Genomic DNA, 72,089 nt, shown 5'->3' on the forward strand with positions numbered 1-72,089 from the left:
AAGAGATAAAGAGATAATATGCAAACTGGAAAAATCTCTATATGGTCTTAAGCAAGCACCTAGAACCTGGTATGCAAGTTGGATAAATATTTGACAAAGCTTGGATTTGTCAAAGGTACGATAGATAACAACTTGTATTTGAGAAAAAATTAAAATGGTTTGTTGATAATAGTAATATTTGTTGATGACATAATATTTGGAGGTAGTGATGAAGCAAGTGATAAGTTTGTTGAACAGATGACAAATGATTTTGAAATGAGTATGATATGAGAAATGAAGTTTTTCCTAGGATTGCAAATTATGCAAAATAGTGATGGTATTTTCATTTCACAAGCTAAGAACTTGAAAGATTTGTTGAAGAGATTTGGATTGGAATGTTATAATCCTCTTGGTACACCTATGATAACTGGTCACAAGTTATCTAGCAAGGATGAGATACCTTCAATTGAGCAAAAGAAAAATACAAATCCATGATTAGAGGTTTGCAATTTCTGACTCATACTAGACCAGATATAGCAAATGCAGTTGGGATTCTGGCTAGATTTTAAGTTGATCCTTAAGAGTATCATTATGAAACAATAAAGAGGATATTCATATATTTGAAAGGAATATCTGATAATGGAATTTGGTATGATATATCAAGTGATTTCAATCTATGTGCATATAGTGATGTGGATTGGGTGGGCAGTGTGGATGATAGAAAGAGCACCAGTGGTGGAGCATTTTTTCTTGGAGGAAGATTAGTTTCTTGGCTAAGCAAGAAACAAGATTGCATTTTACAGAGTACAACAGAAGCAGATCATGTAGCAACAATAAATAAATATAATCAAGTAATGTGGATGAAGCAAATGCTAAAAGATATTGGAATTGAATTTACAGAACTTATTACCATATACTATGATAACATAAGCACTGAAAGTATGTCTAAGAATCTTAAATTACATTCTAAGACTAAGCATATATCTATTAAGTATCATTCTTGAGATAAAAGACAACAGAAAAAGATATTAGATTGGAGTATGTGAGAACTAAAGATCAGATTGTATATATCTTTACAAAGCCCTTACCTAAAGATACATTTGAGCACTTGTATGCTTAGGGTTATGCCCCTACCCACTTATGAGTAGATGATGTAGAGAGTGCATCAATCTAGTAGCACAAGTACCATTGTCAAACTGGACTAAATGTTGATGCTTCCCATACGAGGGAGTATCTATAATGAGTTGAGTCATTAAGGACTCATAGTATGTGGTATTTGGCATTTGGTATTGAATAGTGTCTTTGGAAACTTGGGTTGGTTGTAAATTGAAGTAGTAATATTGAAATAATGAGGCCTTTGTCATTGATGTCAACAGGGGAGATATGTACATGAAAAACACCTTCTAGTTGAATGTGGGAGAGAATGCATAAGAAAAGTATGAATGGGAGAGAAATATCTACTTTATTAGGGAGAGTTAGAAAGATTCATGTAATAATGAAGGAGGAATATCTCTATGGGGGAGATATGTATGGTTAGTTGTTTATTGTGAACAATTGTTGCCGATCCTAGAAGATGAAGAACAAAGTAGTGTTCGAGGGGTTTCCAGATTTGATTGATGAAGAGAATTTGAAAAGATGAGAATAATAGTAGTAGAAGCAGAGTACTATTTGGTATTCTCATAACTTAGATGTTTTTCATCTATGTTGCCATCAATGCCAAAAGGGGGAGATTGTTAGCATGAATGTTGATGATATTCCTTTGGGAGAGTATCCTAAGCATTGGAGAATATTGACATGTTGCATTCATGACTGTGTTTTTCATTGATGTCAACATAGAAGTAAGTCTATGAAGACTAACAGAGTAACAAACAAAGATCTTAGTTGTATGGACAACAGTCTGGTGATGCGCGTTCATGGACATGTTATTCACTATGTCCTGATGATGTGGTTAAATGCGCAACATGTAAGTCAAAGATGTACAAAAGTTGTACCTGATTTACAAAAAGCAATACAAAGACAACACCTGAGAAGTGGTTATTGATGTTTGCATTATATCTTCTAACATAGATATAATCTAGTAATGTGTGGTCAGCCAGTGACCTATGATAGTCTGATGATGATGTTAGTGGATGTGCAAGCCCTAGTGTTGCATGTGTGAGAAGTTGTAAAGACTGCGAGCCAACAGTATTATTGTAATTATGAATTAATTAATTGTCTTATTATAATTAATTGGGAAAGCCTCAAGGTTGACTCAAGGAATTATTTTAAAGACATGGTATAAAGGAAAGTTGTTTTCCTTGTTTGTAAAGAAGTATCAAGAGAAAGTTGTATAAAAGAAATTAAGGAAGTGTGAAAAGGAGCAGAGTGTTTATTGAATCTGTATAAGTGATCCAAGGGATTATTGGATGTGAATTGTGTGATCTGGTTACAAGATTAGAAGAAGAAGAAGTCCAGTTGACAAGACAGAGAAAGAGGAAGGAACAATACTATTCATTTGTATTATTCTGCAAGGAATAATACATAGATCATTTGGATAGTGGGTTCATTGGTCTTGCCCCTAAAGCTATTTGGGTAGTGGGTCCAGTTGTCTTCCACAACTCCTAACATAGTTGGCACAACTCCTAATAGGGTTGGAATCTCCTAACAAGGATTCAAAGTCTCCTAAATAGGGATTGATATATGTTGAATGTTTTTATGGACTCTTAACAGGGTCCAACCCTTTAATAAGGAATATTTATATTAGTACAACATCTTGTGGGTATCATCCCCACTGGGGTTTTCCCTTTGATTAAGGGCTTCCTTAGTTAACATATCTGATGATATTGTGCATGAGTATCTTGTTGTGGTTTCTAATTATATTGCTCATATGGTTAAAGTTTAATAAAGTTGATAATTGTGATATTAGTTGGATAACTGATTCACCCCCTTCTCTCAGTTATATTGGTGGACTATATATTATAAAAAAATAGGTATGCCTCTTTAATATTGTTCATTCAAACCTGGCTCAACTCCTCCTGAATGCTTGGCCTAAACCCATTAAGGTAATGGAAAACTTTCTTCTTGTCAACTTCTACATGGCCTATTCTGACGAGGACTTGATAGAACTCTTATGTATACTCCTAAACATATCTTCCCGCTTACTTCAACTCATGCATTTTGTTCCACAGATCAAGATCATAATCAAGGAGAATGGATTATCACTTTAATTTATCCACCATTTGATCCCATCTCATCATTTTCTCCTTTCCTCTTCTATTTCTCTCCAACTAGATCTCTTGTCACCATATCTTGTATTACCCTTTAGTTTGGCCTTCACAAACTTGACCCTATTAGGATCCTCACTATCTTTATACTTGAAATACATTTCTAATTCATTGATCTAGTTGATCAACTCCTTTGGGTCAAGATTTCCTAAAAATGTGAGAACCTCAATCTTAGGTCTCTTTTGAAGCTTGAAAATAACTTGAAAATCTTTTCTTCCTCTTGGTTCAAAACTTCATCTTCTCCTTTCGAAATAATATTTTGTCCTCATCCTCATCCTCATCCTTCTCTTTCATCCTCACTTTTATCTCTTATGACAAGATTCATCCCTCTACAAATATGTCCTTGCAATGCTTGCATTTGTCTTTGGAGGGTTATAATTGTAAAATTTCTAGCATAGATCTAGCTACAAATCGAAACCATAATTGTAGAGAAATGATGAAATAAAGTAGAGCGTGCAAGAATATAGAAATTGATATCTATTCCATCATAAAATATGCTTACAATATGCAACTAGTGCATGATTTATATAATAAGGAAATGCATGAATATAAAAAAAAGTTGAAATCATCACTAAAAAGTACTTACGGTGAGATTTGCACAATAACTAACAAATTCATCTATAAATTATGGAATAGAGTGAGAGGTTAGAATTAACTAACACTAGCACCCCCCTTAATTCCAACTAAAGAGAATAAAGCTAATGAAGAAAGGAGGAAAGAGGGGAAACTCAATGTGACTAAAAACCCCCTCAAAATCTACAAAGCTGCAATGATAAATATTTGAGACATGAAACATTGTAGACATTTGTTAGATCATAATTCTCATAGTGCTTAATGAAGAACCTCCTTTGAAACCAAGGTGAAGATTAGGACCAGTCTGCATGAGTGCCCTCGATGACACTACTCGAACAATAAACAAATGGCAAAAAAAGAAAAAATATGCACTAGTACAAAAACAAAAATATATGACTAAATAGACTACTAAGAATTGTAGATATGACTAAATTTGATCATGTGACCATTGGTAGTTTGTTTCTAGTCATTAATATCACAACCAAATTTATGACTAAACTATTTTAACCATTAATTTGGTCATTGATTTTATCATTGATCTGATCATTAATTTAGTTGTTAATTGTTATTAAATAATAGTTTATTTGGATAAAATAATGGATAATGGAGTGAGAGCGGGTGCGACCGAGGTTTGAACGTTGGGGGCAACGATCACCTGCAACAGATAAGCGAGTACACCAGAGGTTCACAGAGTGGAATTCAGGATTCAAACGCCATGAGGGATGGGCATATGATGAGAAAATCAATAAAAGATAGCCAATGAATCGGTATAGGTGGAATGGGGGGTAGAAAGAAAAACCTTACTACCAAAACTGACGATAGTTTTATCCGCCATAGAGAAGACAGGATGAAGCAAAGAAATGGGAATGGAGCAAGACAGGGAACGAAAATGACTGGTTTTATAAAAAGTTTGATAAGTTTGACTACTCCAAAATTGCCCACAAGTTTTACAGGTTGAAGCAGCAGGAGAAAGCGGCCATGGGGGGGGAAGATGCAGTGGAGGAGCACTCTCAAAGCAAAGAGGACAATTCCACCTATGAGGTAATGCCTATAATTTGCATCAGTAATGAAAATTGGCTAGAATTGGTTAATAAAATGAAAGAGAAAGCATTTTTCTTTGAGTCGTTAGGGCCATGGCCATCAGTTTCTATTATTAGGCAGGGGAGCCGATCTCTATGGGGGGTAGAATGTAGATTCAAAACCCTAGCAAATGGATTCTATTTGGGAATAGCACCAACTAGATCTGATAAAGATGGCATCCTGAGAAATGACCCCTATCTCCTAGAAGGAAAGGGTATTATTTTAAAGGAGTGGACACCAAACTTTGATCCAAACAAAGAGAAGTTATAGTCATTCCCCATTTGGATCAATCTCCACAACTTACCAGTAGAATATTGGGGAGAAAAGGTGCTGGAGGAAATTGGAAACACAATAGGAGAATATGTTAGGTCAGAAATGGTCCTTAATAAAGTTGACTCCTCCTCTCATCCAAGGCTACCGATCTTGTTAAAGGAAAGGAATCCATGCCCGGATTATGTAAACGTAAGCACAGAATATGGGGTTTGGAAATAGCAGGTAGAGAAATGGGAAGATGAGGATAAAAATTATCCAGAAGAGCTATCCTGGAATATCAGCAGCAGGAAAGGGAAAGGTTTGGAGGTAGATAAAATCCTAGATTTCTTAGAGATGGGAGAAGGACAGAAGCTTCAGGCACAGATCCCCAATGACCAAATACCCACAAACATTGAGGAAGAAATTCAGGATCCTCCAGTACAGTCAGAGGTTAGAGATATGCAAAATAGAGAGGAGGAGGAAGGGGTTAAAAGGGTCACAAATAACTCCACCCAAAGAGTACTAGAAAACCCATGGGAAGAAGAATGTGAACCAAGGGAAATGGAGGTGTAGAGAAACTTTCAGGGTATAGAGGGTGACCAGCAAGGGATGAATGACAACCCTATAAACCTAAGAAGGTGTAGTGCAAGTTTTGTAGAATCCAAAAATAATAAGATGCAATCCCCAGTAGGAGGAGTGAGTGGAGGGTGTGAAACACCAAGAAATAAGGATCTAGAAGGTAATGATGAAACAATTTTTAAAGACATTGAAGTCTCTCCGGAAAGAATCTAAGTGATTCTTTTGAGGAAGCCCTGGATAGCAGTAATGGAATGGAGGAAATGAGTTTACCTTTAGAAGAGGACCTATTAAATGACCTTGGATTAACAGAGATGCCAGGAATATAGGCAGAGAGATCTTTAGAACAAACAAGCTCCAAAAAGCAAAAACCAAATGTTGGAAGCCAGAAAAAATGAGGACCAAAACCAGTCAAAGTTAAGTTGGCAATGGCGGGCAAAGATGCAAGCCAAACAAAAATTTTGAGATCGAGAAAAGGCTTGGCCTTTTCCTGAGAGCCATGAAAACCATATCATGGAATGTCAGGGGTTGCAATGCCCCTGACAAAATTCAATTGATCAAAAGGTGTCTTGATCAATCGAAGCCAGATTTAGTTTTTCTTCAGGAAACCAAGATAAAAGAAGAAGATTTTTCTAGCTTTAAAAATAAATTTAGAAGATGGGAATGTTTGTTGACAGGGGCACAAGGAGCTTCAGGTGGATTGGCTATACTTTGGAAGCCTGAAACAATCACAATTTCAGAGTCTAAGTTAAATGCAAATTGGTAATGGGCAAAGATCTTTGTTAAAACCCTACATTGGTCATTTATGGTGATAAATGTGTATGGAACAAATAAAAATACTGAGAAGAAAGAGTTACGAGGAAAAATAGCTGAAAAAGTATAGGAGTTTCCAAATGAGGTAACAATTTTAGGTGGGGATTTTAATGCCATTCTAAATCCGGAAGACAAAAAGGGAGGCAAAGATGGATTTTTGAGAGTCAAAAAGATTTCAGCAACTTTGTAAATGACAATGGATTAGTAAATATAAATTTCAAAAAAGGTGACTTTGCGTGGACAAATCGAAGGGAAGGTTTTGTGCATATAGCAAAAAAGTTGGATAGGTTTCCAGTGGCAGGGAATTGGGCTGAAGCAAATTGGTCATGTGATGCAAAAATTCTACCTTACCAGGGTTCAGATCACTTTCCCATTTTTCTTCGAATTCAAGATGAAAAATCTCTAGATAGAGGCCCCTTTAAATTTGAAGCAATGTGGCTGAAAGTAGAAGGTTTCTCAGACCTGATTGTAGATTGGTGGAAAAATGCCCCACCAAGGAAAGGTAACAAAGCTTTTATTTTCTTTTAAAAGTTGCAATTTCTAAAAGAGCAATTAAAATTCTAGAATAGGGAACACTTTGGTAATATCTTTGATAAAAAAAAGGATATAGAAGTGAAGTTAAAAACTTTAAGTCTTAAAGTTATAGAAAGTGGAATGTTTGAGGATGATTTCAAATTGGAGAAAGGGCTTGAAAAGGAGCTAGAGGATTGCTTAAACAAAGAGGAAATTTATTGGCATCAGAAATCTAGAGAAACATAGCTAAAAGATGGAGATAGGAATACTACTTTTTTCCATAATTTGGTAAAAGTAAGGTGGGAAAAAAATAAAATCTTTGAAATAAAAGATATGAATGGAGTTTTAAAGACGGATAGTGAAGAAATAAAACAAGAGGCTATAAATTTCTTCTCACATAAAGGACAGATGCCAGAAAGGGATAGTGCTGAGGTTGAAGAGGTGTTGAGTGTTATTCTGACAGTAATAACTGGTGAACAAAATAGTGCCCTAATGGATCCAATTATAGAATGTGAAGTCTCTCAAGCATTAAAGGGTTTAGGAGGGGACAAAGTCCCAGGACCGGATGGTTTTCCAGCTCTGTTTTTTCAGAATTTAAGCTCCATTTTCTTGAAAGACTTATGGGAAGTAGTGGAGGAGTCGAGACAAGAAGGTTTCATTCTCAAAGATTTTAATAACACTTTTATAGCACTGGTGCCAAAGAAGGAAACACAACAAAATTTTGAGGATTTCAAACCTATTTCATTATGCAACATAGTGTATAAAATCATATCAAAGGTGAAGGCAAACAGACTCAAGCAAGTATTGTACTCCATTATTTCAATAGAGCAGAGTGGGTTTCTTCCAAGGCGATCGATTTTTGAAGGAGTATTTGTGGCACATGAAGCATTGCACACCATCCGTGCTTCAAAAACTCAAAACATGATGGTAAAATTAGACATTAGGAAAGCATATGATGAGGTTAATAGAAGTTTCATGCTGGAAGTGCTAAGCCGATTTGGGTTTAGTAAGGAATGGATTCAATGGGTGAAAAGTTGTATTCAAACACCCAGGTTCTCTGTACTGGTAAATGGAAGCCCTCAAGGATTTTTTGAACAAAAAAAGGAATAAGACAAGGTGATCCTCTGTCACCTTTCCTTTCCATAATAATGGCAGAGGTGCTAGGAAGGCTGATCCAGAAGCAAAGGGAGCAAGGTGCATGGAAAGGAATCAAAATCACAGAAACAGTTGAATCCCTCACACATCTGCAATTTGTAGATGACACTTTTTTAGGGGGAGAAGCCAGTATAGAAGAAGCAAGAGTGATGAAGAACACTTTAGAGCTTTATGGGAAAGTCTCGGGGCAGTTCATTAATTGGAAAAAGTCAAAAAAAAAATTCTTCAACACTCCTTATAATATGAGATTTAGGATCTGCCAAATATTGGATATCAAATTGGGGTTAATGCCAAACAAATATCTAGGCATCCCTTTTTTTGCAGGAAGAAATAAGGCAGACTTATGGGACAAGCTTATAAAAAATTGCCAAAAGAAAATGGAAGGTTGGCGGGGCAAATGGGGAAAATGGAGATTCCAAAGAAAGTTATTAGAATCTTGGAAAGGAAAATGAGGAAGTTTTTCTGGAATGGAGCCAATGAAGAGAATAAGATTCCACTGTTAGCTTAGAAGAAAATATGCAGACCCAAAGAGGAAGGAGGTGCTGGTTTGAGGGATTGGAGCTTTATGAATAGAGCACTAGGAGCTAAATTAATCTGGGCAGTCTATGAAAACACACACCTCTACTGGGTAAGAATTCTAAAAGGTAAATATTTAGACACTATGGATAACCACAAAATTTTAACAATCTGAAATCCTCCAAAAGGATTAGCCATATGGAACTTCATGTTATCCTGTAGAGAGGTATTAATTAAGCATATTGCATGGCAGATAGGGGATGGGGGAACAACAAAATTTTGGGAAGATTCGTGGAATGGAATGGAAGTGCTAGGGGAAACTATAAGGAACAATGAACCGAGATCCTACTTTAAAGAAAGATGGGGTAATACAGTAAAAGATTATATGACTGAGAAGGATGGTCTTGTAGGAAAGGAGTGGTGTTGGAAGGATGTATCTCGGGAGGAACTAAAAGATGCACAGAAAGAGCAAATGAAACAAATTTTTAAGGTCAAGAGTGTGATGCTAACAAATAAGAAGGATAAAGTAATTTGGTGTGGCTCATTATCAAGTAAATACTCAGTAAAACTAGGCTACAATCTACTAGTTGAGACAGGAAGGGAAAGTTTCTTCTCAAGAGACTTATGTTGGAACAAAGATATTTTGCCTAAAGCTGGGGCCTTTACATGGTTAGCTTACAAAGGAAGAATTCTAACAACTAAAAGACTAAGAAAGATAGGGATTAATGGACCATCTAGATGTCCTTTATGTGAGAAACAAGAGGAAACCATTAACCATCTTTTAATTCAATGCCAATATGCTAAAAAATGTTGGGATATAGTTCAATTCAAACTAAGTTGGCAAGGGCCAAGAGCTCAAACGTTAAAGGAAACCTTGGATGGATGGCCAAGGATAGCTGGGAAATCAACTTTATCAAGTATATGGATAGTAGCACCATCTCTGATAATATGGAAGTTGTGGAAGGAGAGAAATAGGAGAATCTTTAGAGGAGAAAAAGAAAGTCTGAGGAGGTGTATAAGTAGAATCATTAATGCAATAGAAGAAATAGTTAGTGTGTCGGCTACAAGGAAACAAGCTATGAAAATTCCATTCACATGAGGTGATAGACTAATACAGAATACTTGGCCAGGGATTAGATTCAAATCACCTTCAGGAGCTTTGGTAACAAGCAGAAGCAAAACAAAGAAGAAGCCAGTTGAATGGGTTACTCCACAGGAAGGCTGGGTCAAAGTGAATTTTGATGGAGCAGCAAAAGGCAATCCAGGGGATTCAGGAATCAGGATTATTTTTAAAGATGACAGAGGGCACCTTTTATTAGCAGGAGTGAAAAAACTCCCATATGGAACGAATAACATAGCAGAATGCCAAGCAACATTACTAGAAGTTCAAATAGCTAGAAAGGAAGGGATAAAAAAAAAACATCTGGAAGGGGATTCTTTGATCACAGTGCAAGCTATATCTAAATTGAGCTCAAAGGCATGGCATCTACAACCTATTATTAATATCATAGAGAAGGAATTGAATAACTTTGAGGATTTTAAAATAACGCATATAAAAAGAGAAGGAAATCAGGAGGCTGACATGCTTTCAAAATGGGCTATAACAATGAATGAGGAGACATTAAGGATTGAAAAGATTAATTCAAAAAGTACACTTTTTAACATCCTAAATTGCAAGGAATAAAGAGGACTGTCAGCAAATGATGAAATTGACAACTTAGCCTGTCTGATGAATCCTACGAAGTGTGCGAAATCTTTTAAGTAGGGTGCCCGTAGGTAGTTTTAATGATTCGAAAGAATATAATTGCCTTTAAAACGGCACGGTGTATGTCATTTTTAAGTGAAAATTTGAAGGGAGATAGAAATTGCAGAAGGAAAGGGTGAATAGTAGAGATGGAGCCATCCTTCACTTTCAAAACTCAATGACAGCAGAAGGCTCTATTCGGGCGAGTCGCGAACCATAGGCTGAAGAAGATGTAAAGTGTGCATCGCAGGCTGTGGTGGACGCGTTGCAAGACACATTGGGCCCCCTTTTTCAGGATTCGGAGCACCGATGGAAAGCGCAAATTGATATAGCTACGATGACAATAGCCTGGGGCTTAGAAAGTGGAGAGCATGAAAGAGTAGTGGAATGGGTTATGAAGGAATTGTTTGAAGAGGAGTTAATCCCAAACATGGAAACATGGTTGGAGTGGGCTCATCTGGGCTGGGCTTTCAATTTCTTGGAGGGTTATGCAGATGAGGAGGAAGGCAGGGAGAAAGGAATCTTGTTGTTTGTGAACTGGTCGCGGGGATATAAGGAGAAAGAGGCATATGTGAATGAGCGTTGAGTAGCATGGAATGCCCTAAAAAATGCAATCATGGAGGTCAAGGCGCAGCATCGAAATGAGCCCTTCAATGTGATGGTGCTAAGGAAGTGGCGGTCGGAAAGAGGGGCCAACAGAGGGCGTAGGTAAGACTTGATGGAAGGTTTTTTGGTGCTGGTGATAGAGGCCATATACTTTTTGTCACCTCTAGACATGAACGATAACAAATAAAAGGGTAAATGGAATCTCAATTTTTTTGGCTCTAGTTGGTGGTAAGGAAAACAAAAGATGAAGGCAGCGACTGAGGGGATTCATCCAAAGGCAAGTATTGCGGCAGGGCAAGGCAAAAAAATGCGAAGGATACATTTTGAAATGGTCGGGGTTTGCTTGAAAGAAGGTGGCCCCCTGTAGCAGATTATTTCTAATATGAAAAGTTTGTAGTATGCAATTACTTATGTTTGAATATGTAAAGACTTGTAATGAAAGTAGATGGCTATAGTGAAGAAATTTTTGTAAGAAGGGAGGAAGGTTTAGACTCAATGGTAGAATGGTGAACCTTGGAAAGGTTAATGTATGAAGACTATGTAATTTCCTTTAAAATAAATAACATATCTTATTATCGATAAAAAATAATAATAATAATAGTTTATTTGGTGGTTTATCTTGTAGTTTATTTGGTAGTTTATTTTGTAGTTGATTGTAATTAAATAATAGTTTATCTGGTAGTTGATTATGTAGTTCATTTGGTAGTATATTTGGCATTTGATTTGGTAATTAATTTGATAATATATTTGGTAGTTGATTTGGTAATATATTTGGTAGATGATTTGCTAATTTATTTGGTAATATATTTGATAGTATATTTGGTAATTTATTTAGAATTTTACTCTATTATATTAGGGCACAATGGAATCAAACCACCATCCTCCAACTTGTAAAGCAAGTGTTGTTCCATTGAGTTAGTAACCTTTAAAGAATAGTAATGTGTTTAAATGCATACTATAAAGATTAAGAGAATGTTTTCATTGTCAAATTCATTACATGTGGTTTGTTCCTCTTATTATAATAAAGTTGTGGGAAAAAATACCTATATTTGTGGAAACAATGGAGAAAAATAAGTCTAAATATTTTGGATAACAATCTGTTGTTATTCCAAGATCTTAACTTTTATTTTACTAAGAGAAATTGGTTTATGTGTGGCTTCATCCAATATATAACATGAATGTACTTATTTCTAGGAGTGAAATTTTTTTTATGGCTATATAACAATAAGTACCTTAAACAATTTAAATGTGGTGCTTTGAATTACAATCCTATACACATTACATCATTATTTCCACTATAAATTTTCTAATTAATTAAAAGTTACTGAAAACTAATCAAAACTTTCTTGAATTGTTCAGTAAACCAACTTATGCTCTTGATGTAGCTCGCAATACCACTTCTAGTATTGGCAAGGGCTTCATGATTGAATCAATTGCATTGATGTCAGCCACATTTTTCAGCGTTGAGTTAAAGCTTTTTTCCTAGGTACTCTTTTATAGACTTTGACTTCCTATTCAAAAATTTCATAGTAATTCTAAAATTTGTGTTTCTTTTACAAATAATGATCACCCATGGGTCTACTAGTGATTATCCACCTAGATGCCTCTTCTTTCAATTTAGAGGAGAGTAGAACCTCTATATTTTGAGGGGAGTCAACACTATAATCCCTAGTTGTGCTTTCATAGGGACCCTAATATTCTAAAGGCGTAGGTGAGACCTTTATTTCTAGAAGGGCACACCCTTAAATAGTTAAATGGTAGAACTAACTTTATAAATAGAATTATTTTTGAATTCTCCTATCTCATGGTAATCCTTGATGTCAAGCCCACAACTGACAGTCTGACTTCCCCTTCTCTTTGAAATTGGATTATTTTGCTTTTGAATGTTGTTAATAATAGCTAAGGATTACATAATTGATGCATTCTTTTTAATTTAGAATATTTACCTTATTCATGTATGGTTGTCTTTCATTTGAGATTGATTGATAAGGTTCTATTCACTTATTATCTTAAAACTATGATGGTAATGTGTCAATTTTATACTATTCCCTTCCATATCAAAAGATGTAATAAATTAGGAACAATAATGAAGGTTAAAAATAATGGATTTTTTCTCTAGTCTCACTATATGGAAATGATTGTTCAGAAATACTTAATCAATTTTGAAGTTGTTCAATTTTTTTGATAGTATGAATCCTATCAAAAGTAGAGAAACAAATTATTAAAATCCTCAAACACCCTTGCAATTGTTGAGACATATGAAATACTTTCAAAGCTATGGTAGAAGAAAAGGTCAAAGATACCAAGACCACTGAAGAATGGCTAAAACAAGTTAGAGAGTTGGTTCATTTAACTACTTCTTAAATAGAGGCAGTTATAACTTTTATAGAAAGATGGATAAATATCTTTGTTAAACTACAACATCTTCTTTCCAAGCTATTAGACATGGAAAGCCATCTTTGCTTCACTAAAAATTCTCTTTGCAAGGAACAACTATAGGCAATTGTGGTTAGCTTACAAGAAATGACAATATTAGCTAGAGACTACACTCAAGATAACTATGGTGGATAATTACAAGTGCAAAGAAATTTGGATGCATTAGAAGCAAAACCAGATCTTAATCTTCATGATTGTGGTCTGCTATAGGTGAGGCAAATCTAGCAATAGCAATTACAAGTTCTAAATTAGGGGAAAAGCATGAAGCAATGAGATAGAATATAAGGGAGCCACTAGCCCAACTCCATATTGGTTAGATGGAGTCCGAACATAAGGCATTAGCTATCCTTGTTGAGATTATCAATGAAGATGAGAAGAACATCAAGGTTGTGGTAGGTCATAGCAATATGCGTGCTCTAGTATAGTTATTTAAGTTCTAGTTTATTGCGTATTTGGGAAAAATGAGCTATGGTCATATGTTGCCTTGTAGAGGCTGAAGATTGTGAGCTTGTCTCAAAAGGGGTGCTTACCCCAACTAATAAGATTACTTAATTTTGGCAATCCACTAGTAACATTACTTATTTTGGCCGCCCCCTGAGAAAAGAAAAAGCGACTTTGTCCCTTAATAGAAAAAGCAAGGTCTATTGTGGGTCATGGTGGTATTCCTGCATTGATTGAAATTTTTCAATTGGGTTCTACTTTAACTATTACTCAGATAGTAGTCACCCAGGCTTTGAGAAACTTTTAATGTACCATAGGTAAGATAATGCCTGGGATAGGATGGCATTATTTTTGTCATGATAAATTTGCTTAATTTTGGCAATAGTAACCTATCAAAAGGATATGCAGTACACTATCTACTATACTTGAATTCAAAAAATGAATCCCTTTGTTTGACAATAGTTTGTGAAGGTGGTATTCAACATATTTCAAAATATCTTAATAGTTCACTACTATAAATATGACATTATCAGTGAGCTTCCTTCCCATCTTTTTAAAGTCTTATGAGGTGGTTCATTAATTTCTTAGCAAGCTGTAGCATCATCAATTTGTCATATTTCTACATCAATTTATATGAGAAAATTAGTGGGGAACTTTGGATGTATACTTTCACTGGTTAACATGCTAGGCACTAAAATAAATACTCCATAAGAAATAGTAGCCCAAGCTTTGGAAAGTCTGCTACAAATTCCCCAAAATTGTCATGAGATTCACAAGGAAGAGAAAAGTACTCACAATTAAGTGCAACTTTTAGATTGAATCAATCAAACTACTGCCAAAAGCATGCCATCCAAGCACTATCTGCACTAGCCATAAGCAAGAAATGCAAGAAACTAATGATTACCATTGGATCATGGGCTTATCTAAAGAAGTTGAAGAGTAATATGAAAATAATCAAAATAATATGACAATTATTTTGACAATACAATTTTAAAGCTTATATAAGATTTTCATTAATAGTTACTCACCTGTATATATTTTCTTTTACCTATTTTTCTCAATTATATTAGCAAAAAATAGAGATACCAACTGGTGAGTAGAAGGATAACCAAACCTTGATTACCTTACGTTAGGAAAAAAAAATTATTTGCAAAAATCTACTTGTAAATGAAATTACAACTCAATACACATTACATACTAAAATAGAGATTAAATTTTTAATATATATGAGCATTACATTTTAATCTTAATATTATTAATAATATTTTTTTCCAAAATTTATTAATTTGGCCAAGAACCTCACCATTGTTTTGCTAAATCATCATAGGCTCATTTCCTTTTTATATACACCATCAAAGTATCCTCAAAATAGTTGTGAACTAAGTTTATCATTTCCTGGTGAATGCAAAGGGAAATAGGATGTGTTGTTGTTGTCATAAAAGTACATGGAAACATAGAGTTCTAAAAGCCACTCAAAGAGTATTAATTCAAGCTACTGCATGGGGATTATCCTTTGGAAAGTTCTCAGGGCTTAGTTTCTCCAATCATGCTCAAGTAAGTAGAGTTGCTAGCTACAGTCATTCATAACATAAAGATGGCCTTCAATTTTATGGGTTTGGAAGTATGATACCAACCTGCCATATTCTTCCGTCAATTTTTTAAGTGTATTGACCATCTTCAAAGTTAGAATTTAATGACACCAGACAACAAGAATGGCTTATGAAAGAAGATAGGGATAATAAATATATCTATTTAGAATGAAAAGAAAAAATATATATTAATTTTTAAAATTATTTTATTGCTAATATAAAAATTGTATACTATTTGAAATATCTAATAGTTAAATATTATTTAGCAAATAAATATTTATTATATTAATATATTCCCAAATGCTATTAATAGGAAGAAATGGAGTCAAAATCATGTACCAATAGACAATGATAGTTGAGAGTAAAGGATATGAAGAGTTGCATTAATAATGAAGAAAATATTAGATCCTACTTATCACAGTGACAATAGATTTAATTAGAAAGATGATCAAGGTAACTATAAAACTATTGCAAAAGTTGAGGACATCAGTGTAGAGAACATCAACCATGTTGAAACATGTGGTAATAATAGGCTACAATTTGAGTAAAATAAAAGTTCAATGTAGAAATAAATGTTCAAAATCATTAAAGTTCCTAAACAATACATAAGATAGTTAGAGAGAAGAAATAAATATCCAATTTCTTATACCTTAATGATCATGGAAGTACATGTAAGCACACAGAAAATGCTCTACACATTACCAAAATTTATTTGCAACATAGAAAGCTCTCAGATATTTCTCATAAACATTACTTGTATAACTCTAAAAATTGATAGAAAAATTGAACGAAATATTACCAGCAAGACTTCTCAATTTACTTGCCAATGAAAATACTACACCTGAACCATACATAAATCCAGCATAAGACATTAATTATTAATAAATTTTGAGGTTTGGTGAAAGATGTGGATTGTTAACATTGACAACAAGCAATTGAACTAATATGTATATCTAATTGAGACTAAATTACAAAATAACATCTAAATTTTCTTGACAAGATGCAATTGGAAAATCAAAATCAAGTAGACGAGTGAAAAGGATAGGAAGGAGCTTAGCAACTACCTCTAATAGAATCCCTAGTGCATACAATGAAAGTGTCTGTGAAAATCCTCAATATAGCTAGAAGTTTTTCCTAAAGAATAAATAAATTTATTAGAACACAAATAATAATGCCTCAATTATTTATGTGCAATGAAAATTGTGTCATATGGTACTTGGAGTAAAAAGAAGGAAAAAAGAAGATTTTTTTTTTTTACGGATTTACCCTTATAAAAAACACCATTTACACAAAATCTAAATTCCATCAAATATTCAAAGTGATTGTAATTAAGTGAATGATAGAGTCAGTTCAAAATTCAAATTATAGAAATTGAATGTCAAATATCATTTGATATTGATAATTCTATCAAGCCAAAAATGGAAATAATAGGTCACAAGTTATCAAAGAGTTGACTAGCAATAAAGATCATAACAAAAAAATTTGTGTTTCCATATAAAAATTAATTATTGATATGTTATAACCTAAAACAATCTTGATAAGGACATATGATATCCATTAGAATCACATAGCTCATTGAATGACTGGGATCTTATGTAAGAAGAAAAATGAAATTTATCAATAATTATTTCTAGCAATACAATGACTAACCAAATTATTTGGCAATTAATTTTTTGCAAAGTAATGAAGCTACTTAGAGTTCTCAACAAGACAATGAAAAGAGGAAAAAGACAATCATGTAAAAACTAGAATATGCTTCATCATCGGTAACTTGTTTTTTTGTTATCCATGTCTAACCTTGGACCTTGAGTTTAAGGATGATTATGGAACAAGTAGATCTTTGTAGTTCCTATTTAATTTACTAATTAATCCTAGCCCCTATAAACGTTTTACTTCAATGTAGTAGGAAATATAAATATCCTATTTTTTGATAAGGAATCTTGGAGGAAAAAAATAAGTGGCATTATCTGCAAGGTTTTGAAAGACATGAAGTAAAACCATAGAATTTCATCGTTACCAGAGATAATATTTACAACAACCTCAATAAATTTTGAAGAATCTAAGGAGGCCAAGGTAGCAATGCCTTTAGATGTAGTAATCATGAAAACCCTTAGAGCTAGAATGATATTAACATGCCTTTAGTAGGCATTGCAAGGTGAAGGAAATAGAAAGGCATTGATTCCTTCTTTGAAATGCCTTTTTCCTAATAAGAAGATTTTTGTAGTAGATAAAAACATGGTGAGTCATAGAATTGCTAAGGACACCCTTAAGAAATATGGAGCTAAAGTCGAATGTGTTGCAAGTGAAAGGTTGCATTGGAAAAGCTTCAACCACCTCATAATTTTGATTCTTCCGTCATGGATGTTCAAATGCCAGAAATGGATGGGTATTTGGAATTTTCTTTTTACTCAAGTCTAGTTGTAAATTCCTATGATATTTTTATTCTAAAGATCATTTTTAACTTGAAAATTTTCTACTATATATGTTTTAAAAAGTTAGATTGTAGATGTTATCAAGCTAAAGATTCAAGAAAATTTTGTTTCAGATTTGAGATAATGAAAAATGTTATAATAGTGAACCTTCCAGAAAAGAGCTTACAAATGCTAGGAATGTTGATGTACCAATATTAGCAATGACTAATCATGTAATCCAAGAAATATATGAGAAATGATTAAGATGTGGAATATATAGTTATGCATTAAAACCATTTGAGGGGGAGGAACTATATGGATAATGGAGGAATTTTATAAATCCACAAATAACTCTACTTTAGATCTACTACAAGGATTATGAAACTTGAGCCATAATTTCAACATTTGTTGCACTTGTAACTGACTAATAAAGAATCATGAATGTTGATTCAATAGTACTGCCTCGGCTAACAAAAATATAGTGTATTAGAAAGTGTAATTTTTACAAGTTTCTAAGTAGTATTGGTTCTCATGGAACCTCATATGAACTCATATAATATAAAATTATTTTCTTTTTATTTGATATAATTAACTCTATTTCTATGTTTTGGCATTCTAATGAATTAACAATGCTTCAAAGATATTATAAGTCATTCAAGAGTAACGATTTTTTTTTCCTACTCATTCACAACTAATCTATTTTTCAACTTGTAGGTTTTATACTATCTTAATTCAAGTCCATTGGTTATTTTAATAGGCATGCATGTTCCCAAATTTCCTCATGGACAATTTTGTATCGATCAAGGGCTGATAAAAAATAATGTTAAGAGTTTTATATATCACACAAACACATATACTTCATTAATTTGTACTAGAAGTCTGAATCCAAGGTCTTTTGCTCCCTTTTGATGCTCTTATGTATCAATTAATTCATATATCAATATGACAGCATCCACTCACTCTTATAACATTCAATCATCTTATGTTCTTGGAGTTAATATTGATTTCTTTAGATTTTGGCAATATTGAATAGTGATGCTAAAATGTAAAAAGTGGTAGAAGAAGAATAAATACAAATATTTAGAGATTAAGGAAATGAATGAGAAATAAATTTGATAAATAAATGACCAGGCAACTTTAAAATAAGAATGTATGTGAAACTACAACATTTCAGCAAAATAATTAATGAAAATCATAAACCTTAGTGTATGCATGACCAAAGCAGGTTTTTACGAGTTTTGCACACATTATTTCTAGGCACACAAAAATGGCTACGAGAATGCAAAAAAGTAGTTGACTTTACACTAGATTTAACAAAACCCTTGCATATATTAGCTTTCATATGAATGAAAATGGATCCTTGCACAATCTTGATTAATGAGGGCATTTGTTTTCAACATTATGGATCTGGTGATGTAATGCCCTGCAAGACATATTTCTCAACAAAATATGTAGAATGAGATTTAAAAAAAAAAAAATAGATGCACTACATTAATTAAAAAAATACAGTCAAATATAAATCATTCAATCAAAATGAAAAATAAAAAATAAAATTGTACACCTAAAAAAACCCTAAAACTAATTGGAAAATCTTTGTAAAAAATTTATAATCCATTGCGACTATCAAACCTGTTAGATTGTGGTGACTGATCAAGAAAGTACTATACATATTATGGCCGACATATGGCCGACATGTTATAACCTTAAAGCGGTTTAATACTTGTATAAAAAGGGCTTAGGGTTGGGTATTTTTTATATATGTGGTGATACGAAATTGGTTCTTGCAGCGGTATTGAGCTGTAAGGGATTACGGATTGTAATCAGGTTGTAATCACTGGATTGTAATAAGATCGAACTTGTTGTTTGGTGGACGTAGCCCAGGGATTGGGTGAACCACGTTAAATCTTGGTGCCTTGTGTTCATTTCTGTGTGTTCTATTATTTTCTGTTATTGGTTATATTTGCATGTAGTTTTTTATTTCTGTCTGTGGTTTATCCTAACAAAACCTTTGTGCAAAAGTGATAAAATTTACACTATTGTATGTGTACCCAAAAAAAGCCTCCCAAAATGCTTCCAAAAAACACAAGATCAAATAACTTACCATTAGGAAATAAAAATATCCACTTTTCTTTGCATGCAAGAAATTTCAACCTTTTTTAATTTTCCACTTTTTGAAATCTTACTTTCCCTCACCACATGTTATATCTTTAAAGTTTCTTAAATAACTTTCTTTGACATATTTAAGTCCACGTTTTTTTCTTTTAATTTTTTAATAGAAGATAAGATCTTAGTTTATATTATATTGATTTTATTAAATTTAAAATAATGATAATTAAAAATTTATTTTACATGATAATATTTTTAAAATATTTACTTATTAGAGAGTATTTAGCTATTATATAGTTTAAACAGTATATAGTTTTTATATTAATATAAAAAATATTTAAAATATATAATTATTGTATTAGTTTAAATTATACAACATAATTGTTTATATGCTTATGAAAGGAGGAGGAATTTAAAGATGACTTAGAATCTTGAGGCATCCATCTCTTACCTTATCAAGCTATTTCTTGTAGTTGTGGGCCATAAGAATTGATCTTTATATGTTTCATCCCTTAAAATACTATGTCACTTGATTATTGATATAATTTGTAATCTATTGCGATTTAAAATATAAAAGTGAGATAATATACATATTTTAATTCTAATCTCATTGTACATGTACCTTTAAGTTTAATCATTGTAATAATAATAATTTATTATTTAATTGAAAATATATGATTTGATTAGACATAAGACAATAATACAATATATGATAAAAATTAATTATTAAAATTTATATTTACTAATTTTTATATATCAATTTAAATAATATTCTATAAAAGTATATTATTTATTTTTCAATCAATAATACTATCCATTAGCATTGATACTCTATGTTTACGACATTGATGTATCATTAATTTATGGATCATAGTTAAAAATATTCTTTGATAATGTTTTCTATGTGTATTGTTTCTACTATGATAGAGGCCATTAAGGAGGGCTTAATTTAAGACATGGTCAGAATTAAAATGTATAGCCAAGTTGTTTGTTAATATAAAATGTATCATGTATCATGTATTTGCAATGAAGGTTATCATGTATTTACCAATATGAAATGTACTTATTACAAAGAATGATACAAAGAACTGCATGATCTAGATATAGTTCATCAAAAATGGCAATGACCAGAGTGAGTGGTGGAGAGAATGTATCGTCAAAACATGATGTGATGACAAAATAAGCATATTAATGTCACCAACTTATTCATTAGTTCTTAACTTGCTAGCATTCATATTTTGCCTTAATCTTCCAAAAAACAAAATGGAATTCCCTTAATTTTGTAAAACATCAATTCAACTTGTCCTTCATAGAGAATATTTCAAGAAAAATGGTGATGATATCAATTTTTTGGTGTGTTTATGGAAGTCGTGGTTTTAATCTTGTAGGTGAAGTATTGTGAGATCCATCACTGAGTGATTGAATTTATAAAAGGTTAAAGAAAGTATTAATATGTTAAAAAAAACACTAATCATTCATTTGCTCATTTGTTTGGGTGACTAATGATTAGTGACCAAGTGTTTAGTCATTCATTTGATCATTTATTTAATCACTTGTTTTTTTTTCTAACCTTGTAATTTCACATTATGACCATATTAGTCATTTATTTAGTCTCTTATAAATTACAAAACATTACTTGAATTTGATCAATTTTAGTCACATGACTAGAAATTTTAGTCTTCTGACTAAAAGTTTTAGTCACTTAGTCATTTAATTACCAAAAATCTACTAGTGATGTGTTAATCAAATCAAATATACAATAGATAGTAATCTGCATAGCTCCCTTAAACAAAGAATATATGTAAAACATCTATCATTCAAGGATGTAGATGACACATGAGTCTTTATGAGTGACCCTACTAACACTACTCAACCATGCAAGAATAAATTGTTGATTGAAAATACAGGTGTTAGTCGTCATTAAATTTGATCAACTATGGAAGCAAATGAAGCATTCACACCAAGACACATGGTAGATCCACAAAAGCAGTGCATATCTATAGAGAAAAGAAAGGCAAGATCCATGGAAGAGCATGATATTGACCTATCTTTGATGTCAATTGGGTCCAACCTCTATTGCCATGGTATTTTGATGTAAGCCTCTTCTAGTTGTGGGCCTAAGTAGAAGTAAGGGCTTCCATATAAAATAATTGAATGGCATGAGAAATAAAAATGTTGAAAACTCTATTCTTGAAAGCTATGAACCTGCAAACAAAAACTTACATTTCTTTTCTAGCACCTAAGCAATGATACCATGTAAAATTTATGCTATAACACATATCTAGCTATGAAAAGAAACAATCCATCTTTGTAGGAAATGATAAAACAGAGCATGCAAAAAAATAGAGCAAATTGATATCTATTTCATAATGAAAAATGCTTACAATATGCAACTAGTGCATGATTTATATAATAAGGAAATGCACGAATATTAAAAGGTTAAAATCATCGCTAAACAAAAATTACAGTGAGATCTACGCAATAACTTACAAAGTCATTCGTAAATTATGGATTGGAACATAGCGAGAGGTTAGAATTAACTAATGATAACAATAGTCTCAAGTGGTATGACTTTGCTTCTTCCACCATGTTCCCTTTACAAGGGAATTTTCATGTTTATCACTGAAACCCTAGTACAAATTACCTTACAATTGGCAATTTATCTACACACTCAGCTTAAACCAAGGTGTTGGTGCAAATTACCTCATAGTTGGTGATTTGTCTGCACACTCAAGAACTCCTACTCTAATACCACTTGATCAAGGGTTCTCCCCTTAATACTACAAACACAAAAAAAAAAAATGAATGAAGAACAAATTTTACGCAGGGAAAAAAAAAATGGGCTTCTTATTATCTCCAAACATATGGAATAAAAGATTTCAGATTTTAGTGCAAACTTACTATTTGTGGAAACTTACTATTTTTAGTAAGTTGATCATATGAGCTCAAAATATTTTGATTTCATAGGTGAAGGTTCATCTTAGTTATATCATCTTGCTAGTGGAGCTTGATTTCCATATAATATGTATTATTGAGATTTTTTAGTACAAAATATTTAAGTTCAAATTTAAAGGCTTAAATGGCTCTAAAATGAGGTCAAATATTAGTTGATGAACACTTGTGCAATCAAAAATTGTACATAAGGAGTTGTCATTTCCAAAAAGTAATTATAGTCATCAATCGAAGCTACAGTTTGAAAGTAGTGGCCTTTGAAAGTTGGGCTACCTAAAAGTATAATTTTCAACTATTTCAAGACAACCTTATGTAATAAATATAAAAATAATAACTATTTGGGGGTCGATCGGCCTTGAGGGTTAGGGAAAATGTCTAAAACCTTCCCGGGTGGTGGAAAAAAAGCCTATATAAGGAAAGGGTTGCAGTGTTGTCTAGGTTAGTTATGGGTGGTAGTTCATAGCTTTATTTTGAAGGATGTTGTAAAGAAAGTACCCATGTTGCTTAATTGAAAGGACAAAAGCATAAATATTTTTGGGTGATGCAAGTTTGCCTTTACACAGAAGACACTTTGACATTGTACATTTGTGAATAGAATAATCTCTCTTCACCATCTTAGGAAAACACATTTGCAATGACCTTTGTGGCATTTGGGTCAGCCTCGATGATTTATTCATCTTCCTTCTATTTGCAAGAATCTGTCATCTTGGGTTCAATAGTTTCTTCATTGGTTTCCATCATTAAATTCTGTATAGTTCTACAAACCTTAGTGTTATGAGAAGGACTTTTATGGACTTCACATTTTATACCTAATTCCTGCCCTGTTTTCTTCACACCACATGTCATATTTGTTGGTGAATTTGGAGATGACTCCTTGACTATTTGCTTTCTTGCAAGCTTATTACTTTCACCTTTTCACTTGTTGTTCATGGAATTCTCCCTCCTCCCTTTTTGTTTGAACCTTTCCTCTATTTTTATGCATATTTGAAATCATTGGACATTGTCAGAGCTACATTGAAGAAATCCATTTCAGTATGAATGTATCTATGAAGACCACTTTGATACTTCAAAACTCGATGTTGTTTTGAGTCTTTGACACCAAGCTTCACAGAGAAAGCATGAAATATGTACTAGAGTAACTGCCATTACATTTATTTCTATTCATAGGTATCTTTAGGGTAATATTCTTGTTCTATATGCTAAAAATCTTCCCATATGGGTCTATCATCAAATAACACAAAAAAGTCATGTCCATCTTTAGGGTAATATTCTTGTTTTATATGTGAAAAATCTTCCCATATGGGTCTACCATCAAGTAACACAAAAAATTAATGTCCATCTTGGGCTTTTTAGTTGTTGTGTGAACTTCCCATGCCAGCTTCACATGATTCTCAACTTTAAGGAGGGTGAAGGTGATCTTTTCAATATTTGAGAAATTATAAACACAAAAGTAACTCTCCAATTTGGACAACCAATAATTAACAATATTTGCATCAATTTTCCCTCAAAAAGTTGGGATATTGAAATTTACCTGCACTTTGAATGAGGGTCGCCCACCAGATGTTGAATTCATTAGGGTGGCCTATGACTCATTTTCCAAACATTTGTGAAAACTGCTCTATCATTTCTTCACATTGTTTATTTAATGGCTCTTCTACTAGTGTTTTGAAGGATTCTTTCGTCTTGCTACTTTATTGTTTTACCATATGTTATCGTGTGCTTCTCTAAGCAAGATAATTTGAGGGATCTCTTGTGCTCAATCCCAATTTTTGGTAAGTTGATCGCGTGTGATGAGACATATAGGAGTGAACAAACTATGATACTAGTGATCCTTATAATTAATAATTCATACTACAATACCTAATGTAAACCCATAGTATTGTGATTTAATTGAAAACAATAAAACTTAGCAACAACTTTGTAATCCAAAATGTGATCCATTCTATTCGAAATTGGAGTCGATACAAAGTCTAATGGATCCCAAGGGTCACCAATATCCCTTGGAAATAAAAATGAAAAGTTCACATATTATTTAATTATAAAATTAACTCTAAAACTACCAAAATTATGAAATATTGTATTAAAAAATATGTCTACTTGTAGAAGTCATAACTTTATGCTCGTAGCTTAAAATCACAACCATCAACTTTATTGGAAAGATCTTTTTGAGTTCTACATTTAGTGCTAGAAGGTTTAAGCAAAACACCTTCTTGTAGGTTACGAAGCCCTAAAATGCCCCATAGACCTCCTAAAATGCAATATACTAAAACATAGAAAATACCAAAAATTAGATTTTTGTATTTTCCCATTTCTGCTTCTGCCAACATCCTCTGTATTATCTACTATGTTTTGATTGGTTAAGGTTCAAAATACACTCATAAATAGAGACAAGATTAGGGTTAGGGTTTATTTTAAGTTTTAAATTTGAGTTGGAGTTTAGCACGTGGTAAATATACGGTTCATTTATATTAAGATTGATGTTCAATCAAGCTTATTGATATGGTTCAATTATAGTTAGGGTTTGACTAAGATTGGGGTTAAGACTATGATTTAGTTAGGGTCATGGTTCAAATAGGTTATGGTAAACTCATGGTTGAAGTTCAAATATAGTTAAGGCTATAATTCAATTAGGGTTAAGGTTATAATTAGAATTAGAGATAGGGTTCTAATCAGGGTTAAAATAGGATTGGGGTTATAACAAAAATATTCAAATTAGGATTAGTTTTAGAGTCAGGATTTAGATTAAATTATGACTACGATCAAGTCAGAATAACGATTAATGATTTTATTTATTTATTTTTGATCATTAAGAGGCCAAAACCAAGATTAATTATTATGTGTTGTAATCAATTATTATTATAATTTATTAAGTGCGATCATGAGTAAATTTGAACCCATGACCTCTTTAATAAGAGGCTCACAATTTACCATTGTGTTGTAGGCTCTTGCGTATGATTAATGAAATATTAGAGTAAGATGAAAAGACTTAAATTAAGTTTTAGATTGAATTAGTTCTATAAATATATTTAGTTAGTTAGAATTAGAATTACCATTATTAGAATTAGCAATAGCATTAGCACTATATCCGCCCTATTTTCAACAACCACCCCAACCCAAATTAGATCATATCTCTAATAATAATGTTATTATAATATTTAATAAAATAATAATATATAATTGTCTTCCATATTTGGGTAGTTCTAAAACCCTCCTCACCTCCCCACATCCCCAAAAGGTTTCTTTTTAAAATTTTCCGCGTTCGAACCCACTGAATTAAAATTTTAATGTCTTCTAATGACAAAACCCGTTTACATTTACGCATTTCCTCGGAACTTTTAGCAAACATAGTTTCTTTAAAACCCTAACCCTAAAGTGACCTAAGGACTGGGTTTTAACTTAATGTTCAGTTGGTACCCTGTCTTTCGAGTTGCAGAGTAGGAGGAAGCGGCTGGAGCGGAAATCGAATTTGACGCCATTGGCAGGAAAAAATGGTAAGTCAATATGCGTTTCATTAGGAAAGGAAAATTGATGGTGCTCGTTCAACCGCGAATTATTTCCCTCTGAAATACTGTTTTTTTCGGCTGCAAACAGGGTATCGATTTGGTAGCAGGAGGGAAGAGCAAAAAGACCAAGCGTACGGCTCCTAAGAGCGACGATATTTACCTCAAGCTTCTTGTAAAGGTATTTCCTTTCAAATCTGCTCTCTTCGTTAATTTGTCTATCAAGCTTTCTAATTTCTGATTTTGTTGCTAGAATCCTAAGCCTAATTTTATTTTGCTCAACGATCTGGAACATTGGGCAGCTTTACAGGTTTTTGGTGAGGAGAACCAATAGCAGCTTCAATGCAGTGGTTTTGAAGAGACTTTTTATGAGCAAGATTCACAAAGCACCGTTGTCTCTCTCTCGCCTCGTGCGTTATATGGAGGGGAAGGTTAGTAATATTTGTGCTTCTTTGTTTTTATTCCCGTTTTAGTAATGAGTCGATTTTAAACCGAGCCCTCGCCGATTGCCTAGGGTTTATCTTCTTGGCGACATTTTATGGCAGTAGCAAATGCCTTTAAACCCAGATTTAGTATGCGTCTGATTTGTACAATCGTTAATATGGAATCTAAATTGCGTCAAGTGAAACGAAAAATGAACAATTGATTTAATTGGAAGTCACATGGAGATATTGGAGTATAAAATAACATGGCTCCTTGATCGTGAGATCTTTCAAAATCGGTAACAACAATAGCTTTTGAAACATAGTATATTCGTTGTGCTGCAGAAGGTACATGGTTAGAGAAGGAGATGACGTTTGGTTAAGTAGTTCCAATTTGGATGCCAATCTATCGGATATAAGAATCAGTTACCTTATTCTTTTTCTATCAGGCAGTGTGAAGCTTCTAAATATTGACTAATGTCTACGCTGGAATATAATTCAAGCACCTACTTCTCGTGGTTTAGACATGCTACACACAGATTTGAAAATTTGTGTATTACTCAGTGAGCATAGTATTTGGGAAGTTTAATATGTGGGTCTAGTGGAAGTCTTTTTTGGGAGATCACCTGATCTGTTATTGAGACCAACATTTGTTGCCAGCCTGTAGGTGTTTGAGTTCATGCTTGTCAAATCGTGATCCAATTAAGCTACTTAGTTGAATCTGTCTTCATTCAAGCTTTTTTTTTTGTCTAGTATTCATCCTTAAAGCTTTTTTGGACTAGCATATCTCATGTTTGGAAGATTGTGCCTACTTGCACAGAATGGCAGTCACGCATTGATGAGCTTGTGTCAAAATAATGTTGTGTTACCTAGGGCTGTCCCCTGGCTGTTCCATGTAATTAATTTTTCAGTTTTGATAATTTGTTTGACTTTTAATCTGATGTGAACTCAAGCTTAAATTATTTAACACAAACATTGTATGGTAATAATCTATCATCTATTATCAGTGTGTTTTATCCTTGTTTTCATATGAATATTTAAATATTCCCTATTTTATAAAGTTGTTCCCACTGCCGTTAGGGAATTTTCTCGACCCACTGTCTTGGAAATCTGCAGTAACATAGAAATAATGTTATGTTGAATGTTCTTTGGTTGTGCATTGATATTCATTATGTCTTAGTTTTGTCCCAGCACAAGTGCAGTCAGTAGTGAAGAGGTGGCTCATTGGTAAATGTTGCCAAGTGACAAAGGCTTAAATTACCATGGCTTTCATTTATTTGTCAGCTTTTTTAATATATAGCATTTCATTATTGTTACAACATCCAAATGTTGGCAGACGATAGGTTCCTTAAGTTAATTAATGGTTTACATTTCTTGCATATGCTATATGGTATCTGGGTGGTAATATTATCAATATAGTGGAAACTATTATGGGGTGAGAAACATTTGTCTTTGATCTTAGTAATATATTAATAAGCATTATGTGAACGGAAACTTTTGAAAAATGATAGTATATTTCTCAAAGCTACTGTGTAACTAACTCTCCACAAAGTAAAGAGATATGCTTGGTGCTATCTGTGCAAATCCGTGAATGTGATAAACAGTTCCAAGAGTAGATGATAAGAAGGCGATTCTTTTGAAACTAATTTTAGATAGAAATAAAAATGTTTTAGCATTGGTCAAGCATTGTAAATTGACCAAGATACACTTCATGCCTGGCACAATCCATCCTTGTAAAATTTAAATCGACCAAGATATATTTCATGCCTGGCACAATCCATCCTTGTAATTTGTCTAATAAGACAGATTTCATGCTGAGCACAATATATTTCAATTTGATCTTTGTTGACTGAAATCTCATTTAGGTATTGCAAGGGTTAAGAACATTTCACTGAACAAGTTTTCTTCTCTTTGTTCAATTCAGTGCTTCTAGAATACTTTGTTCAGATAATAATAAAGGAATATCCTACAAAATATCTTTCATACAATGAGAAAATTGTTAAAAGGTTTTGGGCATCAGGTGACCATTATGTTGAAATGTTATTAAGGGATTTTCAATTTAGTTAAAATGCATTAAATAATGGAATGCTTTTTCTGTAGCTCTTGATGGGCAACATGTTTGAGTATAGTTGAACTACCTCACTTTCTTGTGTCTTTCAGGAGGGAAGTACTGCTGTGTTAGTTGGTACTGTAACTGATGATAAAAGACTTTATGAGCTACCAGCGTTGAAGGTTGCAGCTCTTCGATTTACAGAAACGGCCAGGGCCAGAATTTTGAAGGCTGGAGGGGAGTGCTTGACCTTTGATCAACTTGCTTTGCTTGCACCATTGGGACAGAACACGGTATTATAATAGAGCATGGCCATGTTAATGCATTTTTTTCAATGAATATGTATTGTCAATACTATCATTGTCTGTTTATTAATATTAGATTATTGAACCTATTCCTGGCCTTGTTGTTAAAACAATGTTAATGTTCGTCAGGTCCTTTTGCGTGGGCCTAAGAGTCACCGTGAGGCTGTTAAGCATTTTGGAAAGGCACCTGGTGTCCCACATAGTCACACCAAACCTTATGTCCGCTCTAAAGGAAGGAAATTTGAGAAGGCTCGTGGCAGGAGAAACAGCCGTGGGTACAAAGTTTAAATCATTTATCAGGTAATTTTGCTTCTAATTTGCTTGCGTAAGAAAGAAATGTGCAAAATTAAGGCTTCAGTTGTCATTAAATACTAAGTTCCGTTTTTGTGTTGTAGGTTTTCTGCGGCAATATTAGGAAACTATGGAGGCATAAGTGTACTACTTATGTGGTTATTGTAATTGGTAGTGATTGTTTCCAGAACTTTAAAGGTTTATTTTAGCTTATGATTAAAACAATTTTGTTGGATTTTTAATGCTTCACTTTTAAGTTAAGCATTGAATTCTTGTAACCTTTGGCACAGTTTTGCCTGATTATATTTTGGTTACTGCATTGTTCATGGTATACTGATAGTAATGTTTTTTGAATGGGTTATTAAAACGTGGTTCCTTGTGGCTTCAAAATTTTTTTGTATGTAGTGATGCTTATAGAAATTATTAATACTGGGTTTCATGGGTCTTTTTCTAATGTTGGATTGTGTTGCCTGTCAAGTTTTAGCTGTTGACTGCAGTATTGGTAAAGCTTACATTTACTCCTAATATTGCATATCCATTCTGACAAATACAAGAATGGTTGATATGCTAACTATTCACTTGTCTGGGCAGTGGAAGGTTTTCTTAATTTTTTGATAAATTAGATAAGAGGGAAGTTTTCTTATTAACATATATGAGACCAGTTCTGCCTGGGTGGTGGAAGGATTGTATAGTATACTTGATAAATTGGAATATCAGAGAAGTTTTGATTATACAAAACACATCAATAAGATAATATCATCCAGTTTGTCAGGGGCCCTTATATTCCTAGCTATCCTAAGATAATAATCACCAAGTTTGTTTTCTGGGCACCTGCTTGCCTGGACCTATACACAAAATTTGAAAGACAACATCCCAACAGTACTTCTTGTTGTTCATATTGAGATGAAGTCGAGCCATTAAATCTAAAATTTGTGGCAAGTAGTGTAAGCTAAGAATAGCTGAGGTCTTATATTCTCAGCATGTGCATGTACCTTATACACAAATGGCCCTTTAGACAGACAATCATACAGTTCTTACTTTTAATTGCTATTGTTGTTTATTGAGAGTGGTAGTCATGCCATTTTTTTTTGGTTGATGTCTTAGGATTTATACAAAACAAGAACTAGATATACAGTTTTGATGTTTTGAATTTGGGGTATAGTACTAAACGAGGCTGTATTTTTTTACAAAGTAAGCAAGGAGAGCAGTGTTGTAAAATTTGTCGAAATAGTTCACTTGGAGAGTTTATGCAGCAGTGCTTACTGATATGCCAGAAACATGAGAATGATACACTTGAAGCTCTTTTTGGAAAGTGGAATTGTTAATTCATTTCAAGGATTTATGGAATTTTATTCTTTAGTTTGTTTCAAGGATTTAAGAAACTGTAAACAGGGGTAAGAGTTTGTTGCTGTGACACCAAAGAATTTTTTTACAGAAGAGAGAAGCCAGAGTTTGTTTAATTGGTGGTATTTGTACAAAAGAAATCAGTGCAATTGTATATAGAGATTGTACAGTAAGGTTCTTGTTTGCAAAGTTCATATAAGAGATAACTTGGGTCTGTGACAAAGTGTTACAATCCCAAAGAGTAAAATGCCTTAGATTGGCTTTAATTGGCAAGGTTAGAAGCATAGTGAATGAGGTGTGAAATTAAGGATATCAAACAATACTGGTAAATTGGCAATACTGGTGAAATAAAAGGCTACGCAAATTTGGACATGAAGACTCTTGTTCGCAAGGTTGATGCAGGAGATCTTTTGTTTGTGACTAGCATTGTTACAATCCTGCAGATACAAAGATTAAATACTTTAGATCAACTTTAATTGTTAAGAAACATAGGTGATGAGGTGTGAAAATAACTCAACTAGAAAAAAAAATTGGTTTTACACCTGTTTACATCAGCTGTTAGTGTTTAATTTTTTTTCCAGGTCTTTTTCACTAGAAATCAAGTGATGATGTGAGGGTACTGTAGGGTGGTTTGAAAATTAGATATAGCTCATTGAGTTGTAAATGAGTAATATGAAGTGCTAGGATGATAATAATCGTCAAGTGCAATCGAGATTCAGTTTTATACCGAGTTAAAGCTTTTATTATATCTATGTTAAATTTTATATACTCGACTATGAAAGAATAATGTTGAGTAGAAGCGAAGTTTAAGTCTAATAGTTACAGACCAAACACGTTGAGCTGAAAGAGGAAAAATATGCGGAAGCAAAGATGTGAATGATACATCAAATAAATCTGGACAGTAGATGCCCTACATCTGTTACTAGTGATTCCTGTAGTAGTTGTTTACGAGGTAACATATAATGAATACTTAAATGTGTAAAAACAAGTTATGTTTCAAAAATTGCATTCACATCTAAAAATTGCCCAATTAAAATGGGCTAAATTGCACATTGTGAGAATAATCATGATTTCCGGAAGAGCTGTATATTTTTCTGATGTGTCAAGAAGTGCTTTTAAAAAATTGTCTGGCCAAACTCGATTGTAAATTATGTAACGTGGGAAGTTCATGAAAGATAGTTGCTTCATGATTATTCTTGGAAGCATGGAGCTTTCTTTTTTCCTGTTTAGAGGGATTTTGGGGACAAGTGTGTATTCTTTTATGGTTTGGTGATTAGAAGCTTCTGAAGGCTTATGGCCATGATTATTCTTTGAGGCCTAGAGCTTTATTTATTCCGGTCCAGAGAGATCCTAGAGACAACTGTGTATTCTTTTTGGGTTGATGATCATAAGCTTATGACATTTTGAACGCATTACAACTTAAGGAGTTAAAAAAAACAAAAGGAGGTTTTTTAGACTCAATTTGTGCTGGGCGGAAGGCCTTTAAGAAAACTTATTAGCTACATAAGAATATATGCATTATTCTCTTAAATAACATGAATCGATCTCAGCATCTTTAAAAGCCCAAGTAAATTTACTCAATCTTTTGAACACCTCTGGGAGTGAACAAAACAATATGAAATCCTAAAACACCACAATAGAAACTGCATGAAGATGACCATAATAAATTTATTTTTGCTTTCAGCTAGAAAATCCTAAAACTCCACAATAGAAAACTACATTAAGATGTCCATAATAAATTTATTTTTGGTTTCAGCTAGAAACACACAATTTGAGAACATTGCAATGAAGAAACTTTGGGCTTGATTTTGTTTCTTTCATCATGTTGTAGTCGGTACATTCTTTGGAAGCAAGAATTTGAGCCAACTCATTTTGATGCTCCTTTAAACCGATTAAACCGACAACCATTTGAAGCCCAAAGTTGGGCCTATTCCAAGCACATTTATAATGCATAACCAACTAACTGCTCGAAACCTTATCATAGAGGGGCTGTCGATGTGGATATGCCGAAATCGTAGGAGGATTGCCATCCTAAGAATCTGACTGAAAAAGAGCCTTACAGCCCTGACGACAAATCTAAAAATCACCTTTCTTAACTGGTCATGCCCTGCCCTCTAAAGGACACCGACCAACATCTACTTGGTCAACGCCAGCTAAATACTTCTGCTCAAGAATTTGAGCTCAAATTTGATTTTAACTTGGACACCATTGCCAAAACAATTTGGTTGCTAGAGTTTACGTGTTCTAGATAGCAGATTAAAGACTAACCTAGACAATTACTGCTACATAGAAACCTACCTTGGATGGTACACAACATCCTATCAACAAGGTTCCACTTATAGGGTAGGCACACAACATCCTATCGAACAAGGTTCCACTTAGAGGTTTGCAAATGATAATTGGAGTGGAAAAGAACAAAATTTTCGTGGAATTAGACCGTAATCGACTTTTGCAAAAATTGGATTTGGAAAATGGGAGTGCACGTGTCAAAATAGAAAAATGGAATTAGAATTTGGGAATTCTAATTTTGTCTCAAAATCAGGTTTCTACACTTCCTCAAAATACCTGGAATTAATCAAAACTTAGTTGCACTTTTTTGACGAGTGTAAAATATTACTGTTTGAAAGACAATTTTGGGTCATTTCACTAGTGGGTGAATGAATGGAGGATCAATGACACTCCCATTTTGTGTGTGAGGATTGTCTAAGTTGATTCCCGACAAATGGAGGATTGTTTGAGTTTATACTCTCAGGCATGGGAGATGCTTGATTTTGTTGATGCCTTTGAAGTTGACAAAAAAAATTGTGAGAGCTAATACTTTCTTCCATACCCTACAAAAAAATGTGAAGGTATTATTTTACCCAAAGCTTCGAGTGTAGCTGAGGAGAAAGTAACAAAGCCAATGTAGACGATTGGAATTGATCATCCTTACCATTTCACATAATTGCTTCATGAATATCTGCAGTCCCATTTACTGGACTGCAATAAAATCAACTTCAAGTGGACACCATCTCAAATTGTTAGGCCTTAATCTGCTGCTATATAGGCCCGTTCACCATGTTACACTTGAGGTTTGGTTCTTTTGTTGCACATTTGAAAGTCACTAGGTCTCCAAATTATATAGTTCGGGTATGTGAAATCATAGATTACATTCTCCTCTATTCGTTGGTTGTGTTACATATTGTGTTCTGATTTTGAGTTAGGACATATGGGTTCTTTTTCTCATTCAACTTCCATATCAACCAAACAAACTTGTTAAAATTCTAAAAATCATTTTGAAGATTTCCAAATTCTTGATTTGTCTAATTTGAGATTTGTAGCAATCATGATTTCTACAATTCCACAAACCAAACAGACACTAAGAAGATAAATAAGAGCTTTCTTAATAAAGCTTTTGTAAATACAAAGAGTATAAATCACCGATTGAAGAAGGGTAACCCTGCCAATAGTGGGAGGCCCTTATAAGTCCAATGATTAACTTTACCATGCAACTTATCAATCAAATTATTGCTAGATTGGCCTTAGTAGCCAACCAACAACAATGAGAACACCCAAATACAACAAGGTGGGATACCCAATTTGAAATCTACAAATAGAGATAATGCTTCTTTAAATAACTTTTAGGGTATCGAGAAAATAGTTTGAGGACTTATGACATTTTTTTAAAAATCTAAAGCAACTAAGTAGATATCCAATGCCAATCAAAAGGATTCTGTTCTTCTTGAATGCACACAACTCCCATAAGAGAGACATCGTCCACAAATTGAAGATAATAAAGCTTGGGCGACCCTTTTGGAAGCTCCAAATGACATTAAAGGTGTTCTATTGAGAATAATAGCAAAATATGAGGATTTAACATAGCTCATTGCCCTTGGAAGCTCTAAATGACATTAAAGGTGTTCTATGTGAATAACAAACATATATGAGGTTTTAATATAGCTCATTGTCCAATGAAGCTATTCCATGCTAAAAGAATATTTTGCAGGAATCTCCACTTAACTCTCATAAGCCATGTCCATTAGCCTGTGGATGATGTGATGAAATGAACTCCCAATTTGTCTATAATTTCTTCCACAATGTACGCTATAAATACCCAACAAATTTGGTATCTTGATATGAAATTATACTCTTTGGCAGACCATTTAGTCTCATCACTTCTCTGAAAAACAACTCTGCCACATGAACAACATCAGTAGTCTGCTTGCAAGGAATGAAATGTGCCATCTTTAGAAATATGTCAACTACGACAAAAAATAGAATCATGCCCTCGCTGATTCCTTGGTAATTTAAGAAGAAATCCATGCTGACATCCTCTAAAAGCTTCTTTGGTATAGGTAATGGCTAATACAACCCTATATTCTGCTTCACTCCTTTTGCCATCTGACATACTCTACAACTTTGTACAAATTTCTTCACATCTTGCTGCAACTGTGGCTAGTAATAATTCTCAACAACTAAAGTAATAGTTTTATCTCTATCGAAGTGTCCAACCAATCCTCCATTATGCTTATTTTTTATGAGATTCTCTCTTATTGAACTTCTTGGAATGCACAACTGTCTTCCTTTGAACAATATACCATCTTGGATTATGAAATCCAACCACTTCGTCCTGTCAAGTGCAACAGGTTTTGTATAAGCCTTCCACGCTTCACCAAAATTAGGATCCTTTGGATACAAGTTACTCAGTTCTTTGAACCGAACCACCTCAATGTGCATCTATGTCAACAAAAGTTGTCTTCTACTAAGAGCATCTGCAGCTCTGTTAGACTTCCTACTCCTGTGTTTCAAAATAAATGTATAACTCTGCAAAAACTCAACTCACTTCAAATGCCTCTGGTTTAATTTTCTTTGACTATTCAAGTATTGCAAAGTTTGCTAATTACTATACAAAACAAACTCCTTAGGAAGAAGATAGTGTCTCCACTTCTTCAATGCCTAAGCTATAGCATAAAATTCTTGATCATAAACATAATATTTTCTTTTGGCAATATTCAACTTCTCACTAAAATAAGCAACATGTTTACCTTCTTGGCTCAAAGCAAAAACTATTGTAGTACCACTAGCATCACAATCTACTTGAAACACTTTGTTAAAATTTGTAATCGCTAAACCAGGTTGCTCTGTAACTTTTTGTTTAAACAAATCAGAATTCTTATTTGCTCCTACAGTCCACTTAAATTCTTTCCTATCCTCCCCAATTGTTTCAGTCAAGGGTCCACAAATATTGCTAAAACCTCTTATGGTCTTTCTGTAAAAACTAGCCAGTCCATGAAAAGATCTTAGCCTTGATCACTTTCTTCAAGGCCATTTTAGACCTTTTGCTGAGGCTACAAAACCCAAGTATACTAACTCCTTCACAAACCTGCACTTTTTTCAAGTTTATCAACAACTTTTCTTCCCTCAACTTATCAAACACCTTTTGAATATGCATCAAATGCTCCTCCAATGTCTTACTAAAGATCAATATATCATCTAGGTAAACAATGACAAACTAACCCAAAAACTCCTTTAATACCTCATTCATGAGTCGCATGAAAGTGCTCGGTTCATTTGTTATTCTAAGAAGCACGATTAACCACTTGTGCAATCCTTCCCTTGTCTTGAAAGAAGTCTTCCACTCATCACCTTCTTTGATGCAAATTTGATGGTATCCATTCTTCAGATCTATCTTTGTGAAATACGCAACTCCACTTAAATAGTCTATAATATCATCCATCCTTGGCAATGCAAATCTATACTTGAATGTGATATTGTTCATAGCCCGTGAATCTGTGCACATCCTCCATTCTCCATTATTCTTTGGTACTAATACTACTGGTAGAACACATGGACTCAAACTCTCTCGAATCAACCCCTTCTGCAACAATTCATGCACTTGTTTGTTCAACTCTTAACTTTCTGTTGGTGTCATTCTGTGCACTACCTTGTTTGGAAAACTAGATCCTAGAATCAAGTCCATCTAGTGACTGATCTTCCTCACTGGGTGTAATCCACCAGGTACATTATTTGACACAATATCAAAAAACTCTCTCAACAAATCCATGACTTCTGTTGATACCTCCTCTACTTCTTCTTTACCATCTTTTGGGACTACAATAAAACACATGCTCACGCTTCATACCTTTGAGAAACTCCTTTCCATCAACAAAACATATTCTTGTATTACTACATACCTTTTCTTCTTTCTCCTTCAATGACGTCAACTTATGTTTCACCCCATCCTTTGTTGGACTGGAGGTATTTGCTCGCTCATCATGTACAACATGCCTATCAAACTGCCATGACCTACCCAACAACATATGACATATGTCCATACACCTCATCTCACTAGCTTCTAATCTTGAACTTCACTGAGCATTGCTCATTGACCATGACCTTGTGGTCATCTTGCACCCAGGCAATATGGTATGGACACATATGTTTTTGCCTCTTCAGTTTCAACTTTATGGGAATCATTTTTGACACCATATTGTAAGTACTTCCACCATCAATGATCACATCATAACACTTATCTTCACATTTGCATCTTGTGTGAAACAAGCTCCTTCTTTGATTAGGTTCATTCTCACCACTCAGTAGGACTCTTCTGTTAATTAGGACTTCTCCTCTTTTAGCATCTTCAAAAAATGATGATCTAGTATCAACATGTGCAACTTTGGCTTGGCCTTCGGTTCTCCGATCTATCCTTCCTTGGCACTGGGAACACTCAAATGCTCCATGCCCTTCTCCACAGTGAAAACATTTTCTATGAAAGCCTCCTCTTCCAAATCCTTGTCCTCTTCCACTTCCTCTCTGACCTCTATTATTCTGATTATGGAAACTGTTGGAATTGTTTCTCCTTTGGTTCTAACTGCTACTACTTGCCTCATCCTTGTTCTTTTGATCATCATTCCGACCTCCATAAGACTATCTGCCAGATCTTCCACCGCGACCTCTTCCATTATTATTGTCATCAAACTTCTTGTTTATTTTTTCCTCAATTCTTAGGGAAAACTAGTATGCCTCTTCAATTCTGGTCATTTGAACTAGACTTAGCTCCTCCTGAATGCTTGGCCTCATTCTATTAAGATAATGAGCGACCTTCTCCTTATCAACTTCCACATGGCCAATAATGATGATAACTCGATAGAACTCCTCAATAAACTCCAAAAAGATCTTCCCGCTTGTTTCAACTCTTGCGTTATCTTTAGTAGATCAAACTCATAATCAATGATAATGAGTTGTTGCTTCAATTTCGCTATCATCCGATCCCATTTGGTGAATTTTTCCTTCCCTCTTCTATTTCACTCTAATTGAATCTCTTGCCACTAGATCTTTGCATGTTCCTTCAATTTTTCCTTTGCAAACTTGAACCTATCAAGATCCTCAATATCTTCATACTCAAAGTATTCCTCCAATTCATTGATCCAATTGATCAACTCCTCTAGGTTAAGATTTCTCAAAAATGTGGGAATCTAAAACATAGGTCTTTTTCCAATCTTGTAGATGGCCTTGAAAAGTCTTTCTTCTTCTGGGTTTAGAATTGCCTCTACTTCAACATTTTCTTCTTTGCCTTCATCCCCACTTTCATCTCTTACAAAAAGATTCATTCTTCTACGCATTTGTTCTTCCAATGCTTGCATCTATCTCTCAAGGATTCTAAAACCCTAACGTGTAACACTTATGACTCTTCCACCACACTCTTTGTGGAGATATTTTTTCTGCACTTTTGTTGAAACCCTAGTGCAAACTGTCTCACAATCGACAATCTGTCTACACACTCAACCCAAATCATGGTCCTGGTGCCATTGCCTTATAATTAATAGTTTGTTTACACACTCTGCAACTCCAATTCTAATACCACTTGATGAAGGGTGCTCCCCTTAATACTATAAACATATAATAGAAACAAAGAAACAACATTAAGTTGTGAGAATAAAATATGAGCTTCTTACTATCGCCGCAAATGCGAAATTACGTAATTAAGAATTACAATATGCTAACCCACATGGGCACCTTCATTACATTAATTTTCAAGACAAAGTTGTCAACTATCATCCAGAGTTGTCATAGACAATGTATGGACATTTCTTAAATAGGCAATATTATGCAACCCATAAAGGTTCTAAATGCTCAAACATAATTCCTAGGGCCGTTAGACCTTAACAATATATATAGAGTCATCTAAATACATTTTTGACATTTATTTTGGAAGTTTTGTTCAACCCAACTGTGGAAGGCCATAACTTTCAAATTGTTGCTCTGATTGGCTATTATAACTACTTTTTAGAATGCCCAGCTTCTGATCTATTAGCTCAAATATTTTCAAGCGCCCATCCATCAAGTTTTTAGGCCTCATCCGAGAACGGTTAGGCCTTCAAAGGTGAGCCAAAAGTTTTATTCCAAAATTGCACACCAAAAATCTACAATAAATCCATGAATACTCATGATATGACATTGAGCCTCAATTGGTTGGTTGATATATTCAAGATGAACATCCACTTATGCAATTAGGACATTTTGAGCTCGTATGAATGACTTACTAAGTAGAAATCTCTAAAAACAATAACTCTATATCGAGGCAACCCTCATTCATGAAATTAAAAAGAAATATTTTTGGGTGATGCAAGATTTCTCTTACACCTAGGATGCTTCTGCATTAGAGAGAGAGGGGGGGAGAGAGAAAGATTAAGGGATATGAATAGGAAGAGGTGATAGGAAAGGGAGAGAGGGAGAGAGAGAGAGAGAGAGAGAGAGAGAGAGAGAGAGAGAGAGAGGTAGGTTAAGGGTTTGAGAGGGGGGATAGAGAGTGGTTTAGGGGTCAATGAAAGGAAAAAGTTTAGGGTTAGAGATGCGGGGTTAGGAGTTAGAAAGATATGTAGGTTACAGATTTGAGTGGTAAGGAGAGAGGTAGGTTAGGGGGTTTAAGGAGAGAGAGGGTTAGGGATTAGCTTGGACAGAGAAGGGTTACATGTTAGAGGTTACTGAGAGAGCGATAGAGGTTATGAACATATGCGATTGTATATATAATAATAGATATATGAGTTTAGTTGTATACTTACACATATATTGTTATAAATCTCTCTCTATGTAGTATAATTATAAATAAATATATAAATTATATATATATATATATATATATATATATATATATATATATAATTTAATTGTAAAGATAATTTATTTATATATTTATAAATATTGAATTATAAATATTTAGATTATTTATGATAGAAGTAACTTGATTAGGTTATTGATAACCCGATTGGATTATTTCTATCATAGTAACCCAAAAGAGTTATGTGAATGAAATGTATTTTGCATTCACTCATTAATAACCCAATCAAGTTATTTCTCAAATAAACCTGATTGGGTTCTTAATAATTGTAGTGCATTTTGGCTCCAATAACTTGATCGGGTTATTTGAAAACATAAAACCTGATTGGGTTATGGCTTGGAATTAGCCTTGGGAGTTGATCGAAAGGCTAGGAGCTCCCTCCAATTTCAATCGTATGGATGTTTTTCATCTTCCAAGATGAATTCTCATCTTTGAAAATCACCACCATAATTTGACCTTTCTTCTTGTTGAAGTTGATGAAAGATCAACTCCACAAATCTCAAGAATCACCTGCATGCAAACACCTACCACAGAAAGAGAGAAGCAAAGGCTATGGAGGCTGGATTTTCTAGATCCATAGATGAGACATTCCTGATGAGTACAAAAAGATTGCTATTGTCACAAAAGTTTGCACCATTGCCTAAAGTTTTTACCTAAAGGCAACCTTGTGAAACATGGAAACAACCTCTAAGTTGTGGGACTTGAACAATGAGGTTGAGTCTCTGGAGAAGGCTGACTTCCTTACTATTAGGATGCACCTAACTATTTCTTGAGAGGAAAAGAGACAAGGACTGCATGAAATCAAACTACCTAATCTAATCTAAGAGGAGATGATTTACCAAAATAGAGTGTTCAACCCTATCTTTGCCCATACATGCACAATTTACTATCATGACATCAAAATATATAGGTTCAAACTTGTTTAATCAAATAATCACATGTAGATCAGATAACTAGATAAATGACACAAGGAAGAAGAGTTTCACTATATATCATTCATAAGCCAAAAGAGATACAATCATGCAAATAACAGACAACCACAATACATTGACGGGAGGCAAATGAATCTCACATAGTACATTAATGGCTGAAAGAGATAAAGCAGAATGTCATAAAGTTCAAAGGAAAATGGAATTTACAATGTGTATGCCAAAGAAAACAAAGAAGAATCAACCCTAAGAAGGGTTACAAAATGTGCCTTTCTAGTTCAAGCATAACTTAGATAGCTTCTACCCTAAGGAAAAGAACAACCACTACCATTAAAGTTGTAGAGAAAAATCATACAAATCTGAGAACGATTTGATCGTGGTACACATCTGGATGCAAGAGAATCACATATTTCACCAACAGAGCCTTGAGAAGTAGTGGCCATTAACACTATGACTGGGTAGATGGATAAAACCGAGATGATGGAGTGTTCCTTACATTTATTAGGCACAGGGAATACTGAAAACAACCAGTAAATGATCGAGAAGATCAAATCCACCATTAAAGAGCTACTCCTTTATTTCTATCATCATGCCAAGTTGAAAAAAATAGCAAGTCAATGATTTTCAACCACCATCCTACACTCTTCCTGAAATTTCATTGGTCGAAGACCTTTATATTTTCCAACTTAGCAAGTGAAAGGTCACCTTTATGTTTTGACTTGAGTCTCACAACCCTACAATTACCACCTAGGCCTACAAGGACACGTGTCCTCATGTCATATTGTCGCTATGCATATGCATTGTGGAACTTTCCATCACGGCAAAGCGACAATCATGGATATATTTGAGATCGATGGTAGACTAATATCTGTTAAGAAACTAGCCCACCTCATAAAGCAACAAATAAAACAAAGACACCTACCACCCCTTTCTGACAACCCACCAGATGCAAAAGAGAAATGGCCCACCAAGCCACGTGTCTTCCTATCGCATTCTCACATTGTTTAAAATCTTTGCATCTTTAAAATGCAAGAAAGGGAAAACCCTCAATCTTGAAGGATCTGATGACCTAGGAATATGCAATCACTTTATTATCCACGTCAACATCTCAACCAGTTAGAATTGCATCCATATGCCAACTCACTATGGCATCCTATTTGTGGCCCCAAGGTTGAAGTAGGACCCACACATCCATGTTTCACACCATCGCTATCTTGCTATGCATATTCAATGTGCAACTTTTCATAGCGACAAAATGACAACCATTGATCTTGGGAGATCGGACGATGGCACAACACATATTTCTCATACCTGCGACGAATAAAATTATGCCAATTTGACACCTTATTGCAACAACCAAACCTTGTTTATTTCCTGCCTAAACTGGTCTCGCCACCTGCATGTGGCAAGATGTCATTATGTCTCTATAGCTAAGGATCGAGCATTTTTCTATAGTGACATAATGATAATCATAGATCTGCTTTGCATCTGACGATCAAAACAAAATTGCAACTCTTGATTCGAAAGTCAACTCTCTATGCAACGTGCCACGGTGTTGCTATGTCGCATAGAATAACTACCTCATATTTTTGCATAGTGAAATCATGACTACCGCAAATCTACCTTAGATCGATGGTCACAAAAATACAACCAACGTACCAACCTAGAACTAGAGAAAGGGGCCCATGATGTCATGTGACATGTTGTCCCTTTGTCGCATATAATAACTGCCTTGTATTTTTGCATAGCGACATCATGACTCCTGTAGATCTACCTTAGATTGATGGTCACAAAACTGCATTAGACATACCAACCTAGAACTAGAGAGAGGGACCCATGATGCCACTTAGTGTGCCATCACTTTGTTGCTATGCATATTCATTGTGCAACTTTTGATAGCAATAAAGCGAAAACCCTCAATCACCTTCAATTTGATGGTGGGCAAGGTACGTCAAGAAACTGGCCCACCTCTGCAAAACATGAATAAAATCTTGCTAACTGTACCTCATTTGACAACTCCATCGGCTGTAGAGAAGGAAGGCTCACTTGGGATATGTGGCATGCTGTTGCTATGACTAATCTTCATGCACTTTCTGCTAGTGACATAATGACAACCATAGATCTAGATTTGTTTGATAGTTCCAATATTTACTACCCACTGCACATGACTCAAAAAGGAAAATGGCCCCACCTAGATGCGTGTCACATTGTCACTATGTCGTTATGACTAATCTTCATGCACTTTCGATAATGACAAAGCGACGATCATAGATCCTAGAAGATCAGACAAATGAGAAGATGTAGGCTTGTTGAGCTCTTTATGACATGTGATCACTTAAAGACTTAGGAAATAAAATATAACCTAAGCTTTTAAAATGTATTTTTTCATCACATTGGGTCATTTGAAAATTTGAATAAATATGACCATTGGGCATGTTTGACAAACAAAACCTAATTTTTGGCGGTAGGGAAAATATGACTAACAACTGATATTATTGAAAGTGAATTACAAAGAGAGACCATCCTTATAAAAGGAGATTGGAATCCTAACAAGAATCTAACCTAGGTTGCATGATAATAATTAATTAAAAAATTAATTATTATATGCCTAAAGTTTAGATTAAGTAAACTAGAGATAATAAGTGACTTAATAATTAAATCAATAAGATTTAATTAATAAGAAAATAATTTATTACTCTAACACCCCCCCTCAAGATAAACTTAGGAAGTAGCTAAAAACCTAGAAATTACTACTGAAAGTAAATTTGGGTCTTGACATCAAGGCCTAATGAGGTACCCAAGCACAACCAAATCTCTAAAAAGAGGAGAAATAGAAAAAACCACATTGGAAAAACCCACTCCAAAAAGAGATGGAAAGAATGTTCTAAAAGATAGGAACAAAAAGATGATCTTGGAGATCATCACTGAAGCATGAAGCTGAAAACACTGCTAAACTACTGTTCTGAAAAACCTCCACTGTATAGAACATGACCAAGTAGAGAAGACCAAGTCTGAAGAGCTGACCAATTGAAGATGGAAGGTATCTTCATGGCCTCCAAAAATAGGAATGAGAGAATGTCTATATGGTAAATGATCCATCTCATTGAAATGCAAAGGTATCTAGCCACTGCAATTGCCTAGTACATAGGATCAAATACTAAATACCTAGCTCACTCCATCGAACCAAGAAAATAATATAACCAACATAACCCCCCTATAATGCTAAGAGGTAAGACATGAACACTGAAACTGAATACAATATCTCCTGCAGAAAGAATAACCAATAACATCAAGAGTGCAAAAGAAGTACAAACACCTATAATGACATGTGTCATCAACACATAATAGGCTAATGTCATGGAAGGAACACTCACTTTACAAATGAAGATGACAAATATGGCCAACATGAAACCCTCCCAAGACACTTTATAATTTAGTACGAGTACAACAAAATACAAAGATGTGCAAGATCTCAAAATGCAATAGAGTGACACTTTTGTTGGAATTACAGATGGGAAACATATACTTTTGAGATGGGGAGGTGAAAATGAAGTTCAAACTTTAGCACTTAAAACCCTTTTTACCATTCATTAGATGCATGTAATAAACTGAAATGAAATATAAAGTAAATGCATCAAATAAGCATACATACATTTGACACCTGGTATGATTACCCAGAAACCCTCCAAATGAGAAGGTAAAACTAGGATGGGGATGACACCCACAATTCTTCACTACTGCTGCAATAAAGTGTCACCTGTTAAGGTTACAAAATGTTGACCATGAAACATGCTCTGCCTTGTTAAAAGCTTACAAGAGACTATTAAATCCCACCATGTTAAAGGATTTTAACACCCTGTTAAAAGTGTGCCTGATTAAAGGACTTCAGAACATTCACTTGGAATGTCACCCTGTTAAAGGATTTTAAAATGACTGTTAAGTCAACCTTAATCCAAAGGATTTCACTCCGTTGATATAGTTGTTAGAAAGTAACAGTAGAATGTTTGATCTGATGACTTACAACTTTAACTCATTGGTTTTAGATCACCATTCTGTCCTTCTTAATCCTTTTTGATCTGATTTGCCAATGCTGTGTCTTTGATCCTCTATTCTATAAATTGATTCTACAATTCTTTCACTATGCTAAGTCACCTTGAATGATCACTGATTAATTCACCCTTTTTCTTGCTTCTAATTTTCACTCGCATTCCTCTTCTTTGATTATGGGGCTTCATCTTCCTTATAATGACTTTGGTAGCTGGGGAAAAGTATGAATCTACGACTGAGATTCATTCTTTTCCCATTTAACCTTTCCAATTTTTTGATTGGTTGCATGTTGATTTCATAGGGAAACCAAATAGATTCATCCTTATCTTTAAAGCTTCGAGATCTATCCATAAATCGACAAAAAAATAATTTACGTAGTTGTTTGTGCCTTCACAAACAACTAAATCTAATTTGTGTTACTCGACACTTGATAATATTGATGCTCGGTACATACTGTAGTTCTATTTTTGGCTCAACACCTGAATTGCTTAGTATCAACTACTTACTCGACACTTGAATCAATCGACATGGTCTATTTGCTCGACACTTGAGTGACTTGGCACATGAGGATGACACTCATTGCAACTCAGCACCTATACATATTGTTACATGAACTTAGTAAATATCTTAAGTGTGTTGACACTCAATTGTCAAAACCAATCTGAGATCAACAACTTTATCTCAAAGCACTTACAAAAATACTACAAAAGGATGTCAACAAAGATCAAAAGAGATATAAAGCTGATAAAAAAGATAGTACAACCTGTGAAAAATTATTTGAAACAAAAAAATTGATCTTTAGACATGAAACAACCAAGATATCCACCAGAATGCAAAAAAAAAAAAGTGAATGGGATGTACCTAGAGCAAAATCTAAAAAATAGAATGTCTCAAGATACGTGTCTCGAAGTGCAAAATAGAACACTTGATTTTGATTGAATAAATGGAAAAAAAACCAAAAGTCCAAATAAACTGTACCATCACAACGGGCTCAGAACCATATTTCCAACAATATCTAGTTCGCAAAAAATGAAGTTCGGATGAGCAAGTTATGGCCACAAAACTACTAGTAGGTCAAAAAAGCATAGAAGGGCAAAATAGTTTTTTTATCGCCTCGGGACCTGTGCCAAATGTCTTAAAAAGCGTGTCCAATATCACCAAAAATTACTTGAGGAAGCATGCCAGATTAACACCAAAACCTTCTAGATTTGCATACTAAAAAACTCAATGTGCATGCCCAAAAATCTTGATTTGTGTGCAAAAAACAAAAAATGCTACCTCAGGAAACATCCCAAAACTAGAAAATCACCACCTCAAAAAATACACCCAAAAAATTACAAATCACCACATCAAGAAATGTACCAAAAATAAACTAAAATATCACCACCTCGAGAAATGTGCGCAATATGGAAGCAATATTATTTTGCCTCAAATTCCAACTGTGTCCAAATTGGACAAATTTTATATGAAAATAGGGGTTTTTGGGTGCTATGAGCTCAATGATGATGTCCATTTTGGCTCAAAATAACTGAAAAGTTAGTGACCCCCATATTCAATACAAAATAACTCTAACAAATGAAACCCTTCGAAAGAAAAAATACAGCTCTAATACCATGTTGAAGTTGATAAAAAATCAACCCCACAGCTGCTAAGAATCACCTGCATGCAAACACTTGTTACAAAAAGAGAGAAGCAAAAGCTATGGAGGTTGGAATTCCTAAATCCATAGATGAGACATTGTTGAAGAGCAAAGAAAGAACGTTATTATCAAAAGTGAATGAATGAATTACAAAGAGAGATCATCTTTATAAAAGGAGATCAAAACCCTAACATGAATCTAACATAGGTTGTATGATAATAATTAATAAAAGAATTAATTATTATATGCCTAAAGTTTAGCTTAAGTAAACTAGAGATAATAAGTGAATAATTACATCAATATGATTTAATTAGTAAGAAAATACTTTATTACTCTAACACTTTTACCTTTTCAAATGTGTAAATTTATTTTATATTTTTGATAATATTAACATTGTAAAACATTAATTAGTTTTACCACCATCTTCACAGTCCGTATAGACACATGTCTAGATTTTTTTAATAACTTTTAATATATTTAAACAAATGCAAAATAAATTACATATTATTGTTCTACACTCTAATCTATACACTTTAAAAAAAACTCATTTTCAATTATTTTGATGTAGGTTATGCTTTGCACATGAACAAGTACCAAAATTTTAGTACGCAGTCACTTCAATATTCATAAAAATTATAGATCAGAAAATTACACAAAAATACACAACTTCTAAATTTCACTCTTAACTATCATCCTACCAAAGGGATTTACAAAATACTGAATATAAATAGGTGTTTTGCATTACACATGAAAATAGCTATGTTATATTTTCTTAAAAAGTTAGAAACTATTTTTCATGTGCGTAGGGTTTGACCTACCTAATCTTATCCATTTTGTAAAAAATCTAGTAGTTTAGAAAGTAGATTCAAAGGAACACGATTTTTATTTTTACACATCTTATCATTTTGAATGGATAATCCTCAACAATCTTGTCCAAGTTTAGGGTTACTTGATTTTAGAAAAAAGGTGTCCACTTATATCCCCCTATTGTACACCATCTTAGTGCACTTACTCATATCAACATCACATGTTTAGTGAAAACTAGCCCAATCCTTGGCTAAGAAGAACTTGTCCAACTTCTCAACAATATTGATAAACCCAATCCTTTTATTAGTCCCAGTAAACCCCCTCACTTAAAGGGGATATCAAGTAAGCCATTATCCATTAAAAAATTATTAAAATCAACTTAATTGGATTACAACCATCCTCTTCCACCTTGCTTTTCAAATGAATTGAGAATATCATTAAAATAACCACCCAACAACATTGTATGCTCACTCAAAGCTTGCAACATAACTGAAAGCAACTACTATAACATACATTTCAGTCTATTCTAAACTAGTCCATACACATTTATTAGATTGAAACCAACCCCTAATTTCTTTGAACCAACTTTTAACCATTTTCACTACTGCTCCTACTACATAAACACCACATCTAATGAGTCCTCTTTCTAAGATGATCCCTTAAGGCACCCTAAGCCACCATCCAAGAACATTTCCATATACTAAAACATCTATTCATTACTAGAAAGTCTTCCCGATTAATCTTTGTTTCTTACAATAAAAATAAATCAGGTTTGACTTGATCAAAACTCCACTTGATAAAGAAAATATTGTTAGGGGCACTACAACCCTTGATATTCATGAAAAAAACTTCATTACTTCTGAGAAGAGACATAGCCTCTTGTTAGGACTAATGAGACACATTACCGTGGTTGAGTATAAAAGATCGAGATCAAAACATCATCATGACATTACAAAACAGAACAAATCCCCAAGCCTCTGGTAAACATCCTGACTAGCCAAAGCTAAGACAAACCCAAAAGCCCCAACATTAGTAAATCACACGTCATATAAAATGCATACAAAAGTGAATTTCATAATTCATTAGGTTTTGAAAACGCTAAAGTTCAATATTTACCAAAAGTTTTCAGATTAAATCATAGACAATTCTATAATAGAAATCAATTTTCTCAAACAAGAGTTTCAACCTAGAGAACTTCTGAAAACAAAAACACAATAGACACGAAGAAGACAGGAATTCGAAGAATGAGCAACTATTACAAAAACCCACAAGATCCTACCTGGATATGATGCTAAAATAATGAACGTATAAACACACAAAAATCTTCCTTTTCCTTCGAAAAACCTCTTTTCGAAAATTGGCTCCTCCAAACATGTGTATCTAGAAATGAGCTCTAATTTCTTTAACAAAGAGTTTTTCCCCAAATCAAGGCTTTGATCATGCAATCATGCGAAAACCCTTTGTCTTAATTACTATATTTTAATTTTCATGCACACACTTTATTTAATTTAATTAAAATGAACTTTATAAAATTAAAGCTCTCTCTCCCTTATTAAATCATGTGATGTTTTTAATATAATATTTATTAATTTAACTAATAATATTATTTAGAGCTTATTAAAAATAAAACTCTTAAATAAATTATTATTAAATTAAATAAATATAAATACGCCTAAATTAGAACTTTAATCAAACCTTTTAAATTTAATTCTTTCATTCAGATTTAAAGAACTTTTTAATTAAAATATTCTTTTATATTTACTTTTCCTCCACTTATTAATTAGTGTAAGCTACATTTAAAGTATAGTTCATTATTTAAATTAATAAGAATAATTAAAGCTCATTATTTAAATACAAATCTAATTTAATAATTATTAATTAAATAATCATAATTAAATAATATTAAATCTTTAATCTTTTGATATTTTAATTCTATTTCTATCCAACTTCTTAAATTAGACTTTTAAAATAAATATTTTAAACTAAAGTACATATTTAATTAATTAAATGACATCATATTCTAATCTTTCTTTAACCAATTTTCTAAATTTAGACCTCTAATCTAGGCTTCTAAATTTAGAAAATTGGTTAAAGAAAGATTAGAATATGATGTCATCTAGAAATTAATTAAATATGTACTTCAGTTTAAAATATTTATTTTAAAAGTCTAATTAAAAAAGTTGGATAGAAATAGAATTAAAATATTAAAAGATTAACGATTTAATATTGTTTTATTATGATTATTTAATTAATAATTATTTATTTTAGAGTTGCATTTAAATAATGAGCTTTAATTATTCTTATTAATTTAAATAATAAACTATGCTTTAAATATAGCTTACACTAGTTAATAAGTGGAGGAAAAGTAAATATAAAGGAATATTTTAATTAAAAAGTTCTTTAAATGTGCATGAAAGAATTAAATTTAAAAGATTTGATTAAAGTTCTAATTTAGGTTTATTTATATTTCTTTAATTTAATAATAATTTATTTAAGAATTTTATTTTTAATATACTCTAAATAATTTTATTAGTTAAATTAATAAATATTATATTAAAAAGGTTGCATGATTTAATAAGGGAGAGAAAGCTTTAATTTATTAAAGTTTATTTTAATTAAATTACATAAAGTGTGTGCATGAAAATTAAAATATAGTAATTAAAGACAAAGGGCTTTCGCATGATTGCATGATCAAAGCCTTGATTTGTGGGAAAAACTCTTTATTAAGGAAATTAGAGCTCATTTCTAGATACATAGGTTTGGAGGAGCCAATTTTCGAAAAGAGTGTTCTCAAAGGAAAAGGAAGATTCTTGCGTGTTTGTGCATTCATTGTTTTAGCATAAGATCTAGGTAGGATCTTGTGGGTTTGTGTAGTAGTTGCTCCTTCTTCAAATTATTGTCTTCTTTGTGTCTGTTGTGTTTCTGTTTTCAGAAGTTCTCTGGGTTGAAACTCTTGTTTGAGAAAACTGATTTCCATTATAGAATTGTCTGTGATTTAATCTAAATTTTTTTGGTAAATATTGAACTTTAGGGTTTTCAAAACCTAATGAATTATGAAATTCACTTTTGTATGCACTTTATGTGACGTGTGATTTATTGGTATTGGGGTTTTTGGGTTTGTTTTAGCTTTGGCTAGTCAGGATGTTTACCAGAAGCTTGAGGGTTTGTTCTATTTTGTGATGTCTTGATGTTTTGATCTCAATTTTTTATACTCAACCTCAGTAATGTGTCTGGTATGCTCTATGAGATGTTTTGATGCATTGATTGTTATTGCTTTCTAGTTTTCTTGTGTGAAATTGAGGTGAATGGTGTGACCTATTTGATATAACCTTTGAGTCTTCGATCAGTTGTATTTGGATTGCTTTTCAGTTGCTTGTATAGGATTGAGGTGCTTGTATGATTTGTTCTTGGTGATGTCATATTATGACATGGATTGGTTTATTTATACTTGATTTTGTGATTAGTCCTATTAGGATGGTTGTATTGGTGGAATTCGTGATTATGTTCAATATTTTTCAATACTTGTCTGTTGCTTGTTTAAGAACTGATGTATGGTATGTGGTCTTTTGTGATCTTTTGATTTTATTGAGCTTAGAGTAGGTTATTTATATGTTAAGTTGGGAAGTGGCTTGCAATGGAGGCCGGGGCCCAAAGTGGCTGCCAGGGTAACCCATTGTAGGTTATTTAATAAATGATAACATTTCATTAAATGGGTTTAAAATGAATTAGCAAGATATTGGTACCACAAAAAGTCACCAAGGGGCCGAAGGATTAAAATACTAGCCGGGTAACCTTAGAGTTGACTTGTTAGTATGCCTTGTCAACACAAAGGGATACTAGTGTTACATAGAATCACTAGGGGGCCGAAGGATTAAAAGACTAGCAGGGTGACCCTAGAGTTGGTTCATGCAATGACACTTGCCTACTTGCATAGTAGATTTCTTACGTGTCTATGTTGCCTCTGGGATTAGTTGATACTTGTGTCTTGGTACCCTTTGAGATAGTTTGCTTTTAGGTGATTCCTTGAACCTAGATGTTGGTTTTTGACTTTTAAGTTTGTTATCCTATTTGGGATTTGAGACCATCTCCTCAGTGTAGTGGGATGGAACTTTTTGGGTTCACGATGTTGGGTAATAATGTTTTTTCTTATATCATTGAGATCTGCCTATTAGATGTCGTTGCTGGATGTGTTTGTGCAAATGTTCCTTTCTATCTATTCTTGTATTTCTATGATGGATGGTTTTACTATTGTATTGTATTTGATTTCATAAAATCTTAAGGGATGATGTAATTTATTTCATGATGTATATTATTTTAGCCTTTCATACCCTGTGACCTGTACAGTGGATGATTGTGCATTCTATTTATTTAAAAGTGGCATCATATATTATTGTATATTATTTAAATGGATTTATGGTGGTATATTATTATTTGATGTGCATTTATTATATATTAGATTTATTATTAATTAAACTTAAATGTGATTCAACATCATGGGACCCTTAAGAATTGTAATCTATTTTACGGTATGTGTTTATGTGAATGTTAATTTCTTCTGCTATGCTATAACTGTTGTTGTTAAGTTGTTATCTTTAACTTTAAAAAAAAGTTTCACAAAGTTAGTAAAACTTTAGGTTAACTTCTTTTGGGTCACATGGCAGGGCATTACAAGAGAACACAAGACACAAAGATTTAACGTGGTTCACCCAATCCTTGGGCTACATCCACCAAACATCGAGTCCAATATTCTTATTATCCAGTGATTACAACCTAATTATAATCCACAATCCCTTACAACTCAATACCACCGCAAGAAGCTACAATATCCTCATACCTTATAAAATCCCTAACCTTGAGCCTTTTTATACAAGATTTTGTCACTTACAAAATTAGGACTAGAATAAATTGTCCCATATAAAAATAGAAGTTGATGTTATTTACAATAATAAAGTTGATCGAGCTTTTAGGGGCACTACCCATGAAAACCCCCGTGTAGGCGTTGCCCCTTGACCCCACCCTATACTACAACCTACAAGGGGTGTTGCCCCTTGACCTCGTCTTGGGGGTGCTTCCCCTAGACCACTATAGTAATAATATGGGGGGAAGCTATGCCAAAAAAAGTGAGAAAAATTAACCTTTGAGTTTGATTAGGCTCCACATGTTAAAACACCTATTCTAAATCTTAATTTTCTTTCACTTGCAACACTACTTTCCAGATGAATCAAAGAATCGTTAGACATACACCCCCTTCTCTTTTATTCTTCACCCTTGACTTTAGGATTCTTTGCATTAGTTTGTGAAAGTGTTATCTTATCACACAACACCATATCATCTGTTAATCCTAATTTTTTTCTTTAGGGTCATCATCTAACTCCACCTCTGAGTTTGATTTCACTATTACTCCACTAGAGTCCCATACTAAGTTACAAGAGCACTCCAAATTTTTAATGGATGAAATTTGTACACCTTTAACATTTCTATCCATCAATAAACTTTCCTCCCTTGTATAGCTCACCTAGATCTCCTTATTGAGGTTTTCCAATCTATAAGAAAAATAAGCACTCAACCTCATTTCCTCCTCCAAAGTAAAATACTCACCTATGGTCTTATTAAGAGAACCATCATTAAACTATAGACCTTGTAGAGCTTGAGTCTCCAAACATCTCTCTAAATCAGTTATCAATTGATTTTTAGGTTTAACCAATAACTCTTAGAAAAAAACCACATTATCTTTATCCCTAGTCCATGCCTTCCCTACTTGACCCACTACTTGAGTTTTTAACAACTTGGGAGAAGCCTTGGTCTAATCTAAAATTATTTCGCTTATATTTTCATTAGACCAACTATCCTATCTCCCATTTTCTGATTCCAAACCCTTATTATTTAAGATAACACACTCTCCTTAAACTATCATTGCTAAAAAATCCTTACACATTGTCTCCACCTATTTTGCATGAGTTTCTGAAAGACTCATCACCCTCTATAATAATAAGCCCTTTTCCAATCCATTATCTTTTCTAGTTAAAATAGAATCACTAGAGTCATGATATTTACTTAGATAATCAACACAAACTAATATCTCTTCCTCAATCATTAGGGCTTGTTTCTATACCCCTTCTAGGAAATGAAACTCCACCATTTCTGGTAAGGGGCTACAAGCATTCCATTGGATGCATAACCGTGAAAGGAGACTGTATCCACCATCTCCACCACCATACTAATTTTTTGCAACTTATTCCCAATGAGCTTATATGAATCCTCATTCCAATATTCTTGCGACAAATTTTGTAGACCTACCCATATAGGATATGTTTGAATCACTTCCTTTGTTGGATCAAAATTTGGTTCCCATTGTTTCACATAAACCCTTTTCCCTAAAAAAAAGGGCCACTATTCAAAATCCAACCCCTATCATAGGCACACTCTATAGTTATCATAAAACATTCATTCTGCTCTCTAACTTCCCCCCATTGCTTATCACACCAAGTTTTCACCTTTGTTGCAACCAACCATTTCGCTCCCCATTTAAGAAATAAAGTGTGGGCTTTCAAAAAATTTACTATTTCCATCCAATATTGGTTTACAATATCCTTTCCTTCCATTGTACATTTCACAAAGGAGGGTTCAACAATCAACTCTTTCTCTTGATTCTTTTCTATCTTAGGCATCCAATTTTTTTGAGAAACCTTGTTGAAATCCACACTCCCACCAAATTTTTTAGAGATAAACCTCACTGTTGGATGGTTATTCTGCTGATCATTTTGATGGCTCTGATACCCTATCTTTGCATTTTAAAACCTTTTACTATCCTTGAAATGAACCTTTTTAGTGAAGCCCTTCCATCCTAAAGAGGGCCACACATTTCTACAACTGTTAAAAAGCCATTAGAGTCTCCAATTATCAACATAAAGGAAGCCCAAATATCTATGAAAGAGACTCCTGCCATCTTAATGAGTTGCATACCTATTCTACCACTGTAACAAGCTACCATGGCACTGTCTAAACCCACAACCCTAGTACTGAACCATCCTTGTAGGGTTTTAATTTTAATTATATAAAATTTGTGGTTATATATAGAATTTGGATTATTATTATGTTCTTAAGAGGAGAATTTCACATATTGAGTTCTAAATGAGGGACATGACAATCCTCCCCTCCCAAAATTTTCTTGTCCTCAAGAAAAAATAAATTATTCAAATCTTTTATGTAGGGTTAACATATAAAATAGAAATATTAAGTATACACTTGGACACATGAGGACACAAAGCATACATGGAGTAGAAACATGAATGCATAAAGGAACAGAGAACACATAATGTAGACACATAAATTCTTTGTAGACATGAAACATACATGATGTATACACATACTACACTCATTATTTTATTGGAAACTATATTTTATAATTAATTTGTAATTGTATCATCGAAAAATGGAAGCACTTCCATTTAGGAATGGTTTAGCCCTCCAAGTAGGTCATTGGGGTCATGTCAAGTTCCTTGAGTGGGTTTTTGACTGGATCTAGCTTTTCCCTACTGTTATGCTTCTCTCTCCCCTGTTTCTAGCCCTTTTTTGATAACCTTTTCTAGAGATGTGAGATCTTTGACCTTTTGGGTCATGGATGACCTTCTGGGTCAAGGTCAACCTCAAATTTGATCTAGGTCAAGGACGACCTCAACCCTGACCCTCAGTTCAAATTTCAAGTTCTAGAGGTTTTAGGACATTGGGCTTCAAAAAGTTTTATTTCATGCTTCTAGGTAAACTATTTTAGATTTTAGAATAGAAAACTTTTAAATTGTATTTAATTTATTTCCATTTCTAGGGGTTAAGGCTTTATTGGAATTTAATTCTCCTATGTCAACCTCTCTAGAAGTTTGTCTCCTAAATTGGTATAAAAGGAAGTCTTTCTCTCTCATTTTCACAATCCACATTTCATGATGAGGTAATCCATTATTTCATGATCAACCATATGCCTTCCATTTAATTCAAGCATAAGTGAAATCAAGTGATCAAGCAAGAAAGGATAAGGAAAACATTCATCTAGCTCCTCACCAGGGAACCCAAAAGAAATTAACCTAAAATTTCACCAAGTTTGTCAAACATTTTTTTCTTTTTAAAAAGATAATAACAACAAGAGATAATATATATAGCAAAAGAAATAACTCACATACATACAACCATCATAAACAAATTACATCTCCTAAGGGTTGCATGACATTGAATCACATTTAAGTTCAATTAATCCTAAATATAATATACAACTATAAGAATTTACCTAAGGCAATAACTCAATGGCAAGATCAAGAAGCTCAGTAGATAGCACAAGAGATACAAATAGTGATCAAATGAGAATCTAAATAATGATCAAATTGATAATGGATGAATACATCATAGTAGTGCATGTATATAAAGGTAACTAATATGTCTAGGAGTCATACAAAAGATAAGCATAACAACTAAGCACATGTCCACCAAGAGTGGATTATCCTCCATTATGCATGAATGTATGTGCAACAATGAGAGGATAAGAATAAAAGGGTGTATCTCATAAAGAGATGCAGTAGACAACATGTGCTCAATTGGAGTTCAAAATATAGTGTTGTCTACATGACAACTCATATGATTATGTAAACTCCTAGGTGTCTACATGACAACTAATATGAAAATGCATTATCCTAAGTAAACTTAAGTAAAGTGTAATTATTAAAAACTTATTTACACCAACACCCACCCTTAAGTACAACTTAGGGAAATGTACTTAAGCTCACAAGAAAAAGAGAATAATGCAAGATGGGTCCCGAATACTAAACCATGTTAGGTACCCATGTACAAATGGCAAGTGAAAAAAAAGAAGAAGATGCAATGCAATCTCTCATAAAGTGAAGAAAGAGGGAAAACCACATGGGAAAACCCCCCCTCCAAAAAGAGAGATAAGTACAATAAAAGAAAATGAGAGAGAAGAAGACCTCATGTGAGGAAAGGATCCCTCCCATAAGAAAGAAGAGAGAAGTCAAGTGACTTCCCCTTTGGAAATATTATGCACCTCTAAGAGATCTTGCAAATGGATATACTTAACATCAGTGACGGGTTTGGTGGAGATATCTGCAACTTTCTCTGCTATAGGAAAATACCTCAACTCAATGATCTGATCATGTATCTACTTTTGATGTATTGCATATGAACCTCAATGTGTTTGTTCTGCTGATGCTGAACTGGATGTTTTGGGATCTCAGTAACACTCTAATTATCATAATGAATGATTGTAGACTGTGGAGAGTTGAACCCAAACTCCTATAGGATATGTCGTGGCCATATAGCCTCTATAGCTATAGTAACAACCCCTCGATACTCAGCCTCAGTTAAAGAAAGAGTAATAGTACTTTGCTTCTTACTCTACCAACAAATGGGGCTTGAACCAAGATGAAAAATGTAACCTAAAGTAGACTTGTGGGAATTAGGATCTCCTTCATAATCTGGGTCTATGTATCCAACCAACTGAATTCTAGTACCTATTGCATAGTGTATCCCATGTGTATGTTTGTCCTATATGTAGTGAAAGATGCATTTGGTGGCCTTCCAATAAAGCTCATGTGGCTCTTGCATGAAGTGAGAAACCATGTCAACTGCAAAAGCTATGTTAGGGCATGTACGTGTCAAGTAAATGAGACTCCCAACCAACTATTTGTACAATGTAGCATCAACAAGTGGAGTGAAACACTTGGCCTCTAACTTAACACTTGAAAGAAAGGGAGTCTTGCAGGCTTACAATTGCTCATGTGAAAGCGAGAAAGTAAATCAAGAGCATTTTTGGGTTAACAAAGTGTGATCCCAACTGAAGACTGCGTGATCTCAATACTAAGGAAATAATGAAGTAAACCCAAGTATGTCATAGCAAATCTATCCTAACATTGAAAATGATGGATGAAGTACTTCTTTAATGATCAAGTCATCTACATAAAGTACGAGTATCAAGTGGGAGTCATCCCTTTGAAGAATGTAGACATTTGAACCTAAATGATGCCTAGTGAATCCTACTGAGAGTAGGAAGGAATCCATCTTGGCATACCAAGCCCTAGGAGCCTGCTTAAGGCCATAGATAGACTTCCTCAACCTACAAACCACGACAGAATCTTCTATGAATCCTTGAGGTTGCCCCATATAGATCTCTTCAAGAAGATCCCCATTGAGGAAAACACTCTTCACATCCATCTAATGTACAACCAAACCATGAGCTACAACAATAGCTAGTGTCAAACAAATGGAGTTCATCAACTTTCTTCCCTTAGGAAGAGGAACTAAGTCCCAAGTTTTTTTTTTCATTAAAGAGTTATATTCTTCCTCCATGGCCTTGTCCCATTCAGGCACCTTTGATGCTTCCTTAAATGACTATGGATTAGAAGTAATGGCAATATATGCATGTGGAAATAATTTGTGTTGTGCCCTTGTCCTCCTAGTATTTGAAGGATTTCCCACCAATAAACCTGTTGAATCAAGTGTTTGTTGTGCTTAACAAGTTCTAGTGGAAGAAGAAGAAGGAATATCCTCAATTTTTTGTGGACCCTATGAAGTTGGTGTCCTGCGAGTCAAAGTTGAAGGAATATCATCTTCCAAGTCACTATCATCACTATCATCACTTTTAATGAAGGAGGAAGGAGGAGTTGAAGGAGCTAAACTTGGACAAGTTTCTTCAAAGTGAACACTCCTCTCAAAGAAAATTTCATGTGTCTCTAGATTCATGAGTTTGTATGCCTTAAGATGGTTAGGATATCCAATAGATATACAAGGTTTACTTCGAAGTTCCAATACCTTCCTTTTTTGTGGAGGTATCCTTGCCCATGGTAGACAACAAAAAACTTTGAAGTGTTTTGCACTTGGTTTTCTTCCGCACCAAGCCTCAAAAGGTGTAATTCCATCCAAGGCCTTATGGGGACTTCTATTTTGAATGTAATTTACACAACACATAGCTTCTTCCCAAAAAACTTGATCTAGAGACTTATGTTGTAGCATACAAATGGTCATTTCCTTAAGGGTTCTATTATTCCTTTTAGCAATGCCATTTTTTTGTGGAGTGTATGCAACTAAATGCTAAAGATCAATACCCTCATGAGTACAAAAGTCTATAAGCTTCAAGTTCACATACTCCCTTCCATTATCTATTTGAAGAATCTTGATGACTTTCTCTGATTTCTTCTCAACTTGAGCTTTGAAGGTGATAAAATTATCAAACACTTCACTCTTAGGAGAAAGAAAGAAGACCCAAGTGTAGTGTGAAAAGTCATCAATGAAGGTGAGAACATAGCAAGCCTTTCCAAATTATGGGACTAGAAATGGGCCAGCTACATCACTATGGACCAATTCAAAAACAATAATAGCTCTCCAAGACTTCCCCTTGTCAGACTTCTCTTCAGGATGCTTTCTTGCTTCACAACCTGTACTTTAAAACTTTGAATACTTGACTTGAGGTAGACCTATGACCATATCCTTGTTGCTAAGTTGTTGAAGGTAGTGGTAATTGATATGTCCAAACCTCTCATGCCATAGTATACTTTGTGAATTTGAGTGGGTCAACTAGTCAAGGGAAGTGGACTTAAGCACAAAATGAGAAAAATAATAAAGTCTTGTATCATGATTAGCCTTTCCAATTGCCACCATAGCATCATCCTTTAGATTTTTTGCCATAATTGAATCAGGAAGGAACTCCACTTTTTTGCCACATCCATAGCGAATTATTTGGTAGATTGAAAGGAGGTTGGTGCTAAGGTTGGGAACATGAAGAACATCCTTGAAAACTCCATTGTCCAACTGAACATTCCCTTTTCCTTCAACTTCCACTTGTGTGTCATTTCCCACATAGATGTAAGGTACATGTGATGGTTTCAAAGAGGAAAAATGCTCCCTTGAAGCACCCATATGATGTGTATCTTCTGAATCAATAACCCATTCCTTAGAATTGTTTTACTTGCTAACAAAGCTTGTCCCTTACCTTATGAAGTGGATGAGGATCCTTTATCCTTATAGGCATTTGACACATCAATTTTATGTTTCCTCATTATGTTTAGCAACTCATCAATTTTTTTATCCTTACACTCATGTTCATCATGACCATTCTTCTTACAATAGGCACACGATTTCTTCTCCCTTTTGTTGAAGTTGTTCCCCTTCTTATTGTTTTTGGAAAAAGACTCACCTTGTTGTGAGGAAGATTGTTGTGTGCAGGAAGATTGATGCGAGGAGGTAGATTGATGTGTAGAGGAAGATTGTTGTGTGTCATCTTGTCACTTAGCCTTCCGCTACTTTTGCTTCTTGTTGGAATTTTTACCACCTTGATTCCCTTGATTCCCTTTATTACACCAAGGCTTTGGACTTGGAAGACTAGAGAATTCCCATACTCACTAACTTTTCATGTTCTAAGACCAACATTCCTAAAAATGACTCGAATAAAGGCTTAGTGAAGGCACTTATCATTGTTAACTTGTGAGTATAATAACTTGAAACAAAAGCTACATATTCAAGAGGAAGATAAGTCATCACATGTTTGATCAACTTTCCATCCTTGATGGGTTCACCACAATCCTTAAGTTGTGCCCTATACATGTCTACTTGGGTAAGATAATATTTTATGGTGTCAAAATTCCTAGGATCTAATTTGAGAAGATTGTCCTCAATGGTGTAGGCCATATCTTCATCTACTATCCTATACACTGCTTCAAGTTTATTCCAACTTCTATTGGATTGGTAATGTTCTTGATGTGATATTTGATAGGATCTAAAATATTATTTAGCAAGGTTCCTAAGGCCATTTCTTGTTTTGATGCCCAGTCTTCTTTACAAGACTCATCAACATCATCATCTGGTTTCTTTGCAACACTAGTTACATAACGTAGCAAACCTTTTTCAACTAATGGTTCCTTTATTTTTTCTTTCCAAGTAGCATAATTATGCGGTGTTAACTTAGAAAAAGAACCCATAATGCAAAAGAAAGAGCACAATATCAAGGAGATGGAAGAACACAAGACACACCCCAAGTTTTCACTCAATCAAATAACCCCCACCCCAAAAACGATGCTTGTGGCACTTTATATGTAATGCGTTTACAATTGGCCACTTGTCAAAATGGAAAAAAGTGGACTTTTGATTTTGATGGTTACAACAGAAAAGATGAAGCTATAGCATAGTCAAATACATTAGACACCAGATCTCTTAAGGATCTAAACAAGTACCAATGCTAAAATAGGTAAAAAATGACCAAATATTGAAAGTACAATATCTACTTACAATTGCTCCATTTTGATACCAAATTTGGAAAGTAGACAAAAAAATTGCACTTTCAAAAAAAAAAAAGACACTTGAAAATGTCTTCATATGAGCTCGAAAAAAGCCTTTGAAGTTGCAAAATGCAAGATTGAATAGGTATAGTCACCAAGATCTGCCCATTATGCAAAATTTGTCCACCAAAACTAGAAAATAGTGGCACCAATGTGAAATTTAGGAAATGTAGCCCAAAATCAAAAAAACTTGTGCTTGATTTGGAGTCCAGATGAGTGATATATGGCCCTACAAATTCGGACTACCAAACTAAAAATCAATATGGTGATGGGTCCAATTTACAAGTAGCTAATAATGTCAGCAAATTTCATATCAAAAAATTGATGTTTTGGGTCCCATCAAGGCAAAATAAAAAGAACCCTATGACACTCCAATAGGCGTCAAATATAATGGCTTTAGTAACTACAAAAAATGCAAAATTTTAATAAAAAATACCAATTCCATCTTGGAAAGAAGCCATGAATCACTGTACAATCAAACATCTAATTATGGGCTACTGTAAAGTTTGATGATCAATGTGCCAAAATTGATGTTAGGGCTTGATATTTTCAATGATTTGTTATAGTGATCGGCTCAACACAAAGTGAATGGAATTAAGTCAGAGGAAATCACATTCAATTATTACAAATTGGAGACAATACCTTCAAATTTCTTGCAAATGCTAGGGCTCTTGTTCTATCACAATGCACTATTCCTCCTAAGTTGTTTTAGATCAAAGATTATGCAATCATTCGGTGTCTTGGATCATGTTACATAGGTTGAGCTCGTGGGTAATTGCCAAATGAATGGCTCTACCAAGTTTCACTGTTGAAGTTGAGGATCAAGTGGCTATCCAATGCCAATTTTGTTAGACACTCCTGATCATAGGTATGTGTAGATCTCAAGTGCAACAAGATTGAGGACCATGGGATTGCAACAGATTGTGAGATCTTGCGGGAGCTAGTGCAAGACCTTTTTTGCTACGAGAATTAATCCCACATAGATTCCACAACTTTGATGTTTGGCTTAGGTCAAGGGTGTCCCACCATAAAAAAATTCCACTAGGGTGATACCAAGTTTCAGAGAATGTCATTGTGTGGTGTAAGGGACTTGCTGAATGTTGCAAGACAAGACTCACTATGATCTTCCTTTGTGCAGGACTGGAACAAGTCTCTTCCTTCAACTTCAAAGTCATTGTTAGAAAAAAATGAAGAATTTGGATTAGTGGATCAGACACCATTGAGATGACTAGGCTCTATCCCAAGTTGGATGTCACTTGAATGGAGAGATCTGATCGGTTCTTGATACAAAAGCTTTGATGGAGCTTGTTGTAATGGTGATTGTGCAATGTTGTAGATGAGCCTTATACCACTCAGATTGTCAATGCTATAGATGAGCCTAGATCATATTGCTAATTTTGACCAAATGCATATGTCGGGTTGATGTATAGATCTAGGTTACCATACTGAGCCAAGGGTACTTGTAATCCTTCAAATTGGCAAATCAGGCTTCTTAGACCAATTTGCAAAAAAAAATTGCCACAATTTTTGCAAAATAAAATAGCCCAAAAAGCTTTGAAATAACAAAGATTCAAAAATATGCACCAAATAATGCCAAATATCCAAATCTTCAAATAATGGAATACATGCAGATTTGAGAGAAAAAAATGAAAAAAGTTTTTTTTTTCTTAAATAAATAAAAAAAAACCTCAAATCTGTACTGCGGTGAGCTAGATCAAATGTAATCCTTCAAATGGGAAAATCAGGTGTTCAAGTCTGATTTGCATAAATCTTTTTGCCTCAAATTTGACTATTGCTCAAGATAGCTAAATTTATAGTCAAATTTTATGGAAATGGCCACCTGGATGCAATGGTGAGGTTAGATCTTGCTCAAAATGCTCCCAATAACATGGATATCTAGATCTGAATTGTGGCCCTCCAAAATGAAGCAAAATGAAGCTCTCCAAAGGCTATACAATGAAGGTCCTATGGCTCCGATAACATGTAAGAATTTACCAAAGGCAATAATTCAATGACAAGATCAAGAAGCTCAGTAGATAGCACAAGAGAGACAAATAGTGATCAAATGAGAATCTAAATAATGATCCAATTGATAATGGATGAATACATCATAGTAGTGCATGTATATAAAGAAAACTAATATGTTTAGGAGTCATACAAAAGATAAGCATAACAACTAAGCACATGTCCACCAAGAGTGGATTGTCCTCCATTGTGTATGAATATACGTTCAACAATGAGAGGATAAGAATACAAAGGTGTATCTCATAAAGAGATGTAGTAGACAACATGTGCTCAATTGGAGTGCCAAATACAATGTTGTCTACATGACAACTCATATGATTATATAAAATCCTAGTTGTCTACATGATAACTAATAAGAAAATGCATTATCCTAAGTAAACTTAAGTAAAGTGTAAATAGTAAATACTTATTTACACCAACAATAACAAATCCTCATTAAAGAATAACTACAAGTATAGATCCATTTAAATAATATACAATTATAGAGGATGCCACTTGGCATAACTTGATTCCATAATCATCCACTATAGAATTCATAGGTATGAAAATCTTAAAGAATATACATCATAAATAAATACATCATCTCACAAGATCTCTGATAATCAAGTACAGTACAACAAAATATAGAAATCCAATAAAAAAACAATATAAAAAAGAAAGGATCAACTGCACAAATACATCCAACAATGACATCCAACGGTTGGATCTCAATGGTATAAGAAAAATGCACTATCACCCAACCTCATGGTAACCTGAATGGCCCACTCCCACCATGCTAAGGAGATAAACTCAAGTTCCATACATATATCAAACCACAAGTCATAACCAATATCTAGGTCAAGGAAATCTTGATAGCAAACTATCTCAAAGGGTGCGAAGATGCAAGTATCATCTAAACCTAGAGGAAACAAAGATACATAGGATATATACTTTGTAAGTGGGAAAGTTTCATTGCATTAGCCAACTAAGGTTACTCTAGTAACCACTCTGGACTCTAGCCCCCTAGTGTCTCTATGCGGCACCAATATATTTTTGTACAGACAAGACATACTAACGAAGCAAGGTTGGAACCAAGCATCCTCTCTACTCCCATCCTATCTTGTACTAGCACTCAAAGCATGAGTGAGGAAAAATAATGACTCTTCACTTATTAAAATAACTTACAATAGGTTACCCAGGCAGTCACTTAGGGCTTCGACCTCCATTGCAAGCCACTTCCCAATGTACACATAGATTACCTGCCCTAGGCTCATTAAATACAAATCATAAAATAACAATTTTTACCTCAGTCCTTTGCAAGCAACTAGAAAGTACCTATAGATAAAACAAATTATTCAACTTAGTCTTTTACAAGCAACTGGAAAGCACCTAAAGACCAATATCAATATCACCTCAATCCTATACAAGCAACTAGAAAACACCAAAAGATAAAACACAATAATCACCTCAGTCCTATACAAGAAACAAAAAGCACTAGAAGATAACTGATCAAAAGCTTAAAAGTTACAACAAGAAATTCATAATCACCACCTCAGTTCTCTACAAGAAAATTGGAAAGCATCACAACATCCAAACAAACTCATCATAGAAAATACGTGACACATCACCATGGTCAGTTATAAAAGATTGTATACATAATATCATCAGAAAACAAACCCCCAAGCCTCTGGTAAACATCCTGATTTGGTCAAAGTACTAAGTCAAACTTGAACCCCACAATAGTAAACTACATGTCACATAGAGTGCATAACAATCGTAGCTTTCATAATTCATTAGGTTTGAAAACCTAAAAGTTTAATCTTAACTTAAGGTTTTCAAGTTTACATTTTCATTTTCAAGCATGATAATTTGACAAGGTTTTCGAATTTACAAAAGGAATAAAATTTCTCTAGTAATAAAACTTGTCTCATTTAAACCGAACCATATTGTCAAAATCAAGGCTATTAAAAGCCATCATTTTTTCCCAAATTGAATTACGATTATTAATCAATTTCATAAAAGTATATTATTAATAAAGTAATTAACAAAATATTCAATTAAAAATATTATTAAAATATTTATGCAACTATATATTATCATCATCATTTACTAATAATTATTAATTATTAATTAAAATATTTATTATCTTATTAGTAAAATAATATATTTATATATATTATTATTAATAATAAATATTAAAACTACATGATATACTAATTATATATTAAAATAATAATGATAATACCATTCATTATTTAAATTAAATAAACTATATTATTAAACATTTATTAAATTATTTTAAAAAATCAATAAATTTAAACTAAAAAAACATTTATTAACAAATGTATTTAAAGGCCCATCAACATGTACATAGGCTATTGTAGCAGTCTGCTACCGCAACAATAGAGTACTATTGCGCAGCATGGCTTGAGATCACCACAAGGGGGGGGGGGGGGGGTGGTGGGGAAGGAGAGGTGGGTGGGGGGTTGGTGGCCTTGCCCACCATATCATTTTAACTTTTTATTTATTTTAATAAAAACAAACAATTTCAAACCCCCCCCACCAAATTTTAAAGATTTCAATTTATGATTTACATTATGTATAAATTTATAATTATCATAGTAATTACTAATTACTATGATATATATATATATATATATATATATATATATATATATATATATATATATATAACAATCTTGATTTCTTTTCCAAACCTTGTTCGTATCAAAATACGATTCTCTAAAATTTTACAAATGAGGGTTTCTAATTCTTAAATCATATACAAATGATTTCAAAACAAGGAACAATGAAGTTTGCATCAAAGGTTTCAATCCCAAATAAGTTTTGGATACAGGTCCACAAACACAAAGAAGACATAGAATTCAAAAGGATGAAACTACTGTGCAAAACCCACAACATCCTACCTAGATCTGATGCTAAGAAATGAATGCATAGAGCTCACGAGCAATTCCTCTTCTTTCAAAAATCCTCTTCTTGAAAATCTTCTCCTCCAAATCTTAGTATTGAGAAATGAACTCTATTTCCTTATAAATAGTTTTTCTCCAATTTAGGCTTCAATTGTGCAATCACGCAAAACCCTGTTTCCTTAATTACTTTATTATATTTTATTTTTCATGTGCAACCTTTTGTAATTTAATTAAAATATCTTTATTAAAGTAATTTCTCTCTCTCTTTTAATTAATTCTCAAGACGTTTTTGATAAAATATTTATTAACTTTAATAATAATATTTAGAGTTTATTATAAAAAATGAAACTCCTAAATATGTTATTATTAAATTAAATAAATCTGATCATGCCAAAATTAGAACTTTAACTATATCTTTAAATTTATTTCCTTTATTTAATTAATTTCTCAATTAATTAAATATAATTAAATATTGAATTTTCTTTATAATTTTTTCATTAAATTATACTTAATTATAATTGAAAATCACAACATACCCACAAGACTAAATATGACAACTCAATTGAAGACAAGGAACATAATCAAACTCTATGGTCAAAACCACGAATTCATGTCACTTGATGAAATTGGAAAATAAACAATCTAGATAGTTGCCCCACTTTCTAGGACAATTGACTTAAGGTTAGGATTTGGAACCAAGAATTATCTCTCCTCTTTTACCATTGAGATTATGACACACTCATCTTGATAATTTAGGCAAGTTGATGTCTGGTACTTGGAATCTGCATAAAATCCATGCATGTACATACTCATATCTTGACTAGAAGGTGACTACAACTCCCTCCCTCAACCACATAAGGAATGTCTATCATAAAGTAAAAAAACAAGTACACCATATACATGCAAGTATGGGGTAAGTAGCCATAAAACTGCATATAAACCATTCATCTATCATCATGAGATAAATGAAATCACTATATGAACATACATGTATCATCATTGAAATAATCACGAACACATGAAATAACTAAGTAACTCAACATATTTATCAAATGAATATGAAATACATCTAATCAAATCCGATAACCAAGTACCGCTAATCATAAAACATAATCATAAATCTGGCCTAAAAGAATCCAACAATCCAACATGAAAAGTCAACTAGGGGTAGGTATTCATTCCTCTTCAAGCATTCAAGTATCCAAGCATTCAAGCATTCAATTTATCAAGGCGATCTATTGATAGCTATTGAAGGATCAATCTCTTTGGAGCCCTCTTGTTGAAGATTCTAACATCCTACATTCAATTATACATTCATTTGGAGCATCCATACTTGTGGATTCAAGGCACCACAAAGATTTCAACATAAGCAAGGTGAATAGTTCCATTAACTTTGTTTATCTATATTGCAATTTCAATTCCATTTTTAAAGGTTAATTCCAAATTGGGGTTTGACCAAGGAAAACCCCTCATCCAACAAACAAAACCCTTTTTCTTGTAGGAGTAGGTGCAAGACAATGAATATCAGTGTAGATTTGAGTACCCTTTTCATCGAACTTTCAAGATTTGTGAACAAAATTTCCGTCAGAGCGGTGCAAGTCAAGGTTGAAAATAAAAGGTCTTACCTTGACTTTGAGTCAAGGTTGACCTTCTTTAGAAAGGAAAAAGTTTTTGGGTTTTCTCTGTTTTTGAATTTCTAGTCTAGATCTGGTTGTAGAATTTGTTGAAATTGTATACTGACATCAAAAAACAACATTTTCTAGATTTACCCTACTTTAAGGTTAGTATTTATTTTCAATTCAATCAAGATTTCAATACATACTTTCCATAACAAGATATAATGTTTTCTTCTCAATTCATATTCTCCATAGATTGATTATTTTGTGCATTAATCTTATTGGTTAATCAATTTGGATTTGTCCTTTGAGAATTTGGATTTAGTGGTAGATTTTATATCCCTTTTATTCCTCTACATTTTGGTGAACACTCATTGTACAACATATATTTTGGTGAACCCGCGATAGACAACTCTTTCTTGTATGGTGTTAGATCTTTCATGTATTGGATTTCTTTTATGTGTTTGCATCTGATATAAAGTAAAAATACAAAAATATTCATTTCTTCATGCTTTGTGTTTTCTTAGTTTAGTTCATTTGCACTACATTAATGTACAAGCTTTACTACCTTTAATTTAGTTCTACTTATAATATTCCAGTAAGAAGAAGTTGTAGACTTATGGGTGACTTTGATCCTAATTTTGTTAGAAATGCTTTAGAATAACTGGGGGGGGGGGGGGGTGTGGGGGGTGAATCAGTTATTCAAGGTCCAAATATCCAATTAAACTTTTTCATCAAGTAAAGTGAGCCTATTAAACTGTTCATGCATGCAAAGCTTAAACTTTTCCTACTTAGCAAGTTACTATAAATCAACATGCAAGCATAACACATAAGAGATCAACACATACAAGCATAAAACATAAGAGATCAACACATAGCATAATGATTTTTGTGAAAACTCAATTTGGAAAAAACCACCAGTAACATGCTACTCAATTCTCACTCTTCTGAAGTGATGCCCTATGCAAGGTCTACCCTGTTAAAGGCTACAACACACTATTAAAAGTGACCTGGTTAAAGGATTTAACCACCCTATTAGAAGTGGGCCTAGTTAGAGGACTTTAGAACATTCACTTGAGATGCCACCCTGTTAAAGGATTTATGAATGGTTGTTAAACCAACCTAAGTCTATAGGATTTTTACCCTAGCTAACACAGTTGTTAGAGAGTAACAACAAGGGCTTTTGACCTGATACAACTCACAACTTAACTTGCAAATTTTAAATCATAGTTCAGCTCATAACATTGCTTGGCTTTTAATCTCTACAGCTCTAACAACTTGTCCTCCTTTCAAGCTTCATCTCCTTGAGTCTTCATGCTCGATATGCCAGTGCAATCTCATATATGACCACTAATCGAAGTAGAGTCTGTGTGCTTTGTTCTTCCTTCACCTTCTCCTTGACTTCCTTCAACAACTTCACATTGTGGCACCCTACCTACTCTAACTTCTTGGCCTATGACTCCTTAAATAGAAGTCTAGAATTTTTTTTTCCTACTAGATTCCTCCCTTCTTTAATTTTAGTTTGAATGGATTAGGTAGGATTCAATGAATCTAACCCACATCTTGTTCCTTCTAGAAACATCATGAAGAATCCTCTTGAATTCACCTAAAAATGGTTTATCTAAAATTCTATGCCACTAGCTCATCATCCTTATCCTCCATTTGGTTCACAAAATTCAAAATAACAAACTTGTTAGCTTAGATCTGGTGAATCTTTGGCTTTTCACATAATGCCGCAACTTGGCTCTATTGAAATTTTGGTGCTCGACACATACTGTGTTACTCGGCACCAACTACATTTTATTGATGCTCAACACCTACTATGGATTTACTCAGCATCCACTAAGTCTTTCTGATGCTTGACACTTGTTACTTTGCTTGACACCTAAACACACTTGGCTCCTTCTATATCACTCGGCACATAATAGATTTTTCATTTGCTTGACACTATTTGAAAATCTGCTTGGCTCGAACTAGCTTGCTTGACACTCACTAATGAACTTAGTTAAGCTTTCCAGACAACCTTGTTACGACTTATTCCTCTAGTGTTTCTAAGTGTGACCAACCTTTGTATCTTCAAGTATATTATCAATACATCATTTTACTAGTTTATTAATTGGTCCTTGCACTTCATTACAAAACCATAACTCAACCTTTCCCTTAGGTGCTTTTGCTACATCTTGTTGATTAAATCCTTTTCATCAATCAACCAAGTGATAGTACTTGGATCTTATAAGAAATTTTCATTCCAACAAATAGCAGGTTTGACATCAGTGACAAAATAATGATTGAAAACATTCTTTAACAACAATCTCCCTCTTTGCAATCAATCTTCTTCATTCTTCAACAATGATCTTTTCAATCAAATTTCCAACAGAGTCTTCTCTCCTTTCCTTAGGATCTTGAATGACAATTTGATTATTCTCGATTCCAACCTTATTATGGAGAAAAAATCTTCTCACTCATCTAATGATGAGATGATGCTTTAAGAGTTCTTCTTGAACAAGTCCAAAAACTTTCAATCGAACTTGATAAAATGGGTAGTTGGCTTATTCAAGAAAACCATAATCAAGATTTTATTCAAGCTAGCAAGGCTCTTAATAAAGTCCTTCATGATAATGATCAAGGTATTAATCTATTACATGGTATCACTCCCCTCATGCATTCAAATGTTAAACCTTTAGTTGAAGAAGCTCAAGATTTAGGACTTATTCCTCTGGTTAGTAGGGTCAAACCTTTTTAAGTACCTTTACCTAGTCTTCTTACTTATACCCCTCCTTTGGTGACTACAACAGTTCCCTATCTTTCTATGAGCGTTCCTCCTATATCCCTCCCTACATCACAACCTTCTTACCATAATGTTCCTTTTACTTATTCCAACCATCTTCCAATTGTGGTTCCAACTATTCCTCCTATTGTGTCTTCCATTCCTATCATTTCTTACACTTTACGTAGTGTTTCAAACATTTTTGTACCTAATATTTCTTCTACTGATTCAACAATTATCAGTCTGGCTCAAACTATGTCATCTTTACAACAAAAAATTACTTCCTTAACTCAAAACAGGTTTAACATTCCTACATGTGACATGGGAAGTCTTTTATCCTTAGACACTATTTGTACTCTTGTTCCTCAACAAGTTGGTATGCCTCATCTTGAGAATTACAACAGAAAAGGAGACCATGTTACTCATGTTCAAACATTTGAAATCCTTTGTAGTAACTATGCTCATGACCATAAGATTTTAGCTAAGTTGTTTTCTCTAACTTTTCATGATAAGGCCTTGCAATGGTTTTGTTCCTTGCCTCCTTATTATATTGACTCTTTTCCAAAACTTGCCAATACCTTTATTAAATAATTTCAAATAAAATTGGTCCGCAAGTGTCTTTAACTATTTTAATGCATTGTACACAAAATACTAAGGAAAAATTGACTAAATTCATTAGTAGATTTACACATTTATATACTTAGATTTCTTATCCTATTCATGATATTGATATTCAATGTATGTTTATTTCAAATTTTCAAAAGGATTTAGAGATAAGATTCTTCTTACTGAATCTACCTCTTTTCAACAACTTTGTGCATTACTTCATAATTATCAATTACAAGTGAGCCAGTTTGATAGCAACACTCCAATGGACCTTATTCCAGTTGATAAGAGTGATGCTTCTCCTAATCCAAACAAATTTCAAAATCCTAACAATTATGTCAAGACAAACAAACAAGTGAATATAGTTACTGATCAAGTTGTTGTTGCATCTCACAATGCTACTTCTGCATCCACTTCTTTTTCATTTGAATCATATGTTTACCCTCTCTCCAAATCTTTACATTCTATTATGAATAGGTTGTTAACTGCTAATATGATTACTTTACCTCCTATTTGACCTCTTTTACTGACTATGATTATGTCTAAATCTTTTGATCCTAAAGCTTTTGTCGATACCATCATCAAAATGGCCATGATACTGAGAAGTGTTATTCTTTAAAAAATAAGGTTCAAGACTTGATTGATTATAATGCCTTATCTATTGATAATTTTGATGGTAGTAGGTGTAGACGCTTAAAATCATCCCTAAAGACTATATTAATTTATATTGCCCGTGACATTGTAATTAATTATTAATTAATTAATTATATTGGTCACATTCTTCTACTTATTTAATTAAATTAATTAATTAAATAAGTTCATTCTCCTAAGTATTTAAATATAATTTAAATACTCCTAGCCCTAATATGTTAAATTAATTTAACACATGATTCTCCATAATCCCATTTTTAAATAAATCATATTTATTTAAATCCTCATATCCCATTAATTCTTCTAAACCTATGATTAAATTAAATCCTATTTAATTTAATTTTAAGCCTAGCCTAAAACCTAGCCTATACCCATCATTTTCATCCCCTTAAGCCTAGTTCCTCATTTAATCCCACTTAATCATCCTAATCTCTTTCCTAATCCCCCTTATTAGCCTAAATGTGTGCTCACACATGTGTGAGAAGGCATGCCTACACACTCCCCTTGTGCACTCTTGTCTCCCCACTCTTCTTCTCGAGTTTGCTCACACATGTGTGAGAAAACTTTGAGTTTTTTATGACTTACATGGCTTGCATATCACCTTATGTTGCACCTACATGGATGCCACCTCACCAAGCCCTCCCTCAAGCCTATAAATAGAGGCCTTGTCTCAAGCATTTTTATCTCTCATTATTGTATTGTTATCATGTTGGTTTGAGATTTGAGTTTTCATTATAGTTGAGCTTGCATGCTA

At 33.6% G+C, this 72,089-nt stretch overlaps 1 protein-coding gene across 1 annotated transcript; it reads left to right on the plus strand.

Annotated features, from left to right (window-relative positions):
* Positions 1-26,429: 26,429 nt before the first annotated feature.
* On the plus strand, positions 26,430-29,904 carry LOC149563962 (large ribosomal subunit protein eL18y-like). Its single transcript, XM_089827065.1, has 6 exons — positions 26,430-26,496; positions 26,597-26,686; positions 26,808-26,936; positions 29,088-29,270; positions 29,412-29,582; positions 29,678-29,904. Exons 1-5 carry the CDS (start codon positions 26,494-26,496, stop codon positions 29,568-29,570), a joined length of 564 nt encoding a protein of 187 aa, XP_089683191.1. The 5' UTR covers positions 26,430-26,493; the 3' UTR covers positions 29,571-29,582; positions 29,678-29,904.
* The last annotated feature ends 42,185 nt before the right edge of the window (positions 29,905-72,089 follow it).

Source organism: Cupressus sempervirens, chromosome 4 (assembly GCF_028749045.1).
Source record: "Cupressus sempervirens isolate cs-2001-9-10 chromosome 4, ASM2874904v1, whole genome shotgun sequence".
Taxonomy (NCBI): domain Eukaryota; kingdom Viridiplantae; phylum Streptophyta; class Pinopsida; order Cupressales; family Cupressaceae; genus Cupressus; species Cupressus sempervirens.

Excerpts from the sequence above, each read along its gene's own strand:
- LOC149563962 (XM_089827065.1), top strand. Across the intron at positions 26,687-26,807 it reads ACCTCAAGCTTCTTGTAAAG|CTTTACAGGTTTTTGGTGAG; the intron begins GTATTTCCTTTC and ends AACATTGGGCAG. Across the intron at positions 26,937-29,087 it reads TGCGTTATATGGAGGGGAAG|GAGGGAAGTACTGCTGTGTT; the intron begins GTTAGTAATATT and ends TGTGTCTTTCAG.